Genomic DNA, 72,089 nt, shown 5'->3' on the forward strand with positions numbered 1-72,089 from the left:
CGAATGGGTTCGCCGGTAAGTGCTTCAGGTTCATCGTTAAGAGGGCAATTTGGTGGATGAAATGGATCACCTTCTTCTTGCCTCCAGAAATTTAGTATATTACGAACCCATCCCCAGTTCATCCAGAATAGATGATGGGAAATTGGTTGATCCATTCCAGTGACGCTGTTCTCGGAGCTCGAATGGAAATCCATGTCGGCGTAGCTATCGAAGTCGGAGGAATTCGAACTGGATGAAGAATTCATCTTGTATAGTTGGAGAAATGAATTTTTTTGGTTTGGAATAGATTATAGGAGTTGGGTTTGGTACTCTTCAATACATAATTTTCATATGTATATATAATACCGAAATCCCGTGAATTACGGAGAATCTTTGAAATTTGTCGGGCAATGTTTATAGTAATAGATACGCTAGGATATGAATTTTGTCTATACACTATCGATGCACTAGATGCAGTAAGACGTGTCTAGACTAAAGAATGATAAGCAGGCAACTCCCTAAGGATGATAAGCAGATGGTTTCCGACTAGAAATGATAAGCAAAACTTTTTAGCAGGTAGATACGGTCAAAGTCCAGACTCACTAATGTATCCTAACAACTACCAGTTAGACACACTAATGCAAGGCCTGGTTCGCTAAGACCAACGCTCTGATACCAACTGAAAGGATCCGAAACTAATCATCCGGACGATGTCCATATTGATTACAAACGAATTACAACAGTTGATAACATCGCGAGGTACTTGACCTCTATATGATACATTTTACAAACGTTGCATTTATTCTTAAAAGGCAATCTATCTTTACATAAAAAAATTAATAAACTCGTCAAACATTTCTCGATATCCAAATGACCTAAACTGTCATTTACTTAATAAATGTCTTTAATGATCTTCAATGACTCGAATGCAACGTTCTTGTATCATGGCTTAAATGGTCCCAACTAGTATCCTTAATATGAGCTAACGCACAGCGGAAGTCTTAATTCATACCTGAGAATAACATGCTTTAAAACGTCAACATAAAGTTGGTGAGATATATAGGTTTGATGCTAGCAGCGATATAACGATGGACCACAAGATTTCATATATAAACATTTTAATAAAAATATTCTAAGTGGTTGAGCACTTGGTAACCATACTTAACAATTAATCACGTCGCATATTCCCTTTAATATGAAATCTTACTACACTGTACCAAGTGTAGTCACGAAACGAAGTACTGTGCAACCGTTGAATACTGGTCGTCCAGTCCGGTTGGGGTTGTCAGGCCCGATAGATCTATCAACAGGATTCGCGTTTACAATACCGCTGTAAATATTAGTTACCAAGCTACAGGGAAGTATGCCAGTGGTACAACTCAACGTAGAATATATTTTTCAGTTACTTGTGTCCATAATGTAAAACATAAAATACATGTATTCTCATCCCGAAATATTTAGAGTTTAAAAGTGGGACTATATACTCACTTTCGTCTTGAAGATATATATATAATTTGACTTGGTCTCCGGTTGATATCACGAACCTATCCATATATAATATATCAATACCTTTTCTTTTTTAAACAAACGTCACATATATATACTTGTTATACTTTTAATACTTTGAATAATTCCTTAGTCCGTAGTTAGCAGTTCGTTGTTAGTAATTCAATTTTAATGGTTCATATTTAGATGTTTAATAAACCCCCAATGAAATAAATAAAACCCTCATCGTATATGTATTGGTCGAGATTAATCTTGACCCACGGTACCGGTGTTGTCAAATGACGTGTTGCGTACATAAAGTACCGGTGTTGTCAAATGACGTGTTGCGTACAATCATGGGATCTTATGATTAATCTTCTCGTATTGTTTACGGGTGATCCTGAACCATATAAAATTGAATTATGAGTACATATATATAAAATATCATGTTATTTTAGAAAGATGTGATTTTATTTAATTTTTCCCAATTAATCCCGAAGTTAAACAAGTCTTGGATAACCAATTTTGTTTCGGTCATAGTTTCTTCGTTACAAATCCGTTTTCGTTGATTCAACTTGCTATCTCCTTGGATCGAGTCCCTCTTTAAGACTATGAACTGAAAATACCTTGGTTTGTATTCAAAATCACACGGCATAGGTGAAACTTTAGTGAAACTTATGAAGTTAAACATTTTTCTTTATTTAAACAACCTTAAATGATTATTTTTCTAAAAATACTTATACTTTGAATTAAATCATGAAATTTTTATGTGTTATCATATTCATAGTAAAAATCATTTTTCCAGAACATAAACCTCCAACTCAAAGTTTAAGATAGTTTTTAATTATCCAACCCAAAACAGTCCCCGGTGGCACTCCGACGTCGTAAAAACAGTTTTTAAGATATTCTTTGAAAAACCAAATTATACCTTGTTAAATTAGCATATATTTAAGTTATATTACAGGTCTTGAAGTATTTTAAAAGTTAAGTTAGAAGGATCTATTTAGTTTGCAAACAAGTTTGAAAACATTCAAACTATGTTCTTGTTGTTAAACTTTTATACCACAAAATAAGATAGCTATATATATGTATGAATCGAATAAGGTTATAAACATAGATACTACCTCAAGTTCCTTGGACAAGGTTGCTGTAAAAGAGGAGTAAGAAGCTAGAATCAAAAGGGTGATGGAAGTGGATGAAAGATTGGAAGTAAGTTTGTGTTCTTGGAAGGATTTCTTGAAGTGTTTTTGTATGGTTTTCTTATGGTGTTTAAGTAAGGTTTTTGAAGCTAGATCTTCATGGAACTTTGCTGAATGTTTATGGAGTTTAATGTTCTTGAGAGTGTGGGTGTTTTTAGCTAGAGAATGGAAGTAAAAATGAAACAAAATGAGGATACATATATACTCCTAAAAAATGTTTATGTAGTAGACATGGACAAATTTTTAGTTTGTATTTTTGTAATTAGTCTTACAATCATTCAAAAGTAATTACCTTATACATAAGGCATGAACAAGAGCTGGTTAGGTGGTGATTTGATGTGTATATACCAATAGTAAATACGTATAGAAGCTAGGTATGATACGAGTACAAATACTCTAGATATACGTATAGAAATTTTGTGAAAAATGGAATGAGGATTCAAATATAGCTATCTTTTATGAATACACTTATATGATTTTATGTATTTAAGTCTTTAAAAGTGATTAAATACATTACTTATACGATATATGTATAAACATTATAAGTCTTAAGTATTTATGTCAAATAACGTTACGTATAGTTATCGTTTTGAAAACTTAAGTTAGTAGTTTCAAAATATACTTATAACTTATTGTTATTAATACAAAATGAGATATTAAAACATTCATTAATCATGTTAAATATGTATATATACATATATATACACAAACGTATAATTATCATATATTGTATAGTTCGTGATATCATCGGTCAAACTAGACGGTCAAACGTTGTGTAAAACTCTTTTCGGAAACATAAATCTCAACAATTTGGATTGCTTATCATGTTGGTAAGGTTTAATTTATGTAAATATTAATCTTATAAGTATAGAATGATCGAAAAAGTGCGGGTCAACTTTAGGGTTTTTGCTTATCGTGTCGGAACCATATAGAGATTAGAGTTTAAATTTGGTCGGAAATTTCCGGGTCGTTACACCATTGATCATAATTATAAAATGCTCGTCAAATTAACCTTATTCCCGAAGTCAAATATTTCAACTAATTAGGGATTCGAACTGTAACAAGGTTTTAATACTTTGTTTAATAATTACACCAGGTTATCGACTGCGTGTAATCCAAGGTTTTATTACTTTGTTAACAATTACACCAATTATACTTGTATGTAATCCACCCCTGTTTTAATGAGATATGAATATTAATTTACCCACTTGATCAGAATGAATAATCAATTACCCAACCCGAATAATTAATTAAATGATCGTAAAAGATGTCGTATAAACGTCACTAAATAGAACATACATAATCATTTTAATAATTATTAGATTAACTAATTTAAAGATAGGTTCAACAGGTTCCAATGAGTTGTCATTCGATTAGACAATACCCCCTATCTATTAATAGTCAATAGTCCAATGTCCACAAGTGTCGGTCTTTTGTCCAAACCTTAATTATGGTACAAAATCTAATAACCCAATCTTAATTTTTAGTCCAACATCACGATTACTTTGGCTTAAATAAGCATAATAATAACTTAGTTACGAGACATTAATTTAAAAAGGAAGAACATAGCTTACAGTGATTATTTATCGCGTAGCGTTACCCGGACATAATTTCGACTTAAAACTCGTAAAATATTCTTACAATAACCTTATTATTATTAACTTAAATTAAAATTAAAATTAATAATATATATATTATATTGTTTACAGAAATAAAGGAAATGAAAAAGAGGTGTTTTACTCGTCGAAAAATGCTGAATTTATAGGACCTGGCCAATTTTCTGGCTTCATACGATCGCATGAAGAATGGTCTTCCTGGCCATGCGATCGCATGGACAGCTGGATCAGGCCACCTACTTTTGTTTTCTAGTTTTGCCGACGTTTTATTATATAATATAATATATATATATATATATATATATATAATTTTAAGAGTTATTTATATATTGTATTATATTTATGTGCATAGTTGACTTATAATTTTAGCTCCGTTGTGTCGCGCGTTGATAGTTGGTTCATGTCCCGGTTCCGAATTTTCGAATGTCCTTGCGTACATTTTAATATCTTGTATTTTGCGTTTTGCGGCTCGTACTCTTGTAATTTTGAGACGTTTCTCATCAATAAATTGAACCACTTGAATTATATCTTGTACATTTGAGCTTTTTGGTCATTTACATCTTCAAATCGTCATTTTCTTCTTTTGTCTTCGCACTTATTTATTTAAACGAATATTACATAAAAATAGAACAATTGCAACTAAAAGCTTTACATATTGGAAGGATATTGTGCCTAAATATATGTTCATTTGGAGCACTATCAAATAATTATACATATAAATAGTTATATATAATAAATTAAATTACTATGTGATTTAGTTATTATGAAAGATAACTTAAGATAATTTAAAACATGTTACTTAAACTATTAATTAATTATTGAGAGCATATCGAATGTAAATGATTTTTAATATAACTAGACAACGTTACCAAAATATTTAATGTGTACTTTGATTTATTTATATATAATTAATATAGTTAACTATTTAATATTTAAAACATAATTGTATAGTAGTTAAGGTATATATATAAATAAAGTACATAGAATGTATATATTTTGTGATTTCGAAGTCATTTAATAAACGATGGTAACACTCAATTGTCATCCGATAGATAGTAAACGAGTTAAAAAGGAACTTATGTGATTTTAAAATAAACGGTAATCCGAAAATGGGTTTTATAAATATTAGGCTTAGTAAAAAATGTATTTACGAGCTATTTATTAAATTTTAAAATTTTTTATATTTTACTTGGGATTGGGAGTGAATAATTAATGTAATTTTTATTTAATAGTTAATGATTGAATTTTATACCATAATGATCAAAATAAATAAATATAGTTAATCTAAAAATTTGGAATTTTTCCGAAGACTTTTATCCACAACTGATTAACAACGGGGTACGAAATACCAGTCCTTAATTTAAAAGTTTAATAGTATCGGCGGCTAACTGTGCTTCCTACTTTTTCTTTCCAAGTCACATGTTATATTTTTAATTATTATTATAAGTATTATTAATATTATAATTATTATGATTTATATATGTGTTTCTTACCTCTATTCTATATATAAATATAAACGTACGTACACAAGACCTCAACCTCTCAACCACCCACGACCATCACCATCGTGGACTACCGACCACCACCAACAACCAGCTGCCACCACCGGAGCATCTCCCACACACCACCATCAACCATTTTCCGCTTTTTCTTCTCTTCTACTTCGGTTAACATACCCACCCACCATCGTGAATCTTCACTCACCTAGCACAACCACCACTCAACTACCGTCGTGTTTTACTGCTGCTCGATTTTCTTTCTGATTGACCAAAAGTGATCGCCCAAACCACCACCGTAACCACCATCTCAATCTCTCTCTCTCTCTTCTCTCTCTTCTCTCTCTCCTCAAAAATTTGAGAGGATGATGAACAGTGATGGGTCTACTATGAGGATGACTTTGTGATGTCATAATGATGATTACGATTGATAATTATGAAGATGATCATGATGATGATGATGATCGGTAACGATGATGGTGAAGTATGAGAACGACTAGGATGAATCACGATGATGAAGAAACGAAGGTTGATGATGATCGTGATTCTATGATGATGTGAAGATGATGATGACGTACACGATTCTGATGAAGAAGATGAAACGGATATAACGATGGTACAGTAAACTTGACAAAGTATTTCGCGTTCCGTATACATATGTGTATGTTTCGCGAAGATTAGAAAACCACACGTTTCGTATGGATCATAAGCAATTCGCGTAATTTGGTGAACCATGAAAGTACTGCTTGTTGTTACCACTGCTACTTTTCTATCTTTATTCTGTTTTAACGATGGGCCATTTAAATCAACAAGCTAGTTGGGCTTGTGATTGTGTATTTAAATTTTTGTTTGTTGTTGGGCTACAAGTTAATTAGGCTCAAGAAACTGGATCTTTTAGTAAGGCTACGGTGATGATGTTATTATATGATGAGGATCATAATGATAACATACATGATGATGATGATGATGCTGAGGTATGATGATGATGATGATGATGCCGAGGTATGATGATGATGATGCCGAGATATGATGATGATGATGATGATGCCGTGGAGTATGTGATGATAATGATAATGATAATGAAACATGAAAATGATAATGATAATGGTATATCTTTTACCATTATTATTATTATTATTATTATTATTATTATTATTATTATTATTATTATTATTATTATTATTATTATATCATAATTATTATTAATATTATTATTATTATTTTAGATTATGAATCGAGTATGATGATGACGATAATGAAGATCGTGATGATCATGGACGACGGTGATGATGAATGACGATTATGATCGATGACGTTTAGGAGGGTATAACTCTCATTATCATAAAATTTTATTATTGTTTATTATTATTATTATTATTATTATTATTATTATTATTATTATTATTATTATTATTATTATTATTAACATAATTGTTATTATTATTATTATTATTACTAACATAAGTATTATTATTATTATTATTATTATTATTATTATTATTATTATTATTATTAGTATTATTATTATTATTAATAGAATTATTAGGATTACCACTTTTATATTAACAATATTATTATAACAATTAAATATTTTCTATATTTTCTATATAGGAGTATATATATTACAATTACCATAATATTAGATATAATTATATATATTAAGATTACCTATATAAACATTTACATATAACAAATTATTGATTTTTAAATATAATATTAAACTATATAAATATTGACTATTTTAAATATATACAAACTCAATATATAAGATATATAATTTAAGATATAATATATGAATTTATTCGATTACAATTATATGTGTTAATATAAATATAAATGATATAGGTTCGTGAATTCAAGGCCAACCCTGCATTGTTCAGTATCGTCGTATGCATATTTTTACTACAAAATATCGTATTGTGAGTTTCATTACTCCCTTTTTAAATGCTTTTACAATATATATTTTTGGGACTGAGAATACATGCGCTTTTATAAATGTTTTACGAAATAGACACAAGTAATCGAAACTACATTATATGGTTGAATGATCGAAGCCGAATATGGCCCTTTTTGCTTGGTAGCCTAAGAATTAGTAAACCAGTCTACTAATTGACGTGAATCCTAAAGATAGATCTATTGGGCCTAACGATCCCCATCCGTTGGAGCGGATGCTTTAGTACTTCGATGTTGTTTTATATCATGTCTGATGGATGTCCCGGAATGATAGGGGATATTCTTATATGCATCTTGTTAATGTCGGTTACTAGGTGTTCAATCCATATGAATGATTTTTGTCTCTATGCATGGAACGTATATTTATGAGAAATGAAAATGAAAATCTTGTGGTCTATTAAAGTGATGGAAACGATTATTTATGTTAAACTAATGAACTCACCAACCTTTTGGTTGACACTTTAAAGCATGTTTATTCTCAGGTATTAAAGAAATCTTCCGCTGTGCATTTGCTCATTTTAAAGATATTACTTGGAGTCATTCATGGTATATTTCAAAAGACGTTGCATTCGAGTCGTTGAGTTCATCAAGATTATTATTAAGTTAATTATAGTTGGATATATTATGAAATGGTATGCATACCGTCAACTTTTGATGAAATGAAAGTTTATCTTTTAAAAACGAATGCAATGTTTGTAAAATTTATCATATAGAGGTCAAGTACCTCGCGATGTAACCAAATGTAATGTATTCATCCAGATGGTTTAGGACGGGTCATTATATTGATGAAGCTGGTGCTGTTGGTGGTGATGTTGTTGGTACTAGTGGTACTGGTGGTGATGCTGGTTATGCTGCTGGTGCTGCTGATGTTTGTAGAATTCGCACCATATTCTCCAGAGCCACCACTCGAGCGCGAAGCTCGTTAACTTCTTCTATTATACTGGGATGATTGGCGGTTCGGACAAGGGGATGAATAAGATCTAGAATTCTAGATATTATATAATCGTGGCGAGCTGTTCTGGAAATGAGGGTGAAAATGGTGTTCCGGATTGGTTCGCCGGTAAGTGCTTCAGGTTCTTCGCCAATAGGGCAATGTGGTGGGTGAAAAGGATCACCTTCTTCACTTCTCCATTGATTGAGTCGACTACGAACCCATCCCCAATTCATCCAGAAAAGGTGATGACTAATTGGTTGGTTCATTCCGGTTACGCTGCCATTGGAGCTCGAGGAGTTCGAGGAATCAAGTGAGTAATCCATATTATGTGATTGAATAAAGGGTTTTCGATATGAGATGAGTTGTTGAATACTAAATGATATATTTGTCTCCTTGAATATGTATATATAGCAAAAGATTTTCGTAATTTACGGAGAAAATTTAGGAAAAGTGTTAGACAAAGTCTATTGAGATAGATATGATAAGATATGATTTGTGTATACTCCAATAATGGCAGTATGACGTATCGAGATCATAAAATGATAAGTATGTAATCTAATAATCTTTCGATTAAAGACTTTCAATTCGTATACTGTGATAACCCAATGACATTTTCCGGTTTACAAACCGATGCATAAAGGCATAAGGCATATAAGTACGTGATATATAACAGGGAGTTATATACGTTTGATTATGAATAGTAACAATTATAAGAGTTTCAAAATACATATGTAATATACAAAACCATGATAGATGACATAGGAATGTCGAGAATTTCAGAAATCATGGTGTTGCATTTAAATGCGGTGGCGGAATTGGAAAATACTTAGAAAAATGAGCAGAGTTCTTAGATTGGCTTGGCATTCTAAGATAAGTAAAGTTTCTAAAGTATAGTGTAGCATTTATCAGTTAAGGGCCACAAGTAAAGGCACTATGGTCAAGGAAAGTTGTAGTCCTACATTGCTAAGGTACCTAATTGTATAAGGCACACATAAAATGTAATTCTAGTTCTCTACAACAAACTGCTCTGATACCAATCTGTGACGTCCTCCAGATAGGGCCTGGAAGAATAGCGTTACTAAATATATCAAATTACAGTTGTATAAACGAGAATGACTCTATATGAGACGTTTTATTGAGTTTTGCAGCGGAAGATAAATAGATTACATTGTATTTAATGAACAATGCATTAAATGTCTTTAGTTGATATGATATGTGATAAAGACTCCAAGCATAGCAAGTAATTATCATCAGTTTAGCAAATGCAAGTCCTTCAAATTATCCATGAATGACTCGTTGAAATGTTGCTTTCAATTAGCAAATACACAGCGGAAGCAATACTTAAGTATCTGAGAATAAACATGCTTTAAAGTGTCAACACGAGGTTAAGTGAGTTCATAGGTTTGTCATAATAATGATTTCAGTAATAGTGTTAGACCACAAGATTTTTGTTCATAAGCTTGGTCTCGCAGGGACCAATTAGTAGATCTCGCAGATCCAAAAGTTGTTCATAAAGTTGGTCTCGCAGGGACCAAAAAGTAGATCACACATATCCAAAAGTTATTCATAAGCTTGGTCTCACATGGACCAATTAGTAGATCGCGTAGATCCAAAAGTTGTTCATAAGCTTGGTCTCGCAGGGACCAATTAGTAGATCACTTAGATCCAAAAGTTGTTCATAAGCTTGGTCTCGCAGGGACCAATTAGTAGATCACGCCGATCCAAAAGTTATTCATAAGCTTGGTCTCACATGGACCAATTAGTAGATCACATAGATCCAAAAGTTGTTCATAAGCTTGGTCTCGTAGGAACGAATTAGTAGATCACGCAGATCCAAAAGTTGTTCAAAGTTTGCCCCAAAGACAAGTTGTGTTTATACTTGTCGGTTAGGGACTTAGTCGGACATAGCAGGGTATAGCATAGTTTAAAGTTGGTACTTGTGTCTAGCGTGTAAAACAGTTATAAAAGTTGTGCATGTATTCTCAGCCTAAAAATGTAAAGAGTAAAAGGGAATCAAATAAACTCACGAAAAATCAGTTTTAGTATTTGTATTCATTTTATAAAAACAGTTATAAAAGTAGCGCATGTATTCTCAGCCCAAAAATATAGATAAAAAGGGAACTATGAAAACTCACGAAAAATCAGTTTTAGTATTTGTATTCATTTCATAAAAATAGTTATAAAAGTAGCGCATGTATTCTCAGCCCAAAAATGTAAAGAGTAAAAGGGAGCATATGAAAACTCACGAAAAATCAGTTTTAGTATTTGTATTCATTTCATAAAACAGTTATAAAAGTAGCGCATGTATTCTCAGCCCAAAAATATATATAAAAAGGGAACTATGAAAACTCACGAAAAATCAGTTTTAAAAAAAGGGACTATGAAAACTCACGAAAAATCAGTTTTAGTATTTGTATTCATTTCATAAAAACAGTTATAAAAGTAGCGCATGTATTCTCAGCCCAAAAATGTAAAGAGTAAAAGGGAGCATATGAAAACTCACGAAAAATCAGTTTTAGTATTTGTATTCATTTCATAAAAACAGTTATAAAAGTAGCGCATGTATTCTCAGCCAAAAAATGTAAAGAGTAAAAGGGAGCATATGAAAACTCACATTAAATAGCAGTTGAAGTATTCCTTGAAAGGAATGAAATGAATGGAAATAAGTGACCGGGATCTCAACCAAGAGATAGAATGTACGATCAGATGTTGTCTAATAGACATAAGTATGGTAACTATACCAATGATAATGGTTTTCTGAAAGAAATTCCATTTTCGGAAAGGTTACTATCTATGGAAAGTTTTCACTTTTAGTAAGTTTCCATGTTTAGTAAGTTAGTGTTGAATACTAGTGAGTTGTTCTTAATAAGTCCACTACTTATTAAGTGTGTAAGTGACTAAGTGTTGTTCACTTAGTGAGTGTATGATTACTATAGTCGGGTTTGATATTGTGCACCATACCCAAACATCTATGCCACCGCCGAGTCACTTGAATGATCTATTTTTACCGGTTGGCCCAGGATTTCTCGACCAAAATCTAAGTTTGGCATTCGAAATCTACAAGCGTCCCATAGTGGTACCAATGATCACCCTAGGCCTTAAGCAGCGTTGAGGTTCATATATAGTGCACGTTATCTTGATTATAACCTTGGTGATAATAACGATAGTAATAATAATAATAATTGAAAATGGAAACATCACTCACGTATCAATATTGTGACTTAATATTGCAGGAAAAAGTATGCAGATATAACGGACATTACAAATGCTAGGTTGACCTCACGAACAATACCCATAACCTCCATAGCTATAACCCATACTTTCCTTAGCTCTATCCCGCTCATAAAACCCGTTTTGAAATGACCCGCTCATGACTTCGTCGTAGTATTTTATGTATAAATAATAATATGTTATAATTCAGTAGGCTTATAACTACCTTTAGTGGTTTGATTATGTTATAATTCAGTAGGCTTATAACTACCTTTAGTGGTTTGATTCTTGATTAAGAATACTAATAATGAAGTGTAAGAATAAAGATGATAATGGAGAGAAAGAAAGAAACACTTTGTAAGTGTGAGAAATGGTGCAAGTTTAATGCTTGCATTCATGAGTATTTATAAATGGTGCAAGTTTAATGCTTGCATTCATGAGTATTTATAGCCTAAAATTTCAATATAAAAATACATACTTTATGTACCAAAATTGACTATATGTATACTAGTTTATAATTTTATTTTTAGTCAACATAAAGATGTACTAGTTTATACTTTCCTTTTTTTTTTATTTTTATTTATTTTTAGTCAACAAAAGGATGTATTTGTTTAGGATTCTTTTTAGTCTCATTATTATTATTATTATTACATTTACTACATGATAAGTATTATTTTCTTTTTACTAATTCATTACATTGAATATATATATATATATATATATATATATATATATATATATATATATATATATATATATATATATATATATATATATATATATATATATATATTCATTTTGAAATATATATTTGAAATATTTATTTAATATTTAGTTTTTATTATTATTATTATTATTATTATTATTATTATTATTAATGTTATTATTATTATTGATTTAACATTTTAGTATTATTATCATTATTAAGATTATGGTTATTATTATTATTACTATTATTGTGAAAATAATAAAATTTATTATTATTTTCATAAATATTGGTATTAATATCATTCTATAATTATTAATATTATCATTAAGTATTATTATTATTATCATTATTATTAATGTTATTAGATTATTATAAGTGTTATTATTAATATTATGAGTATCATTATTATGCTATTATTAAAATCATTATCATAACTATCATTAACAATAAAAGTAATATTTTTATAGTTATTATTATTATTATCATTAATAGAATCATTAACATTATTAACATTATTATTAATAATAAGTATTATCATTATTATCATTTTTACCATTACTAATATTATTTAGTATTATTATAATTTTAACAAACAAATGATATAATATATATATATATATATATATATAAAATACATATAACATAATAAAATTAATATTTTTATATATAAAATGAATATATGAAACATATAAATTATTAATATAAAAAGGATATAACTAATAAATTTATATATATAAATTTGTTCGATTACAATTATGTGTGTTAATATATATACAAATGATATAGGTTCGTGAATCCGAGGCCAACCCTGCATTGTTCAGTATCGTCGTATGATTATTTTTACTACAAAATATTGTATTGTGAGTTTCATTTGCTCCCTTTTTAAATGTTTTTGCAATATATATTTTTGGGACTGAGAATACATGCGTTGTTTTATAAATGTTTGACGAAATAGACACAAGTACTCAAAAATTACATTCTATGGTTGGATTATCGAAATCGAATATCGCCCCTTTTAGCTTGGTAGCCTAAGAATTAGGGAACTGGCCCCTAATTGACGCGAATCCTAAAGATAGATCTATGGGCCTAACAAACCCCATTCTGGAATTATGAATGCTTTAGTACTTCGATTTTATCATGTCCGATGAGAGTCCCAGAATGATGGGGATATTCTATATGCATCTTGTTAATGTCGGTTACCAGATGTTCAATCCATATGAATGATTTTTATCTCTATACAGTTTGCGAAAAGCCTGATATGAGATGTATATTTATGGAAAAATGAAATCTTATGGTCTATTAAAATTATGGAAATGAATGATTATGATAAACTAATGAACTCACTAACCTTTTGGTTGATATTTGTAAGCATGTTTATTCTCAGGTATTAAAGGAATCTTCCGCTGTGCATTTGCTCATGTTAAAGATATTACTTGGAGTCATTCATGGCATATTTCAAAAGAGGTTGCATTTGAGTTATTGAATTCAACAAGATTATTATTAAATCATTTATAGTTTGGATATATTATGAAATGGTATGCATGCGTGTCAACTTTCGATGTAATGAAAGTTTATCTTTTAAAAACGAATGCAATGTTTGTAAAATGTATCATATAGAGGTCAAATACCTCACAATGTAACCATATGTTATTGTATTCGTCCTTATAGATTAGGACGGGTCGTCTCACATGTGGCCTAGGAATTTCACCTCCTTCATCCAAAAATCACACTTCGAGAATTTTGCATAAAGTTCGTCCTTATTTAGAAATTCTAATACTAATCTAGCTTGTTGCGCGTGTTCTTCTTCACTTTTTGAGTAAATCAAAATATCATCTATAAAGACGATGACAAACTTATCGAGATAGGGACTACACACTCGGTTCATGAGATCCATAAACACGGCAGGTATGTTAGTCAAACCGAATGGCATTACAAGAAACTCATAGTGGCCATAGTGAATTCGAAACACAGTCTTAGGAACATCATCTTCTTTCACTCTCAACTAGTGATAACCTAATCGTAAATCAATCTTCGAGTAAACGCTTGATCCTTGCAGCTGATCGAATAGATCATCAATCCTTGGAAGGGGATATCGGTTCTTGATTGTCAACTTGTTCAGCTCTCGATAATCGATACACATACGGATTGATCCATCTTTCTTCTTCACGAACAAAATGGGAGCTCCCGAGGGCGAAGTTAAAAAGATATTATTGGTAAGGTTGGTTACATGGATCCAGAATATGAAAACACATGTAAGTTAAAAAGAGAGTAAGATGTATATAGTTTCGGAGTACTTTTGTGTGAAATATTATGTGGTAAGACTGAGCTATCATACTTTGAGGAGAGTGACGAAAGGTTGGCATATGCGGTACGAAGGTGCTTTCATGAGAGAACCGTAAATGATATGGTAGATCCTAAAGTTAAATAGGAAGGCGGTGATGTCTTTACCCTAAATAGAGGACCCAACACAAACTCTTTGGATACATTTTTGGAAATCACAGTTGCGTGTTTGGCAAAAACTCAAGACAAACGTCCAAAAATTAAAGTTGTTATCGAGGAGCTAGAGAAAGCCTTATTGTTTCAAGTAAGTTTCTGGTTTATAAACTAAACCTTTTTACGTTGATGAAACATGTCCTTCTTCTCTACAAAATACGTTAAAGAAATTTCAATCATTTGTAATTAAAAAAATCACTATGCTTTTAAAATTTTGGGAACTTAAAAAGCACTAGGAAACTTTGAAAAGATAGTGGTTTTTTCTTTTTTTGGAGTCTTATTTTTTCAAAATTTATCTTGTTTGTTACAGAGTGAAAATTTAATAATATTCACGTATCCAAACCTTCATTTTGGTGTCCCGTGGTTGATAGGAAAACAATAAAGATACCCTCAAGATTTCATTTGAAGACATACAATTAGCCTGGTAAAAATTGTATCAGCAGAGGTGGGTTTGGGAAAGTTTATAAAGGAAAACTTCCACAATGCGATAGCACCATCTTTGCAATACGGTTGGATACAGGGGGTGGTCAAGGAGATAAGCAATTTCGGAATGAGCTTCAAATTCTTTTAGACTATAAGCACAATAATATTATTAGCCTTGTTGCTTATTGCGACAAAGAAGATGCAAAAATCATTGTTTATGAGTATGCGTCTAGAGGGAGTCTTGATACACATTTGAGTGATGCTCGTCTTAATTGGATAAAAAGACTTAACATATGTATTGGTGTTGCAACCGCACTGAATTTCCTTCATAGAGGAGTCGGAACACTAGAAATGGTTATACACAGGGACATCAAACCTGAAAACATTTTGCTAACCAGTGATTGGAGTGCAAAACTTGGTGATTTTGGACTTTCCCTTATAAGTGCAATCAATAATGAAACTGACTTCGTTATTGATCATGCATGCGGCACACAGGGCTACGTGGATCCACTTTATTTGGAATCGCGTATCTTAACCAAAGAATCGGATATATTCGTTTGGTGTGGTTTTATTTGAGATCTTGTGCGGAAGATCAACATTTGTGATCCAAAAAAATGAAGGTGTGCACCTACCAGTTTTCATTAAAGGCATATTTAAAGAAGGAAAAGGAAAACACGATGCATTGGTATTTGAAAAAATAAAAGAGGAGAAGCATTGACTATATTTCATACGATTGCCTACCGATGCTTAAATGAGAAGAGAGAAGAACGGCCAACGGCAAAGGAAGTTGTGAACAACTTGAGAAAGCATTAAAATTGCAAGTAAGTTATCGCACTTTTACCTAGCTAGGCAGGGTTTCATAATAAAATGCTTATATATACATATAATTTTTATATAATATATAAAACTAAACTGTTATATAGTTTCAATCATAGGAACACGTTGATAAACACTGATAATTTGTAAGAAATTGATCGTTTTGTAATGATAATAAACTGTTATACAAGCTGATTGATTTTCAGGATTCATCCTACCAAATGTTATATACACAAAACACATAACAGCTAATTCCTAAAGTGGGTAGGCTCCAATTATTCTTTTGGAACCCCCATTTACAATTGTGGAAAGTAGCAGACTTATAGCTGTTATCCTTGGCAGCTAGTTGACCCTTGTGACATTATCTAAAACGGGAAATGATGAAGTTAGAATCTGATCCCAAGAAGTCAAATAACCAAATATGGTTATTTCACTTTGTTGCATTTTTCTTTATTGATGCACTTTAATACTCCCCCTCAAGTTGAGTAGTGGGGTTTCCAATATTCAACTTGCTTAGAACTTCACCATTGACGGATTTAGTGAGGATATCAGCTAATTGGTCTTCTGATCTGATAGATGGGAGAGAAATAATTTCACCATCTAATTTTTCACGAATAAAATGTCGATCTATTTCTACATGTTTAGTACGGTCATGCTGAACACGATTTTCCGAGATGGCAATAGCTGCTTCATTGTCACAGAAGATCTGAATAGCTTCCTTTGATGGAAAACCAATCTCTGTTAACAACTTCTTGATCCATAGGGATTCGACTACCCCTTTTGCTATTCCTCTGAATTCGGACTCAGCACTCGAAAGTGAGATAACCTTTTGTTTCTTACTTCTCCATGCTACTAAGTTACCCCCGACAAGTGTAAAGAATCCAGATGTAGATTTTCTATCCCCTTTTTCTCCAGTCCAACTTGCATCAGTATATATATGTGTCTTTAGATGTCCATTCCCTTTAAAAACAACTCCATGGTCCGCTGTCTTCTTTAAGTATCTGATGATTCTTATAACAGCTTTCATGTGATGAACCTGTGGTTGATGCATGAATTGGCTCACAACTCCTACTGCATGTGCTATATCTGGCCGAGTATGAGCGAGGTAGATGAGTTTTCCCACCATCCTTTGATACTGCCCTTTGTCAGCAAGATCAACTTCATCTTCCATATACAGCTTTTGATTTGGAATCATAGAGTATCAGCAGGTTTGCAGTCAATCATACCTGTCTCTGCGAGGAAATCAAGAATATATTTCTTTTGGCAAATAAATATACCCTGTTGGGATCTTAATACTTCAATCCCCAAGAAGTATTTGAGTTTGCCTAAATCTTTCATTTCAAATTCTTTAAACAGGTTTGATTTTAAGGTAGAAATTTCTTCTTTGTCATTTCTTGTTATTATCATATCATCAACATAAATTATTAAACATGTGATTAGGTTTCCTTTTCGTTTCAAAAAAAGAGTATGATCCGAGTTACTTTGTTTGAAATTATAATTTTTCATAAATAATGTAAATTTTCCAAACCATGCTCGTGGTGATTGTTTTAGCCCATATAAAGATTTTCTAAGTCGACAAACTTCCCTATCATTGAAGTTTCTCGAAAATCTAGGTGGAGCTTCCATATATACTTCTTTTTTTAGCTCGCCATGAAGGAACGCATTCTTCACATCAAATTGGTGAAGCGGCCAGTCTTCATTTGTAGCAATCAAGAACAGAACTCTGATAGTATCAATCTTTGCCACCGGGGAAAAAGTCTCGGAATAATCTATCCCATAGGTCTGAGTGTACCCTTTGGCAACAAGGCGAGCTTTGTATTGCTCAATGGTGCCATCTGGTTTGCGCTTTATTGTAAATACCCATCGGCATCCTACGGGTTTTTTTCCTTGAGGAATAATACATTTCTCCCATGTGTCAATTTTCTTAAGTGATTCTATTTCTTCTTTCATTGCTTGTCTCCATTTGTCGGATTTCATTGCTTAATCAAATGTAGCTGGAATTTCTTCAGAGTATAACGCAGAATTGAATTTCTTTGCTTCACTTGATAGATTTCCTTGTGCAATATTGGCCATTGGGTATCTTGATCTCTGAGTTTTTCTGGAGAGTATCTCTTTAGTGGTACCCCTCTGTTGACTCTTTGTGGTAGGACATATCTTTCTGTGATTTCAGCAGAAGTTGGATTGCTATGTTCTCCTTGGTGATTATTCGAGGAGACTTCATTTGGTTCAATGTTTGGTGATTCAGGATCAAGGTTTGGTGATTCGGGATCAAGGTTTGGTGATTCGGGATCAGGGTTTGGTGATTCGGGATCAAGGTTTGATAATTCAGGATCAAGATTTATTGGGATTTGAAAGGGAGTATCGGGAGTTGGATTCTGAATGTTGTCAGATTTAGGTATCCAGGTTATCCAACTGAGAGTGTCATTATCCTCTGTATCCCCCTCACTCGTGAGTTGGGTATTATAAAAGTATTCAGTTTCTATAAAGTTGCAGTACATTCTAGTGAAAACATAGCGTTTCCTAGGACTATAACACCGATACCCCTTTTGGTTTATGCCATATCCAACCATAACACATTTTTCAGCACATGGATCAAGTTTGGTGCATCCAGTATTTGGAATATGAACAAAGACAGAGCACCCGAATATCCGTGGTTCAATATTCAGTGAGGTCGGGAGAGTGTGGAATTGAGACAACGTATCTCTAGGAGTTTTTGTGCCCAAAATCTTAGTAGGTAATCGGTTAATGAGATAGGTCACCGAAGCAAGAGCTTCAGGCCAGAAACTCTTTGGAACTTTAGATTCAATTAATAAGGCCCTTGTCATTTCTAGGAGTAGTCTGTTTTTACGTTCAGCTACTCCGTTTTGTTTGGGAGTATGGGCACAAGAAGTTTGGTGAATAATCCCATTTTGTTCGCAAAAAAGTTTCATAGGTGTATTGACAAACTCTCCCCCATTATCAGATCGTAAGATTTGTATATTTTTATTAAATTGAGTTTGAACCATTTTATAAAAGTGAGAGAATTTCTCAAAAACTTCTGATTTGTGGTTAAGAAATAAATCCATGTCATTCTCGTATGATCATCAATAAATAGGACAAAATACTGCAGATTTTCCCCCCAATAACCGGAGCTGGGCCCCACACATCCGAATGAATTAGAGCAAAAGGTACATCTTTTCTAGTGTTACTAGGTTTAAAGGTACTACGGTGGCTTTTGGCCAAAATACAGGTCTCACAGTTTAAAAAAACATTTGACGGAAATAAACTAGGAAATAAAGCATGTAAATATCCAGCTTATGGATGACCCAATCTTCTATGCCTTAACCAGGCTTCCCTCGTAGGTGTCCTGTGAGCAAGTGACACGGTGCCTTGTTGAAAAACCTCGTCAACATAGTATAACCCTCCCTTTTCAGTGTCACGTCTAATCAACAGTCCTGTCCGAATGTCCTGCAAGATGCAGAAATTCGGATACATCAGGACTTTACAGTTTAATTCTTTTGTAACATGGCTTACCGATAACAGCTTATGAGATAAAGCTGGAATATATAGACAATTAGGTAGTTTAATAGTTGGTGAAATTTCGATAGAACCGCCACTTTTAACTTGAACAACTTCACCGTTTACTATTTGTAATTTATTTTTCCTAGGTTTAGTCTTAAAAACAATATCTTTTTCATCAAATATCATAGTGTCCGTTGCCCCACAATCAAATATTCAAGACGTGGGTTTTAAATTAGTTTACACAACGTTAGCTTTAGGAGGATTTTCAAAGTCACTTTTTATTTTTGCTAAGACTGAATACGTATTTTGACACAAAATAATGGACTCGGGTTTAAATTTATTTATGTTTTTGGGGCTCATTTGTAACTTTAAACATGCTGGCCCATTTGTGGGTTTTACAGAATTATTTATTAGCCTTTTTGTTTTAGCCCACCTTACAAACTTAGTGGACCCATTTAAATTGCACCTCATTTCCTTATTGGGCTTCCTATTGAGTCCCTTTAAATAGGCCTGCTTGCTAGAAGTAGGGATGGCAAAAAAGCCCGAACCCGACGGGGAAAATCGGAACCCGACATAATTGGGCCGAGTTTGGTCCGGGTCTACGGGTCTCGGGCTGGATATGGGATTAATTTTCAAAAAATATTCGGGTTCGGGTCTGGGTTTAAATAAAGACCCGTCTACCCGACCCGTTTACCCGACCCGTATACCCGCATAATAATAATAATAACAATAATAATTAAAAATGAATAATAACAAAAATTAAATTAAAAAATATGTTGATTACAAGGTCAATATGAATTTATATATTTATTTATCATCTATCAACTTCACATTTTCATCTGCATTCAAATCAAGAATCTGATTTATAAAAATATTTAAAAATTGATAGTGATAATAATTGGAAATAGGAAATAATATATACTGTACAAATATACACATATAAATAAAGCATATAATTTACAGAGTTATAGATTGTATATGCTTTTGGTAATGTATTTATTTGTTTAAAAAAAAAACGGGTACCCATTTACCTGCGGGTAAACGTCGAATATTTGGTCCGAGTTTGGGACTAATTTTCCTTACTCAAACCCGGCCCGATGCTATCCATAGCTAGAAGTTCCCCATTTGTACATATCCCTCCGTATTCTTTAAAATCTTTTATTTTCTTTAATTGTTTATTTTCCCTAGGAATATTCACGTGTTTATGTTTACCTTCCCAATTTATTTTATTTCTTTGTTTATCTTTCTAATGTATCTGGTTCACGTGATCTGATGTATCATCTATTTTTATCGAACCACAAACCCTATTATCTGTAAAAAGTGAAGAGTAAAGTTTTGTACCGATGGGTTTTGAAGTGGAAGCAACACCGCCAAATCCTTGATCGGTGGTGGTGGTGGTGGTTTAATCCGCCGCCGCTGCCGTCGATGCTTTGCCTTTACCCGGTTTGTTTCACCATTCGGAAAACCCTTTAATCTCGAAACACTGTTCAATGGTGTGCTTTGATTTACCACACTTTGCACACTTCAGCTTTGTCTTGTCGATTTTGTGTGGTGGATGCCAATTGGGTTTTGCAGCTAACCCTAAACCTTCGGTTTTGTTGGCGGCTGCTAATCCGACACCAACACCATGATTTTGACTTTGACCAGTTGTGTTGGCTTGCCCTAGAATCATCTGGTGTGCAATTTCTTTTCTCACAGCTGCGTATGCTTCTTCTGCTGTTGGTAAGGGCTCCAATCTTAACAATTATCGTATCATGTTTTTGATCGAGAGCATTTAGAAATTGGAACAATTTTTGCTCAGCTCTAATCCGATTGTAGGTCACGATGTCAGTGGAACACTTCATGGGATTAGGATCTCTTCGATCTATTTCTCCCCAAATCCCTTACATCGTGATCCATAAATCAGAGAGTGACATATTGAGTTGTTTCATATCGTTTGCTTTAACATGGAGGTCAAAATTCTGAAGCTTGTCTTTGCCACTGCTGTAAGTGGTGACTAGAGCATCCTACAAAGCCTTGGCTGTGGGAAACTCAGTCAAGTTGCTTGCGAGGTTAGGCTCTATGTTCTGGATAAGCCATGAAAAAACAACAAGATCATCTTGTTCCCATTTTTCAAAGCTTGGATCGTCACTTTCTGGTGGACTTGATGTAAGGTGTTTAAGGAGGTTTTTCGATTTTCCTCCTATAGCCACCTTGATCATTCTGGACCAAAGTGCATAGTTCTGACTTGATAAACTTAAATTAATTTTTTAGCTATCTGACAGTTTTGGTTGTGTCTGAAGGCTGAATTTTAAGAAATCAGCAAGCTGACTTGATAAATCATGATTTTGTGGGTTTTGGGTGCTGTCTGTTGAGCTTGAATTAACTGGGTTACCGTCGAAAGACATGGCAGCCCTTAATGGTAAATGATTTGAGGCAAAAAACGAGTGTTAAGATCAAAGATCTACACCGTTAGCTCTGATACCATGATAATTAGTAAGAAATTGATCGTTCTGTATTGATAATAAACTGTTATACAAGCTGATTGATTTTCAGGATTCATCCTACCAAGTGTTATATACACAAAACACATAACAGCTAATTCCTAGTGGGTAGGCTCCAATTATACTTTTGGAACCCCCATTTACAATTGTGGAAAGTAGCAAACTTATAGCTGTTATCCTTGGTAGCTAGTTGATCCTTGTGACATTATCTAAAATGGGAAATGATGAAGTTGGAATCTGATCCCAAGAAGTCAAATAACCAAATATGGTTATTTGACTTTGTTGCATTTTTTTTGTTGCTGCACTTTAACAAACACATCACTAAGAGTACTTGTATATAATTGCATCCCCAGTAATTAATTAAATTGTTCCTCAGCTAGAGCTTTAACTATAACATATATAAGAGCTCTGTTTTTTTTTTTCTTTTCTCGTTGTTTGTTGCCAACTCTGCTTACAATTAGGTAAGCATGATAAGCGACGATTTAGAATATCAAGTCACATTACTTTCAACTTTAATGGTGTATCTTTAATGCGTCTAAGAAATATGTAATAAAATGATATGTAGTATTTGAGTGACATGCAGATGTCACGAGGTGATGGAGCTTCTACGGGTACTTCGTATCGATTGCAAAACTGAAAGTAAGTATGTTGTCACCGGATAGTGCAAATCGTTTTGTGTTGTACAATATTCAAGCTTTCAAGCTATGTCACTAATTGTAAGCTTAAAAGTGAGTGTATTTATTTGAAATGACTCGAGTCTTATCATTGAAGGCCTTGCATTTCGGCCAATGCAAGAAGAATTTCATCATTAATCTGTAGTTTTCATGTGTTTTCAATATTCTTTTGTGAAATTAAAATGGGATCAGTGTTGATGTTGTTTAACGCTCATGATATGCAAATGACACTTTCATCATTTATAACTATTGTGCCCTTGTAATTTTACACTCGAACCTCAACATACTGGTCACTACTGCCGGTTTAGATCTTTTGCTGGTAAATCTTCAAATATATAAGTAATTTGCATTTGCTTAGGTGTTATATAGTACATCAACTAATATATAACATAACCCACATATACTATATTAGTATCAAGTATGCCGAGGATTCTGTTTTGTACTAATAAACGGCCTCTGATTCAGTATTAATGTTCCAAATTAACATATTTGAGAAAATCAGCAGCTTAACTAATCTCCAAATTATAATTGCAAATACATGAAAGGAAAACTCGCGAGACACCAAAGATTATTACTAAACTCGACGACTATAGGTATCAGTTTCAAATTCAAGGATATACACAGAACAAATTCAAATAAATACACAGAAAAACTTCTGCTCATTCACCCGATCATAATGCAATTCACGACACGTTTCTGAAAGCTTTTTTATTTTGAAAAGCAATGAATAAATTATATTGATATATACTACATATTTAGATACCAAAGCAAGGCTAAGACAGCCATACATCTGAAACGGAAACTACATGCAGCAGCAGCAACTAACAAAACTACAATAGTACATGCTAAAAAGGACCTGTAGTATCTGGTATTGCCATTGATAATTTGATATGAAGTACTCCCAGAATCTCCATCACCTCTCGACATCTGCACGAAAATCAAATATGTCATTTGATGACATATTTCTTAGTCACATTAAAGACGCGGAGCTGTCCTCAACTATGTACACCGACATATCTTAGTGATAATTTGATAGGCCATTTAAATTTGAACATAATGTGACTTTACATTGTAAATCATGGCTTATATAGTACAGTTGGAGGCAGATTTGTCAACAAATATAAGAAGAAAAAAAACAGAGCTCTTGTGTTATTATTAAACCTTCGGCCGAGGAACAAGATAATCAATTACAGGGGATGCAATTGTGATAGTGAGTAATATAATCATTATCATAAAGTATTATAACTAGTTGATGGTGTTTACTAACCCGTACCTTTGAATAAAAAAATATATAACAGTTTAGTTAGGTAAAAAATATATAACAGTTTATATATATATATATATATATATATATATATATATATATATATATATATATAAGTATTTATGAAACCTGCCTAGCTAGGTAAAAGTATGATAACTTACTTGCAATTCTAATGCCTTCTTAAGTTGTTCCACAACTTCCTTTGCCGTTGGCCGTTCTTCTCTATTCTCATTTAAGCACCGATAGGCAATCATCTGAAATACACTCAATGCTTCGGGCATGATCTGTGCTTTTATTTTTTCAAAAACCACCGTATCTTGTGTTCCTTTTTCAAATCTATCTTTGATGAAACTTGGTAGATGCATACCTTCCCGTTTGTGGATCGCAAATGTTGATCTTCCACACAAGATCTCGAATAAAACGACACCAAACGAGTATATATCGGATTCTTTGGTTAAGAAACGCGTTTTCAAGTAAAGTGGGTCCACGTAACCTTCGGTGCCGCACGCATGATCAATGACGTAGTCAGTTTCCTGATTTATTGCACTTATCAAGGAAAGTCCAAAATCACCAAGTTTTGCTTTCCAGTCACCAGTTAGCAAAATGTTTTCAGATTTGATGTCCCTATGTATAACCGTTGCGGTTCCAACTCCTCTATGAAGAAAATCCAATGCGGTTGCAACTTCAATGCATATGTTAAGTCGTTTCATCCAAGTAAGACGAGCATCACTCAAGTACCTATCAAGACTCCCTCTAGGCGCATACTCATATACAATAACTTTTGCATCTTTTTCATCACAAAAGCCTACAAGACCAATGATATTATCGTGACCATACTCAAAAAGAATTTGGAGCTCATTCCGAAATTGCTTATCCCCTTGACCACCACTTGTATCCAATCGTTTTGCAACAATTGTGTTGTCACTTTGTGGAAGTTTTCCTTTATAAACTTTCCCAAACCCTCCTCCGCCAACACAATGTTTATCATGGAAGTTTTCTGTGGCTATTTTTATATCTTCAAGTGAAATTCTGAGGGCGTCTTTGTTGTTTTCCTGTCAACATGAGACACCAAATAAAATTCATGCATGCTTTAAAGCAAGAGGAAATATGATAATTATAGAACATGCACCAATTTGTTGTTTTTTATGTTTCAAAACGGAAACCGCCATCTTTTCAAAGTTTCCTAGTGTTCTATCCATATAAATAAATAATAAATATTAAGAGCTATACGTAAACGGTAAACAGATAAAGTTTTTCTGTTTAGCCTACCCAAGAAAAGGGAGTAATTATACTCAGTTTTACGCGGTGTAATATTATCCCCATGACAGTTTCTGATCCTCTCTCCTCTGACAATAATGTTTGAACCCGAGGCCTCTTACTTACAACTATATGTATAGTAGTAAAGTTGGGGAGAATTTAGTTCCAAAAGGTTGTTATTAGTGATTATAAAAATCATGAAAAGAAAAAAAAGGTTTAGTTTTTAAAAGAGTGACTTACTTGAAACACCAAGGCTTTTTTGAGCTCCTCAATAGCAACTTTTATTGTTGGACGTTTGTCTTGAGTTTCTTCCAAACACGCAACTGCAATTTTCATGAACGTATCGAAAGAGTTTTTATTGGGACCCCTAATTAGAGTAAACTCGTCACCACTTTGTTGCATAATTCTAGGATCCACAATGTCCTTCAAGGTTCCCTCATGGAAGCCTCTTCGTACCACATATGCCAAACCTTTTTCATTCTCTTTAAAGTAATTTTTATGGGCTACTCTACCACATAAAAGTTCACACAAAAGTACTCCAAAACTATATACATCTGATTCTCTTTTTAACATACCCGTCTTCTCATATTCTGGATCTAAGTAACCTTCCAAACCAATAATCACTTTGGTATAGAGAGCATTTTCACTTAGATGCGGAGGAATGAGTATGGAAAAAGCAAGAAAGTCAATTCGTGCCCCCAAATTCACATCTAAAGCAATTGTGGTGCTTCTTATATTACGATGTATCATCACCTTTTGGTCTTTCATCCCGTAATGCATGTACTCTAATCCATATGCAACATCAAGACATATTTTTAAACGTTGTGCCCAAGTAAGAATAGGCTTGAGTTTGTCTAGTAAATAAGCATCAAGGTATGTATGAATAGTATTCTCATAAACCATGATCATCTCGGGATCTTCATCACAAAATCCAAGTAGATTGACTATGTTACGATGCTTACAAATGGTAAGCTTTTCAATTTCCCTAACGAATAATAATTCTTTTTGTCTTTTTTGTCTTATGCGGAAGCGTTTTATATATACAGTGTTGCGTCTCCTGGGTAGTTCACTTTTATTGTTCTCTATGGAGGCGGAACTTTCTTGATCGAAATAATCAAGTTCTGCTCGGTAAAAAAAATATCCAGTTTCAGACCCACAAAGGTACGCATCAGAAAAGTTGTCGGTAGCCAAGATTATATCACTGAGTCGGATTTTTAGGTGCTTCAAGACATTATCCTGCAACATTATATGATAAGGGGTAAATATAAATAATCTTACAGCTTAACAACATTCTTTTAGGCAATGCTAGAGATTCAAATTGAAAACGAAACTAAATATTATGTATAGTCATTTTAATTTTTTTGAAAGCCCAAGATAATATCGGTAGTAGGCATAAAGAGAACAAACAACATGGTTCTCCTAAGTAAGAGAGATAATTAAAAAAAAAAAAAAAAACACCAAAAGTTACATGTTCAGGGACATAACGATATATCCTTCTACGCTGGTCTAAACTTAACCCGAGAAAATAAACCGATAACTAATACATTCACTATCTCAAACAAAGAATCAAGGATCTCATTACTGAGGGTGGTGAGGATGAGGTCATCATTCCTTCCTGATGATGTCATCATTCCTGATGATGTATATATGTAGATGAAGAAGATGATACCATCACAGCAAATGATTCGATGTTTATGAAAGGATGCAGCATTCTCTGTAAAACTCGAAAGAAAGTTTTGGCTATTGATGAGTTAAAAAACAAGTCAACTCATTTTGACCAACAAAGAAACAAAATTAATCGTTTGAAGGCATGAAAATGAGTCATTAAAAGTCAATCATTTAACCCTGAAAAAAAAGTCAAAGTTTTTTCCTGACTTAGCAACATTAAAGGAAGTATATGTCAAATCTGCTGCTGCTTTCCAAGACATGAAGATGTCATATGAAAAGTCAATCATCACAAACCTAGCCTGGTAGTGGTGGTGCTAAATACCATCTACATCTGAAAATAACTCTAGAAGAAGAAGTCAGCTAATGCAATCACCTCCAACAACAACAACAACAAAACCAAATAACACATGAGTGATGTATCGGAAGGTGAGATGTAGATAATCCTTCCCCTATCCGAGAATAAAGACAAGTCATTTCTCCACCCAGAGTGAAACACTCAAGAGTAGAGAAAGTCATCCCTCTCTTTATTCGATGAATAAAGAGATTGCTTCCGAGAGGACCTCCGGCCTATAAGTAGGAAAAAGTTTTTTTTTTTTTTTTTAAATACTAAAATAAAAATAATAATAGACGCCATGAAAATGGTAGAGTCAAATTTCCATGGGCTTTAAATCCTGCCTGGAATTTAATTTAGGCTCTAAGAGTCAGTCAAGTCGCCAATAAATCGACGATTGTTGTCCACTCAATAGAGCCGACATGAAGTTTCGGATGTCATCAACTCCCTCAGACAAGAAGAAGAATTGCAGTTTGACGATGATGGTGAAACAACTGTAGTTAGGCCCAAGTCCATGTCATTGAAAGGCTTTGAATACCCAAAAGTCATGTTAGATGAAGATAAAGACTTATATAATCATAGAAGCATTACAAAAGGGTATTCTTGTTGAAGAGCTTAAAGAAGAAAATAGAGACAAACTTGAGGCCTATCATCGATTTGTTAGAGATAATATCTGGCTAGAAGACACAGAGATTTAATTTCTACATGGAAAGTTAGCATGACAGTGGAAGAGTATGAAGAGTTGACTAGAGTTGAAGGAAGTCAACAAATGTCAGAAGCAAAAAAATGTCAATTGATCAAGTGTTGTTCCTCCTATGGGTGTTTCACCGATTTCTTCTTTTATTGGAACCCATTCCTATTATGCATAAATATAAATATAAGGTAAATTAAAATAAGAGAAAGTATATGAAAAGATTACCTTCAGATTGACCCATGTAGTACTTTGAACTGCAGAATGTTGCTTTAACATCAAATACAACAAGAAGAAATAAGTCATTTATTGGAATAATATATATTGATACTGACTAGTGATAAGAAGAGGAAAAAAAAACAAAAATAGACGATGTCTTACAGGTTCTTCGTGTGCCAATTTCGGTCCCAATTTATTATTAGATCCATCCACAACTTGGTCAGATTGAGCTTGCTCCTCCATTTAGAAATAACATGAACAAAAAAAATAAAGAGTAGTGTAATAAAAATGTCAAGGTTATGTTTTTCATAGTTGCAAGGCATGTGCTTTTGATATTGAACTTCAATCTGTTGTCTTTCAATTGTAGTTTACTACTAGGAGCTATTCAAGATCCTTTGTAGGAATCATATATGAACTTTACGCTTCACAAAAGCTTGTAGTAATACTCAAATGAGTCACTTGTACTTAAATATTAAATTATGTACTCTCTTTTTCTTTTAAGGTCAATCAATAATCACACTAACTGATAGGACTCATGGTTGATTTTTCTGAATGTACCAGTTTATCAGTTTACACGCTTTTAGAATCTACTCACACATATAAGATTCACAAGTTTGTGATTTATGCAAAGCGAGTTAATTTGTACACCACCTTCTTTTTGTCACACATCACCAAGATAAAAGACTGGAATGAAGACTTAAAAAAAAAAAACACGTTATTAGGGGTAAAATGGTAAAAAAAAAAAATTAGTGGTGTATGGCAAAAAGGAGGTGATATTCTATAACAAAATAATTATTAATGATTAACAATAAATTGAAAATAAAACCATTTTTTCTTGACTTACTTGAAACGTTAATGCTTTCTCAAGCTCTTTCACGACGACTTTCATTGATGGACGATGGTCTTGATTTTCAGCCAAACACCAAAATGCAATTTTTGAGAACGTGTCTATAGAATCTTTGTTGGGTCCTTTAGTTTTAAATAAAGGATCTATGATTTGCATGATTGTTCCCTTAAGGAAGCATTGCCGTGCCACATATGCCAGCCCATCTTTATTCTCCGTCATGTACATTTCATCCCTGGCCAACCTTCCACAAAAAATTTCGAACAAAACTAATCCGAAAGAGTATATATCTGATGCTCTATTTAACTTACCACTCTTTTTATATTCTGGATCAACGTATAATGGATTGTTAATAGAAAAACAAAAATAAAGAGCATCTAGGTTCGGAGGAAAGAAGACCGAACTCCCAAAGTCAACAATCTTTGCCCTAAAATTCTCATCTAAGGCAATTGAGAATGGGGAGATATAACGGTTTATCACCGTCTTTTGGTCTTCCATCTCGTGTTGTAAGTACTTCAATCCATATGCAACATCAAGGCATATTTTCAACCGTTTTTCCCAAGTTAGAATAGATTTGTCTTTTTTGTTATTCAAATAACTAACAAGGTATCCATTAAAAGCATCTTCAACGATAAGGATCTTCTCTGGATCTTCATCACAAATTCCAAGTAAAGTGGTTATGTTGCGATGCTTACAAGTTGTAAGCATTATAATGTCTGTGAAAAATACTACTTCTCCTCCTTTGTTTTCTTCTGCAGAAAGCAGGCGTTTTATAATGACAGTGGTGCGTCTTTTGGACCATTCACTTTTATTTTTCTCTTCAAAATTTTCTTTATCCCAAACTTCAATTTCTGCTCTGTATAAGTGATATTGTGTGGTTTCAAACATGCTGTATTCATCAGAAAAGTTATCGGTGGCCAAAGTTATATCAGCAAGTCTAATCTTTAAGTGACTGAGTTGAGATGTCGGGTCTTCTAACTTTGCTCTCTGCAATGAGGAGGGAAAACAAAAGGCTTTACTTGAAAAGAAACTGTGAAGTCCTAAAATTCCATGACAGTTGACTAATGTTTTCTAAGTATTTTCGGATAACAAATAAGATATGTTTCCATAACAAATAGAGGGAAACAAGATATGTTTTCTAAGACAAGAGTGTTATAATCTGCGAGTGTTTAAATACTTTCTTAGTATTTTCGGAACATAGACCAGTGATACATTGTAGAACTTCAGTTTGCCAAATTTTCTAATAAACTCCTTCTGCGTTTACGCCCGTGGACAAGGTTTCACGATGAACCAATCCTTTGTAACGTTATAATTTATAAGAATTTTTTAATTATTTATTCAAGCAAATGATTCCACGACAATAAAATTTAAGAAATTTTTGGGAATCAAAATCGCAAAGAATCGCGTTTTTCATAGCCGCACAAAGCATATCGCTATGAAACATCATTTCATAAGCGACACAATTGAAGATAGACAAGTGCAACTAAGAGTTCAACCAAAACACATTGCGAGGAAAACAAGTATTTTTAGCATTTTGTGGGACTTTTGTATGTCATTAAATGTTATTCTGTTTTTAGTGACAATTGACTAGTGGAACATAAGCTTTTTAATGTGTGTGTTTATTATACATCTTATACATAAGAAGTCAAATGGTATTTTGGTTGGACCATCCCTACAAATCTATCAACGCATAGTCAGTTTCCACTATTAAAAATGATTAATCCACCACAATAATGCATTAACCACTTTTGTGATACAAGTATTTAATGTTGGATGTGAGGGATATCAAAAACGAGAAAAGGCGCGCGCGGCCTCTCCTAGGTGCGACACGGCCTAGAGTGTGAACAGGGGTCAAGTCGAAGAGAGTTTCTGTTTTGGTTTTGCCTTAGAGGTGCGACGCGGCTTATCCTGGGCGCGGCGCGGCTATGACCTGACGACGAGGAAGTTTCCAAAATGCGTTTTTTCTTGCTCCTCAAGTTGTTTCCTTGTTATGTTATGCCTATAAATACATCCTATTTTAACCCTAATGTATATGTATATGCACGAATTTAATCAATAAAATCTCTCTAGTTGGTCAGTGGATTAAAGTAATCGTTTTTCGATTACATATAACCACGTTAAATATCGAATTCTTTAATTTTTCGTATTATAGTCTTTCGTTTGTCGAAATGGGTGATTAATCTCAGTGATTAATCTTATTGTTTGGGTCCTATAATCCTTACAATTGGTATCTAGAGCTCAAGGTTTTCGAATTGGGAAGATGGCGGAAGACGGAAAATTTAGAATCGATAGGTTTGATGGAAAAGACTTCAGCTTTTGGAAGATGCAAATCGAAGATTACTTGTATCAAAAGAAGCTACACCAACCCTTGTTGGAGGTCAAACACGAAGGCATGGATGATGCCGATTGGTCTCTTTTGGATCGCCAAGCTTTGGGTGCGATTCGTCTCTCTCTTGCAAAGAACGTTGCATATAACGTTGTGAATGAGAAAACAACGTTTGCTTGTTTAAAGGCACTCTCTAACATGTAAGAAAAACCTACAGCAGCGAATAAGATTTTTCTTATGTGATAATTGTTCAATACGAAGATGAGGAAAGGTTCGAGTGCAATGGATCACATCAACGAATTCAACAATATTATATCAAGACTTGAATCGGTCGATCTCAAGTTTGATGATGAGCTAAAAGCACTAATCTTGCTTTCGTCGTTACCGGAGAGTTGGTCGGGTACAGTAACCGCGGTTAGTAGCTCTACGGGAACTACTAAGCTAGCGTTTGAAGGTATTAGGGATTTGATTCTCGGTGAAGACACTCGTAGGAGAAATTCGGGGGAATCGTCATCCGGATCCTTGTTAAGTGCCAACAAGCGGGGTAGGAAAATTGATCGCGATGGTGAGAAGAAGGGTAGGAAGAAGTCTAAGAAGAGGTATCCACCAAAGGACCGAAGTGAAGCTATTTGTTGGGGTTGCAATCGAAAGGAGCACTTTCAAAAGAATTGCAAGAATTCTCCGGCGAAAGGTGTTAACTTTATCGCGAAAGATACGGATGATGCACTTTTATGTAGTGTTGAAGATTCGGTGGAGTCTTGGATCTTGGATTCGGGAGCTTTGTTTCATACCTCACCCATTAGGAGTTTGATGACGAATTTTCGATCGTATCAAGGTAAGGTTAGATTGGCAAACAATAAAAAGCTTGAAATTGAAGGCATAGGAGATGTTGTATTGAAGACTACTCTTGGTTCTAATTGAACTTTGAAAGACGTGAGGTTTATTCCTAAGTTAAAAAGGAAGCTTATATCGGTTGGTCAATTAGATGAGGAAGGTAACGCTGTTACTTTTGAAAATCGCCAATGGAAGGTGGTTAAGGATAGTAGGGTCGTGGCTCGTGGACATAAAAGGGGAACACTTTATATGGTTGAGGTATCTGATGAAAACACGGTGGTTGCTACGGTTGATGTTGGAGATAATTCTACTTTATGGCACCGAAGGCTCGGCCATATGAGTGAAAAGGGTATGAAGATGCTTGTTTCGAGTGGGAGAATTCCGAATTTAAAGAAAGTGGAGCTTGGGTTTTGAGAACCATGTGTATATGGGAAGCAAAAGAAGGTGTCTTTTGGGAAATCGGGGAATGCGCCCAAGTTGGAGAAATTGGAGCTAGTTCATACGGATGTGTTTGGTCCAACAAATGTAGAATCACACGGAGGTTCTCGCTATTATGTCACCTTCATTGACGACTCTACTCAAAAGGTATGTGATTATTTTCTTAAAGCTAAATCCGATGTATTTGATACTTTTGTGAAGTGGAAAGCTATGGTAGAGAATGAAACTAACTTAAAAGTGAAGTGCTTAAAGTCGGATAATGGAGGAGAATATGGTAGTCTTGAGTTTAAATACCATTGTAAGATGTTAAAGATGGTACCGGAAACACCGCAACATAATGGGGACACCGAACGTATGAATCATAAGTTGAATGAAAGGGCTAAAAGTATGAGACTACATGCCGGTTTGCCTAAGATGTTTTGGGCGGATGCGGTTAGTACGGCGGCTTATTTGATCAATAGGGGACCCTCAACACCATTGGGTTTCCGAATTCCCGAGGAAGAATGGCAAGGTAAAAAGGTGAGTTATGGTCATCTTAGAATCTTTGGGTGCAATGCATATGTGAAGACCAAGGATGCGGATAGAGATAAGCTTGATGCTAAGTCAAAGAGGTGTACTTTCATTGGTTATGGTTCGGATGAGATGGGTTATCGATGTTGGGATAACGAAGCTAGAAAAGTGATTCGTTCTCGTGATATTACCTTTGAGAAAGATTCGGTTTATGGCAAACCGAAAACGGGGAGTCATAAACCGGATTATGTTACTTTTGACGATGTTTCTATTGATGATCTTGCAGGTTCTAGTGGGAGTTCGGGTAACAATGAATTACCGAATAATGGTGAGGCGTCACAAAGTGTTAATGATGAAGATGGTTCGGAAAGTGGTGAAAGTTCCGAACATAGTGGGAGTTCTAATGATGAGGAGGATGATAATGAAACCGGTTCAATCATACCGGTTACTCCTACACTTAGACGTTCTACTAGAGTGCCCAAGCCTAATCTTAGGTATTCTTCATCAACAAACTACTTGCTCTATACCGAGAATGGTGAACCCGAGAGTTACTTTGAAGCAAGGAAATCCAAAGAATCCATACAATGGGAGCTTGCTATGAAAGAGGAGATGAGGTCACTTAAGAAGAATGAAACTTGGTCACTAGTGAAATTACATCATGACAAAAGAGCGTTGCAAAATAAATGGGTGTATAGAATAATGAATGAGATGGATGGCAAGAAAAGGTACAATGCACAGTTAGTGGTGAAAGGCTTTCAACAAAGGAAAGGGGTTGACTACCAAGAGATATTTCACCGGTGGTTAAGATGACTACTATTCGTTTGGTACTTTCGTTGGTCGCATCTGAGGACTTATATCTACAACAACTAGATGTGAAGACCACATTCTTACACGGGGATCTTGATGAGGAGATCTACATGAGGCAACCCGAGGTCTTTGAGGTAAAGGGTAAAGAGAAGTGGGTAAGTTAAAGAAAAGTTTGTATGGATTGAAGCAAGCACCTCGGCAATGGTACTTGAGATTTGATGAGTTTATGAAGAAGGTTGGTTTTGTAAAGTGTGAAGCGGACTATTGTTGTTACTTGAAGAAATTCAAGTCTTCTTACATAATCTTATTGTTATATATTGATGACATGTTGCTTTTGGGTTCCGACATGTCCGAGATCAATAAGTTAAAAGATTTGCTTTCAAAAGAGTTCGAGATGAAGGATCTTGGTAGTGCTAAGCAAATACTTGGAATGAGTATTGTGCGTGATCGTGCTAAAGGTGTTCTATACTTGTCTCAATCCAAATATATTGAGAAAGTAGTAGAAAAGTTTAATGTTGATAAAACAAAGGCTCGTTCTATGCCTTTGGGTAGCGCGATGAAATTTTCGAAGAATCAATCACCTAAAACGGAAGAAGACAAGGCAGAGATGGAAAAGGTTCTGTATAGGTCGGCCGTTGGTAGTATTATGTATGCCATGGTTTGTACGAAACCGGATATAGCTCATGCATTGGGAGTTGTAAGCCGTTATATGTCTAATCCGGGGAAGGAGCATTGGGAAGCGGTCAAGTGGTTGCTTCGTTATTTGAAGGTACTTCTAGTATGGGATTGTGTTTCTCTAAAAGCAATATTGTACTTAGAGGTTATGCGGATGCTAATTTGGGTGGATTTGGTGATTCGGGTAAGAGTACTACGTGATATGTGTTTATGGGTAGTAAGACGGCGATTAGTTGGATAGCTCGACTACAAAGGAGTGTTGCTTTGTCGACCACCGAAGCCGAGTATATGGCTATTGCGGAAGATTCTAAAGAGCTTGTTTGGTTGAAGAACTTCTTGTGTGAGTTGGGTAAAAGACAAAACAATTGAGTCTTATATTGTGACAACCAAAGTGCAATCAATCTCGCAAAGAATCTGGTGTTTCATAATTGTACGAAACACATTGATTTGAGGTATCATTTTATTCGAGAACGTTTTGAGAATGGCACCTTGATATTGGAGAAAGTCTTTGGTACAAAGAATCACGCGGATATGTTTACTAAGGTGGTGACAACGAACAAGTTGAGGTTTTGCATAACCTCAACGGGTCTTCTCATGAACTAAGAGAAGAGGTGACCGACTAGGGAGATAAAGAGATGATGATTCGATTCTGACAAGAAGTGTTGAAGACCTTGTATCGAAAGTCTGCTTATTCAGCGTATGTGATAGGAGTATGCGTGTCCCAAATGGAAGTTTGGCGGTAAAGGGTGCTTTGGCATTCTTGGTTACTTTGTTGATATGTTGGGTTGACAAATTAAGTTATGTTTTTGACTATATTCAAGTGGGAGATTGTTGGATGTGAAGGATATCAAAAACAAGAAAAGGCGTGTCGCGGCCTCTCCTAGGCGTGTCGCGGCCTAGAGAGTGAATAGGGGTCAAGTCGAAGAGAGTTTCTGTTTTGGTTTTTGCCTTAGAAGTGCGACACGGCTATGACCTGACGAAGAAGTTTCCAAAACGCATTTTTTCTTGCTCCTCAAGTTGTTTCCTTGTTATGTTATGCCCTAAATACATCTTATTGTAACCCTAATGTATATGCACGAATTTAATCAAAAAAAATCTCTCTAGTTGGTCTGTGGATTAAAAACCACCTTAAATATCGCGTTCTTTAATATTTCGTATTATAGTCTTTCGTTTGTCGAAGTGGGTGATTAATCTTAGTGATTAATCTTATTGTTTGGGTCCTATAATCCTTACATTTAATGCACACATGTGGTGGATCTATTATTTTCAAATGTTACAAGTAGTGAAGCTTGAAGCTGACTTGGTACAATCTCATGTAGTTTTTGCAGGTGATATGATTTCTTCATATTACTCCGATTATATCAGCATGACATCTACATTTGTAAGTTCACATGTGATTGTTTATAATATTATAGAGACAAAATCTCAATTTTAAATCCAAAAATCGTAAAAGTTGACTTTTTCTCAAAAAGTCAGCTGTTTTTAAGCCATTGACTGTCTCAAACTTGTATAGATCAGATTAGGATTTTCATTAGTCTTAAGATCATCTATGAAACGAACCCGGAGCTTTAAATCTTCTAATTTTATTATGTTTGTGCTTAACAAAACTTAATTCGGAAATTTTTCATAAACTTTGACTTTTCTTAAGCAAAGCTTTATCTTGATATTTAGGTGTTGTTTGTTTTCCTGTCTACAGACCTTATTATGTCTTATGTCTGCACGTCCGCAGACGTTTTTACTGCAGACAGTTTGTTTTTCTGAAGACATAAGATAAAATAATGTCTTATTATGTCTGCAGCCTCGCAGACTTAGAAATGTGCTTCTAAGTGCTGCAGACAGAATTAAGTTATGTTGCAGACATAAAAACAAACAGTCTTCATTATTCAGCATACAGACATTCAGACCATATCTTCTTAACAGACATGGTCCGCAGATCTTCAGACAAAAACATCTTAAAAAACAAACAGCACCTTAATGTTGTTTTAATCGATTTTAAGGTTTGGATAGCTGCACTTTATTATATAAAATCAATTCGCAATATTGGATTTGTTTAGATTTTAAGCTTAAGTCAACAATCCCAATTTAAGTTCATAGAAGAAGTTTATGTGAATTAGTGCAAATTTTAAATGATAAGGCTAAATTAAGCATAGCCCAACGGTTCCCTCCATGTACTTTGTATCATGGTATAGGGAGAGGTCATGAGTTCGATTCTTAAGGATGACATGATTTTCTTTAAACCAATTGAACACCAATAATGGTGGTATATATTGACCCTATAGGAAGGTTTTACCGGATTCGTTCACGGACCTCTACCCGGAGCACTGCCCGAATGGATGTGTTCCCGGTTATCGTCGATCGGGTTCGGGTTTTCGCCCGAACGTGTGTTACATGCAAATGATGAGGGTCGTTGAAATCAATGATCTACTGATACGAAAAAATCGCCTTTCAAAAAAAAAAAAAAAAAATGGACTGAATAGATTTATGTTGTAAACTGAAATGAATTCGTGCATTTCTTTCTGTTCAGTTTGAGGTTTAGCTCGAAAATCATTTTTGGTGTTCATCATATAAACCGTATACCCTGTTCTTGAGCAGAGTTTAAAAAGGGGTTTGAAAAAAGGTAAAAGGAGAAGCTGTAACTTCAAGTTATAATTAAAAGGAACTATATTTTGTTCTTGAGCAATCTTTTTTTTCCAACTTATATTAATTAAACAAAGGGTGTTTGCTTGATTAAACCTTAATTTATTCATAAAATTTGCAATACTATATGACACTAATCATAATTTTGATTTAGGTGATATTTAGGCTTATTATATAAACAATCATGATGATCATGATGATTTCGATTTGCAAGCTTATAAAATTAGTTAATAGACAAAATGAAAACAACAAAGATTAGGGTCTTACAATTAAACTTGAATTTGGCGGCTCATATGGCAACTGAAGTTCCAATGCCTTCTCAAGTTCGTTGACGATATACTTCATATCTGGGCGTTGAACACGCTCATCCTTTAAGCAAAATAATGCTGTTAATAAGAAGGTTTTGCATGATTTCTGACCCATTTGAGCATACAAGCTAAGTTCAATTAATTTCAACAATTCTTCATTTTCATCTTTAAATTTGGCCAAGGTAACTAGAAACTTATCATCCGCATTTGGTATAAACGATTTCCTCCCAATTATAATTTCCAATAAAATGACACCAAATGAATAGACATCGGACTTGTGAGTTACACCACCCGTCTTTCCAATTTCTGGGTCCATATACCCTTTTGTTCCAAAAGCTTCTGTATACAAAACCTCATCCATTCGATGTATCGAATGGTTGATGGAATATTCAAATCCAGATAACTTTGGCTCAAACTTATTATTTAACAATATTGTTGAGCTGTTGATATTAAGATGTATGAGACTTCCCTCATTATGGATGTAACTTAAAGCATGCGCAACACCGATGCTTATCCTAAGCCTTTGAATCCATCTGAGGTTTGGTTTTCTTAGATGCATCTCGAGACTTCCCTTGGACTCACGTTTGATTATGATGACCTTCTCATCTTTCTCATCACAAAACCCGATAAGAGAGACAATGTTTTCATGCTTGAGACTAGAGAGTGCAGAAATCTCTCTCAAGAACTCGATGGCGTGCTTATGCTTACGGTCAAATCTACGAGCAGCAATTTTCACCCACTTCCCGGACAGAAACATCCGTCCTTGATAAACTTTGCCCAATCCGCCATGCCCGATAACATTTTTATCATCAAAGTTGTTTGTCGCTTCTAGTACGTCTTCGAGTGGGATTTGTAAGTGATTAAACTTGGTGATTGGAGATTTCGTTTCTGTTTTTAGATCCATCTATCTGTTTCTCTAGTCGGTGCTATACTTTTGGTTGACAGTAATAAAAGAGAAAGAAAAGGAGAATATGTGTTGAAATAATTTTGGTTGGAAAATGCGTTGTCCAACTGTGATTCGTTCTTTATTGGTCCATTTCTTTTTAGAAAATATGCTTTTCTCTACGTAGCTCCGGTTGTAAAAGAAATTATACGAAGCTTCAATAATGGTACATTAAAAAGTTAGTAAGGTGTTTGCATCAACAAAGTAAAGTATATATAAAACATGTTATAATCTCGTATAATGGAAATTTATCGAATTACAAATTCTGGAATGACGGTTCGACCCATCCTTGGCCTTGAGGAGTGGTGAGCACACGAAATTTGAATCAATCTTTTGAAAGTATAGCCTTGATGATTGTGTTTAGAAAGAATTTCTAGAGAACTAAAGTATATAGAGAACCAATATAACTCATAGATTAAACTTCAATCTATGAAGAAAAAAAAAACAGTCAATCTGCACAGGAAAAAAAAAAGTCAGTCTGCAAAAAAAAAAAAAAAAAAAAAACGTCAATCTGAAAAAAAAAAGTCAATCTGCACAGAAAAAAAGTCGATCTGCAAAAAAAACGCAGATTGACTCAATCTGCACGCAGAATGACTCAATCTGCAAAAAAAAAATCTGCACAGAAATAAAGTCAATCTGCAAAAAAAAAAACTGCAAAAAAAGTCAATCTGCGTCTGCACAAAAAAAAGTCAATCTGCACAGAAAAAAAATCTACAAAAAAAAAGTCAATCTGCAGCAGATTGACTCAATCTGCACGAGTTCCATGGGTTCTCTACTACCTTTGGTTCTCCATGAATCCTCACCCTATATAGATCAAATGAGAACTTTTTTGGTGTAAGAACTCTGAGAACTCAAAAATACACCAAAATACACTAAAATTCGAGCAAAAATGAGAAATTCGAACAAAAAAAAGCGGGCGCACAAAAAATCGATAGTCGAACAAAAAAAAAAGCGGGCGAACAAAAATGTGTTCTACATTTTTGAAATTCGAACAAAAAAATGTAGAACACATGATAGTCGAACAATAATGTGTTCTACATTTTTTTAATTCGAGCAAAAAAAAAAAGCAGGCGAACAAAAAATTGATAGTCAAACAAAAAAATTTTTTTTTGCTCGACTATGATTTCGCCCATCACTTTTTTTCCTTCGAATTTCATTGTATTTGGAGTTCTTAGAGTTCTCACACTAAAAAAGTTCTCACTGGATCCTCTCCCTATATATATATATATATATATATATATATATATATATATATATAGTGTTAGGATCAAGAGGGAAGTAACCATTCGGGGGGAAGCGGGGGGAAGCAAAATTTTTTTTTTTTTTCGTTTTTTGGAAAAACTTTGTTCACGAACATTATAGATGAGATGAAAATATGAACATTTAGTAGAGACACTTTGTGATAAATATTTTTATTTTGGCGGGAAAACGCACGAAGAAGTAATATATAACAATTATCGTGTTTTTCGAGCGTATTTTGAGGTTTTAGCTATTGGGGTTTAGATATTAGGGTTTAGATATTAGGGTTTAGAAATTTAGGGTTTAGGGTTTAGATTTAGGATTTAGATTGAGTTTTTAACACGAACGGTTTAGGGTTTAGGGTTTAGGGTTTGGTGTTTTGGGTTTTTTGAAAATTTCGTTTGGTGTAAACCCTAAACCCTAAACCGTTCGTGTTAAAAACTAAATCTAAATCCTAAATCTAAACCCTAAATCTAAACCCTAAACCCTAAATTTCTAAACACTAATATCTAAACCCTATAAACCCTAATATCTAAACCCTAATATCTAAACCCCAATAGCTAAAACCTCAAAATACGCTCGAAAAACATGATAATTGTTATATATTACTTCTTCGAGCGTTTTCCCGCCAAAATAAAAACATTTATCACAAAGTGTCTCTACTAAATGTTCATATTTTCATCTCATCTACAATGTTCGTGAATAAAGTTTTTTCAAAAAACGAAAAAAAAAAGTTTTTGCTTCCCCCCGAATGGTTACTTCCCTCTTGATCCTACCACTATATATATATATATATATATATATATATATATATATATATATATATATATATATATATGGAAGAGATCCCCTGAGAACTCTAATATTGTGAGAACCTGAGAACTCATAGTCGAGCAAAAAAAATATGCGGCCGAACAAAAAGTTTCATGATCGAGCAATTTTTTGGTTGGTGAAAATGTAGAACATGTATGTAGAACACATAAGGTAGAACTGAAAAATGTAGAACATGTTCGAATTTTCAAATTTTTTTTCAAATTGGACCTGATTTTCTTTTAATTATAATTTTGTAGAACATAAATAAGTTCAAATTTCACCATTTTTGTTCGAATTTCACACGTCCTACATCAAAATCAACTTTTTTTTTATTTAGCCCGATTTAGAGTTTAAGGTTTAAGGGTTTGTGTTTACGGAGTAAACCCTAAACTATAAACCGTTCGTGTAAAAAACTCATTCTAAACCCTAAACCCTAAACCCAAAAATCTAAACCTTAAATCTAAACCCTAACTTAATTGGATGAAAATTGATGTAGAACAAGTGTAGAACATCCTGTTCCACATAAAATGTAGATACAAGCAAAAAAGATCAAAATAAAAATTGTTCGACTATAAGCATTTTTGTTCGGCCGCGTTCTACTTTTTGCTCGACTACCTTAGTTCTCAGAGTTCTCATTGCTTAAAAGTTCTCATTTGATCCCTATATATATATATATATATATATATATATATATATATATATATATATATATATATATATAAGACAAGGATAAACAATAATTTGGAGATAATGAGATAAGCAAACTTATTTTTTTAAAACGCCAAATTTATAGTTTAAAGTTTAGATTTTAGGGGTTTTTTTTATCTCTATGTCTTAAATCTATTGTCCTATATGATATTATGACACCAAAACTAAGCATCCTATTAGTTATATTTTTTAGGATTCTAGATAAATTCCGTCAATCAACATATATGACATCATTACTAAAATATCCTATTTATTCCCATTATAGAACTATTGTTTAGGACCCTGGAATTAGTGTCCTAATATATTTTTTATGACGCTAGCTCTGGGACCCCAAAATAAAAAAGGTCCTATAAAGCCATTTTTCTTATAGTGTGACAGAATTCCAAACGTTTAAAAAGACATTAAAACGAGTAAAATATCATTTTTGTCATCTAGACGACCTTGAATTGCAAGACACCTTCAGAGAGTCTTGCTCCTTGTTCTCTTTTAGGGTGATCTTAGGAATTTCATCACAATCTGAAACCGAAAATTATGCGCCGCCAAATGTTATTCCCATTTGTTGGCGCATATTAATGAGTTAAAATTTATATTTAGTGAAGTGATTTTAGTTTCAAAATTATATGCGTTATACATAATTACAATGTGAGTAAAAAATAATAGGCCTTAAAACTATTTATACCATGCTAAGTCATGCTTTAACAAAAATAATAATATGATAGAAATTCAAAATGTTTAAAAAGAACATTAAAACGAGTAAAATATTGTTTTTGTCATCTAGACGACCTCGAATGGCAATACACCTTCACTAAGTCTTGTTTCTTATTCTCTTTTAAGGTGATCTTAATAATTTCAACAATTCTTCTTTTTCATCTTTGAATTTGGCCAAGGTAACTAGAAAACTATCATACGCATTTTTTTTTGGCGAAAATATTAATATATATATATATATATATATATATATATATATATATATATATATATATATATATATATATATATATAATAGATCAAAATATCCGGTGGAGTACATTGGAGTTACAATGATTGTGAGTACTTGGTCACACACGACCAAAACTCATTGACAAACGCTCACAAAACGAGAGTCGTTGAAATTGAAATTGAAATTGAAATTGAAATTGAAAAAGAGATTATATAAAAAACCACCAATCTTAAGTCTAACACAAATACATAAACCCGATCCCGTATTCACAACCGCATCGTCATTCCTCAGAAGCCGCGTACCCAAATCATACGCATTTGGTATAAACGATTTCCTCCCAATTATAATTAATTAACTCTTATATACTAAACGCTCTTATATACTAAACGTGGTGAGAAAATGTGTAGTTTTAGTTATATCTGATTATAGTTTTGAGTTTACGTTCACATTATAACTGGTCCCTCAACTTCGGCTATATTTACACAACGACCCCTCAAGTTTTTACTTTTTCAGGGGTTAAAAGTGTAAATATATAATTTTATTAAAATAAAAGAAACTAATTTCACCCAAATTTATAACGGGCCCTATCTTCTCGCTCGGTGCGAGTTAAATTTTTCCGAGACCACCGTTCAATTCGGAAAAATCTTACGAACCCAATGGGACTAACTATACGCGAAACAGACAATTTTTAAAAAAAACACTAAACACAACGACAACCCGTGTCTTCCCGCTCGCCACGAGTTAAATTTTTTCGGCGGCAGCGTCATACTCGCAATAATTTTATGAACAAAACGAAACTAACCACGTTCGAAACGGACACTTTTTAAAAAACGCTAAACACAACGACAGCCCGTATCTTTCTGCTCGCCGAGAGTTAAATTTTTTCGATAGCACCGTTACACTCGAAAAAATTTATTGAACAAAACAAAACAAACTACGTTCGAAACGAATATTTTTTAAAAAACGCTTAACACAACGACATCTAAAACAGCGCTTAACACATGGGCCGTGTTCCCCTCTGTAAATACACAACACTACGTTAAATATGAATACGCAGCCCGAAAGCCCCCGCAGCAACGCGCGAGCCGATCAGGACTAGTTTCCAATCAATTACACCAAATGAATAGGTATCGGACTTGTGAGTTACACCATCCGTCTTTCCAATATCTGGGTTCATATACCCTTTTGTTCCAAAAGCTTCTGTATACAAAACCTCATCCATTCGATGTATCAAATGGTTGATGGAATATTCAAATCCATATAATTTTGGCTCAAACTTATTATCTAACAATATTAATGATGCGCATAGCTGTACACCCATTGCGCAACATCATAATGGCGCGCATCGCCCCATATAATCGTGCAAGATCATATCAATGCGCTTGCTCACACGCCAACTGAGTATGCCTTAATGATATGCCATCAACATTGGTCGCACTATTCAAACCTGGCGCCACCTAAAGGGCATGGTTCAGGCTGAAAATGTACAATGGAGACAATAAAGCAGAAAGGACACCTGGGGCAGGACGGTACGATCCTGACATTGCATAACGGCCAGATAAGCACCGTAAGGTATAAAGGGGACATCACTAAAATAATGGCAGCACTTTTGCAGCATTTCGGAATAAAAGGACAAAGACAAAATGACGTTGCATTAACATATCCTTTTGTCCCCCTACGTGGCACTAAGGGACAAAAGCTCACATGTATAAATAAATGTAACTTGAGCTAGAAACACAACAACAATTTCGGAATCACCTCCACTTCACCAAAAAATACTCTCAACCATAACACATCACACTAGCTAACCTGCACGACCAGAATAGTTATCCAACACTCTTAGTGGTTTCAGGTAACGTTGCTACAACATAAATCTCAACACTGCCCTTGAGCCATCAATTTCGGCTAACCCGTGTGATGGTGGGTCACGTTTAACCACCCTTTTCGAGATCATCACCTCGTATGAGAGTTATTCGCTGTACTCCGGACCAGAGAGTTAAACTCAAGAAACCCTTAAATCCCTTTTTATTGTTGATCTTGCATAAATCGAACCCCTTGGACTAATTTATGCTTGATGAAATGGCGCCATCCGTGGGACTCTTAGTTAAAAGGTTTTGTTAAAATCTTTTTTCCTAAAAGTTCTTTACCTTCGAACATTTCTTTTCTGTGTGTGTTTCAGTCCCAGGTCATCTAAGCATAGCGCGAAGGAAATGACGAGTCAACCGGAGACTTCCAAGGCAATTCCAGCACGACCACAAGTACCACGAGTATCCAAGCCAACAGAAACACAGGCGAGTAGCAGTACAAGTGCACCACCAACGAGAACTACACTCCCTCCTTCACCAGAGACTCCAGTGCAAGGTTTCAAAACTCCTAAGACTACACGACCAATATGTAGTGACCCGAACTTTTCCATGTTTATATATATATATATATATATATATATATATATATATATATATATATATATATATATATATATATATATTAAATGAAATTGTTATTTACATGATTAAGTGTTTCCAACATATTAAGCAATCAAACTTGTTAAGACTTGATTAATTGAAATAGGTTTCATATAGACAATTGACCACCCAAGTTGACCGGTGATTCACGAACGTTAAAACTTGTAAAAACTATATGATGACATATATATGGTTATATATATAGTTAACATGATATTATGATAAGTAAACATATCATTAAGTATATTAATAATGAACTACATATGTAAAAATAAGACTACTAACTTAATGATTTCGAAACGAGACATATATGTAACGATTATCGTTGTAACGACATTTAACTGTATATATATCATACTAAGATATATTATATATCATAATATCATGATAATATAACAATTTAACATCTCATTTGATATAATAAACAATGGGTTAACAACATTCAACAAGATCGTTAACCTAAAGGTTTCAAAACAACATTTACATGTAACGACTAACGATGACTTAACGACTCAGTTAAAATATATATACATGTAGTGTTTTAATATGCATTCATACACTTTTGAAAGATTTCAAGACACTTATCAAAATACTTCTACTTAACAAAAATGCTTACAATTACATCCTCGTTCAGTTTCATCAACAAATCTACTCGTATGCACCCGTATTCGTACTCGTACAATACACAGCTTTTAGATGTATGTACTATTAGTATATACACTCTAATGATCAGCTCTTAGCAGCCCATACTGAAAGGACCCATCCTAATCCACCTGGACGAAGTCATCAACATTTGGTCCCATTGCGATGATCGGCTCTAAGTAATGTCCTTATATTGAGCAAATGCACAGCGAAAGACTTAATTCGTACCTGAGAATAAACATGCTTTAAAGTGTCAACCAAAAGGTTGGTGAGTTCATAGGTTTATCATAACAATCATTTCAATATATTAATAGACCACAAGATTTCATAATCATAAACATAATACAGTCGCAAGTGTATGTAAAGCATTCTAAGTGGTTGAGCACTTGGTAAACATACTTAACATTTAATCAACGTCGCATATTCCCTTTATTATGAAATCTCACTACACCGTACCAAGTGTAGTCACCAAAATGAAGTACTGTGCAACCGTTGAATACTGGTCGTCCAGTTCGGTTGGGGTTATCAGGCCTGATAGATCTATTAACAGGATTCGCGTTTACAATACCCATGTAAATAGTAGTTACCAAGCTACAGGGAAATATGCCAGTGGTACAACTCAACGTAGAATATATTTTTAAGTACTTGTGTCTATTTTGTAAACATTTATAAAAGCAGCGCATGTATTCTCAGCCCAAAAATATATATTGCAAAAGCAATTAAAAAGGGAGCAAATGAAACTCACTTTTGCCTTGAAGGTATTTAATTCGACTTGGTCTCCGATAGATATCACGAACCTAACCATATATATAATATATCAACATATTTTCTTTTTAAGTAATCTTTACATATATATATATATATATATACTTTTAATACTTTTAATATTTTCTTAGTCCGTAGTCAGCAGTCCGATGTTAGTGGTCCACAATTAGTTGCTTAAATAAAATAAATAAAGACCCCATCGTATTCGTATTGATCAGAATTAATCTCGACCCATGGTACCATGTTGTCAAATGACGTGTTGCGTACATAAAGTACCGTGTTGTCAAATGACGTGTTGCGTACAATCATGAGGTCTTATGATTAATCTTCTCGTGTTGTTTACGGGTGGTCCTGAAATATATAAAATCAAATCATAAGTAATTATATATAAAATATCATATTAATTAGAAAAGATATGATTAATTTACTTTTTCTCCAAATATTTTCGTAGCTAAACTAGCTTCGGATACCCAATCTTGTTTTAGTCGTAGTTTCTTCATTACAACTCCGTTTTTGTTGGTTCAACTTGCCACTTCCTTGGATCGAGTCAAATTTTAAGAATATGAACTGAAAATACCTTAGTTTGTATTCGAAATCATAGGTTATAGGTCAAACTTTGGTGAAACTTATGAAAGTGATCATTTTCCATCATAAAAACAACATTTAATGATCATTTTTCTAAAAATACTTACACTTTGAGTTAAACCATGAAATTTTTATGTGTTAACATATTCATAAGAAATATCATTTTTCCAGAACATGAACTTCCAAATCAAAGTTCAAGATGGTTTTTAATTATCCAACCCAAAACAGCCCCCAGTTGCACTCCGACGACGTAGATTCAGTTTTTAAGATGTTCTTTGTAAAACCAAGTTATATCTTGTTAGGTTAGCATATCATTATGATATATTACAGGTCTTGAAGTGTTTTAAAAATCAAGTTAGAAGGATCTATTTAGTTTGCGAACAAGTTTGAAATCATTCAAACTATGTTCTTGTTGTTAAAATTTTATACCACAAAATAAGATAGCTATATGAATATGAATTGAATAAGATTATGAACAAGGTTACTACCTCAAGTTACTTGGACAAAGTTACTACAAAAGATAAGAAATAATCTTGGAATCAAAGAGTGGTGGAGTTAGATCAAAAGGTTGGAAGTAAACTTCTTTAAATGGGTGGTTATTTTGATATGTTCTTGAAAGAGTTTTCTTATGGCGTTTAAGGCTTATAATTGAAGCTAAATGATGGGGAAAATGCTTGGAGATGATCAAGTATGAAGTTAGGAGTATTTTGAGAGAGAAATGAGGGTGTAGGTATGAGAAAATGGAGTGAAGAAATGGTGTTCATTTATAAAAACGTTTTTAGTTTATAAAGAAAGAAAAGGATTCCTAATTTTGTTTTCTTACTAATAATTCATACTACTTGACAAATTCTAGTTACCTCATATCTAGGGCAGTAATAATGTTGATTAGGATGTTGATTTGATGTGTATATACCAATAGTAAATACATATAGAAGCTGGGTATGATACTGGTACATATACCCTAGATATACGTATAGAAATCTTGAGGAAACGGAAAGAGAATTCAAATATAGCTATCTTTGGTGAATATACTTATATTGTTTTATGTATTTAAGTCCTTAAAAAGTGATTAAATACATTATATATACGATACATGTATAAGCATTATAGATTATAAGTATATATATCAAGGAATGTTACGTATAGTTATCGTTTTGAAAACTTAAGTTAGTAGTTTCAAAATATACTTATAACTCATTGTCATTAGTACACAATGAGATGTTAAACCATTCTTAGATCATGTTAAATATATATAAATACATATATATACACAAACGTATAATTATCGTATGTTATATAGTTCGTGATATCATCGGTCATATTGGACGGTCAAACGTTGTGTAAAACTCTTTTCAAAAACACAAGTCTCAACAATTTGGATTGCTTATCATGTTGGCATGGTTTAATTTATGTAAATATTAATCTCATAAGTATAATTTGGTTGGAAAATTCCGGGTCATTACAGTACCTACCCGTTAAAGAAATATCGTCCCCGAAATTTGATAGAGGTTGTTATGGATAACAATAAGAAGGTTTTCATGACAAATATAAGGTGATAATGGAGTTTTATCATCATTGAGTAATGTAGATAAAACGATTCGATTATGCGAAGAATATAAATGAGACTATCGTAAAAGAGTGAGATGAGTAAAATATATTCGTCTTAACCGATGACGTAGTTATGATTGATTTTCAGGATTTAAGGGATTTAAAGAGAATCTTACGTAATAAGATTTGGTTCTTTGGTGATTAAGGAAATCAAGATCTTCTTTGATTATATGCAATAATCTGTTTCGATTGCTCTGTCGGATATTTCACTATAAATTCATCCCTTCGTTTCCTTATTTTCCACGACTCACACCTTCTATTCTTTCTCCCTTGATTCTTACTTTAAAGCATTCATCAATATGCTCCATCCAGTCCTGATTCTTGATATACTCCTAACTTGTATATATGTCATTCTTCTTTTTCATCTACCACCAGAAGAATCTATTTACTTCTACTATACTCTTGTGTTTATAGTGTCTCTAATTCTCCTGTGTCTCTATATTGCTATCTGCATCAATATACACGGTTTGTAATTTTGGGGTTATTATCGAAGTTTATATTCTTCATTATTTTTCGGAGCTTGATGCTTTCGTTTTCTCTTCCCGACTTCGAGTCAAGCGAGTAATGGTCTGGAATTCGTAGATATGAAATTCAGAATGAACATAGCTAATGCTCTAAGAAGAAAATGGTAATAGAACGATTTTGATTTGTTAAATTACCAGAATACCCTGGAGAAGACCGAGTCATCCAGAAAAATATTCTCTTGATATGTTTAGAGATTAGATAGAATGTAAGAGTCATGTAAATGGCACATGATGACGGTACTGTGAATCATCATGCTTCATTAGAAACTCAGCATGACTTACTATAATATAATGACGTTGATCAAGTGTCATTATATTATACTAATCCATGCTTCAGTTCCCAACATTACTTCAAAATATTCATATTTTAAACTCGAAGGTTTCAGAATTTAGAAACTAACACAGTTTCTTTTATGTTGCAGATATTACGGGGAGATAAATGATCTCAGATAAGAATAGTTGTGAAAATATCGCCAGAAATATGGAGGATATTTATAATAGAACATACGAGAATATCTTAGAATTTCTAATATCAATGGATGATGAAGAAGATTTGTCTGTGAAGGTTTAGAATAAGAAATAAGATGTTTGCTAACGATTTCAGCAGGCACAGAATCATTTGGTTTCTTTGAAGGAAAACTTATTCTTTATGATTTATCCACGGCTTTCTTCATAGTTTTGCATAATCCGCTTTTCGGTACTAAATTTTATATCGAGCGTTCCTAACACTCCTTTCTTTATCATCAAATTTTTGGCCATTAAGATCATCTACAACATGCTGCTTCGTCAGCATTTTCAAAGTTAACTGATCTGGGTCATCGGTTATCAAACCGAGGTAGTTTCAGGAGAATTGTATTTTTTTAGAATGATTAATCGCTGATGGTAATATTGTGGAATATAAAAGGTTCCCCAGTAACAATAAAGAGTACGCATATATATCGTGGTTATAATAAAGTTGTTTCGGATAAAAAGTCGGAGTTGACTTGCTGGAGCTGTGACAAAATTAACTACTTTGGAAAGGGATTGCAAAACGATCTTCGGTAATAACAATGTCAAAGGACCTAGAACAGATACGTGTCAAACGTTTACTCAGTTTCTGAGGGTTTTTCAGGTGCATAACTATATGCATCAATCTTTTCTTCCGTAGATGAAGTGCAGTTGGTTTATCCTCTCGATTGAGGTGTTTTTAAGAATCATGATAGATTTAAACGCTGATTGTAATCGTCGAGATACAATGAGGTTTAAGATGAAATCAAGTGGCAATCTTGAAGAAATGTTTAGTTTCATATATTATAATCAATATTTTAATTCATTTTAATTGTCCAATGTCATTAGTCCACAGTCGATAGTCCACAGTAACAGTCCAATAATTAATATATAGTTTAATATATAATATACGAATTAATTAATATGTGTCGTGACCCGTATACCTCTCAGACTCGATCACAACTCAAACTATATATATTATTGTAGAATCAACCTCAACCCTGTATAGAGAACTCGATCATTACTGCATATAGAGTTTCTATGGTGATTCCAAATAATATATATAGATGCGTCGATATGATATGTCAAAACATTGTATACGTGTCCCGATATTTAAAGTGCGTAAAGTAATTACAGAAATTAAATGACGATAAATAAAAGTGAGATAATTAAATTGCGATAAATAAACTGCGATAAATAAAATGTAATCAGTTAGCTAGGAATAGTTAGCTGGAACAGTTAGCGTGGATTCTTAACAAAATTTTTCATAGTTAATTTGTTTGTTTTTAACAGATTTTATTTTGTCATATGTTTTCTTCATATGCCACTTGTTGGATTCTGGAAAGTCAAAATCCAAATATGAAATTGAATGAAAATGGTTATTCTGTGGTGAACAGATATGTATATCGGTGGTTGTAAGTAGGATAGTAAATGACTGTTGAATCAGCTTCGACGAATGTACAATGTAACTTATTAAGATGAAATCTAATTATTCATCGGGTATTACCTACCCGTTAAAAAAAAAATTTCACCATTAATATTTTGTACAAAAGAACTTTTAATTATAATCTTTATGAAAACATATATACATATATATTTTCTTCAGATGAAATCATGAATTTAATGAGTTAATATGATATTAATTTCATTTGCTTTTCGGTTTGAGCTAGAATAAGAAATCTCTAAAACTTTTTGAAACCACATATTCTTCGCAGAATATCAATGAAGTTATGGATCAATACTTCATCGTTCATTATTGTTGGTACTCCTTGGTATCTATGGTGCGTATGATGTTGATGTTTGTGGGACAGATTATGATGTCGGGACGTGTGATGCGGATGTTGTTTGTTAGTGGTGATGATGGTATTGTTGATGTTATTGATGGTGGTGCTGATTATGCTGCTGGTGCTGCTGCTGGTGTTTGCAACCTTCGCACCATGTTCTCCAATGCCGTCACGCGAGCGCGAAGTTCGTTAACTTCTGCTAGTACACCGGGATGATTGGCGGTTGGAGCGAGCGAATGAACAAGATTTGTAATATGGGATAGTATATAATCGTGACGAGATACTCTAGAAATGAGAGAGAAAATGGTGTTTCGAATAGGTTCACCGGTAAGTGCTTCAGGTTCATCGCCAAGAGGGCAATTTGGTGGATGGAATGGATCACCTTCTTCTTGTCTCCAGTGATTTAGTATATTACGAACCCATCCCCAATTCATCCAAAATAGATGATGGGAAATTGGTTGATCCATTCCGGTGACGCTGCTTTTGGAGCCCGAATGGAAATCCATATCGGCATAACTGTCGGAATCTGAAGAATTCGAACTAGATGCGGAATCCATCTTGTATAATGGGGAAAATGAATTTTTGGTATGGAATAGATTATAGGAGTTAGATTTGGTACTCTTCAATACATAATTTACATATGTATATATAATACCAAAATCCCGTAAATTAGGGAGAATCTTTGAAAAAGTATCAGTCAAAGTTCGCAATAACAGATATGCTAAGATAAGAATTCGTCTATACACTATCAATGCAGTAAATGCAGTAAAACGTGTCTAGACTTATGAATGATAAGGAGGTAATTTCCTAAGGATGATAAGCAGATGATTTCCGACTAGAAATGATAAGCAAAACTTTTGACATGTAGACACGGTCGAAGTCCAGACTCATTAATGCATCCTAACAACTACTAGTTACACACACTAATGCAAGACCTGGTTCGCTACGACCACCGCTCTGATACCAACTGAAAGGACCCGTCCTAATCCACCTGGACGAAGTCATCAACATTTGGTCCCATTGCGATGACCGGCTCCAAGTAATGTCCTTATATTGAGCAAATGCACAGCGGAAGACTTAATTCGTACCTGAGAATAAATATGCTTTAAAGTGTCAACCAAAAGGTTGGTGAGTTCATAGGTTTATCATAACAATCATTTCAATATGTTAATAGACCACAAGATTTCATAATCATAAACATAATACACTCGCAAGTGTATGTAAAGCATTCTAAGTGGTTGAGCACTTGGTAACCATACTTAACATTTAATCAACGTCGTATATCCCCTTTATTATGAAATCTCACTACACCGTACCAAGTGTAGTCACCAAAACGAAGTACTGTGCAACCGTTGAATACTGGTCGTCCAGTAAGGTTGGGGTTGTCAGGCCCGATAGATCTATCAACAGGATTCGCGTTTACAATACCCATGTAAATAGTAGTTACCAAGATACAGGGAAATCTTCCAGTGGTACAACTCAACGTAAAATATATTTTTAAGTATTTGTGTCTATTTTGTAAACATTTATAAAAGCAGCGCATGTATTCTCAGCCCAAAAATATATATTGCAAAAGCAATTAAAAAGGGAGCAAATGAAACTCACTTTTGCCTTGAAGGTATTTAATTCGACTTGGTCTCCGATAGATATCACGAACCTAACCATATATATAATATATCAACATATTTTCTTTTTAAGTAATCGTTACATATATATATACTTTTAATACTTTTAATATTTTCTTAGTCCGTAGTTAGCAGTCCGATATTAGTGGTCCACAATTAGTTGCTTAAATAAAATAAATAAAGACCCCATCGTATTCGTATTGATCAGAATTAATCTCGACCCATGGTACCATGTTGTCAAATGACGTGTTGCGTACATAAAGTACCGTGTTGTCAAATGACGTGTTGCGTACAATCATGAGGTCTTATGATTAATCTTCTCTTGTTATTTACGGGTGGTCCTAAAATATATAAAATCAAATCATAAGTAATTATATATAAAATATCATATTAATTAGAAAAGATATGATTAATTTACTTTTTCTCCAAATATTTTCGTAGCTAAACTAGCTTCGGATACTCAATCTTGTTTTAGTCGTAGTTTCTTCATTACAACTCCGTTTTTGTTGGTTCAACTTGCCACTTCCTTGGATCGAGTCAAATTTTAAGAATAACTGAAAATACCTTAGTTTGTATTCAAAATCATAGGTTATAGGTCAAACTTTGGTGAAACTTATGAAAGTGATCATTTTCCATCATAAAAACAACATTTAATGATCATTTTTCTAAAAATACTTACACTTTGAGTTAAACCATGAAATTTTTATGTGTTAACATATTCATAAGAAATATCATTTTTCCAGAACATGAACTTCCAAATCAAAGTTCAATATGGTTTTTAATTATCCAACCCAAAACAGCCCCCGGTTGCACTCCGACGACGTAGATTCAGTTTTTAAGATGTTCTTTGTAAAACCAAGTTATATCTTGTTAGGTTAGCATATCATTATGATATATTACAGGTCTTGAAGTGTTTTAAAAGTCAAGTTAGAAGGATCTATTTAGTTTGCGAACAAGTTTGAAATCATTCAAACTATGTTCTTGTTGTTAAAATTTTATACCACAAAATAAGATAGCTATATGAATATGAATTGAATAAGATTATGAACAAGGTTACTACCTCAAGTTACTTGGACAAATTTACTGCAAAAGATTAGAAATAATTTTGGAATCAAAGAGTGGTGGAGTTAGATCAAAAGGTTGGAAGTAAACTTCTTCAAATGGGTGGTTATTTTGATATGTTCTTGAAAGAGTTTTCTTTTGGTGTTTAAGGCTTATAATTGAAGCTAAATGATGGGGAAAATACTTGGAGATGATCAAGTATGAAGTTAGGAGTATTTTGAGAGAGAAATGAGGGTGTAGGTATGAGAAAATGGAGTGAAGAAATGGTGTTCATTTATAAAAACGTTTTTAGTTTATAAAGAAAGAAAAGGATTCCTAATTTTATTTTCTTACTAATAATTCATACTACTTGACAAATTCTAGTTACCTCATATCTAGGGCAGTAATAATGTTGATTAGGATGTTGATTTGATGTGTATATACCAATAGTAAATACATATAGAAGCTGGGTATGATACTGGTACATATACCCTAGATATACGTATAGAAATCTTGAGGAAACGGAAAAAGAATTCAAATATAGCTATCTTTTGTGAATATACTTATATTGTTTTATGTATTTAAGTCCTTAAAAAGTGATTAAATACATTATATATACGATACATGTATAAGCATTATAGATTATAAGTATATATATCAAAGAATGTTACGTATAGTTATCGTTTTGAAAACTTAAGTTAGTAGTTTCAAAATATACTTATAACTCATTGTCATTAGTACACAATGAGATGTTAAACTGTCCTTAGATCATGTTAAATATATATAAATACATATATATACACAAACGTATAATTATCGTATGTTATATAGTTCGTGATATCATCGGTCATATTGGACGGTCAAACGTTGTGTAAAACTCTTTTCAAAAACACAAGTCTCAACAATTTGGATTGCTTATCATGTTGGTATGGTTTAATTTATGTAAATATTAATCTCATAAGTATAATCTGGTCGGAAAATTCCGGGTCATTACACATGTGAGTCACCTAACACATGTGGGAACCATCATTTGGCAACTAGCATGAAATATCTCATAAAATTACAAAAATATGAGTAATCATTCATGACTTATTTACATGAAAACAAAATTACATATCCTTTATATCTAATCCATACACCAACGACCAAAAACACCTACAAACACTTTCATTCTTCAATTTTCTTCATCTAATTGATCTCTCTCAAGTTCTATCTTCAAGTTCTAAGTGTTCTTCATAAATTCCAAAAGTTCTAGTTTCATAAAATCAAGAATACTTCCAAGATTGCAAGTTTACTTCCAAGTTTTCTAAATCCATTCCAAGTAATCATCCAAGATCAAGAAACCTTTGTTACTTACAGTAGGTTATCTTTCTAATACAAGGTAATAATCATATTCAAACTTTAATTCAATTTCTATAACTATAACAATCTTATTTCGAGTGAAAATCTTACTTGAAATTGTTTTCGTGTCATGATTCTACTTCAAGAACTTTCAAGCCATCCAAGGATCCTTTGAAGCTAGATCCATTTTTCTCATTTCCAGTAGGTTTATCCAAGGAACTTGAGGTAGTAATTATGTTCATAACATCATTCAATTCATATATAAAAAGCTGTCTTATTCAACGTTATAAATTTGTAATCACTAGAACATAGTTTAGTTAATTCTAAACTTGTTCGCAAATAAAGTTAATCCTTCTAACTAGACTTTTAAAATCAACTAAACACATGTTCTATATCTATATGATATGCTAACTTAATGATTTAAAACCCGGAAACACGATAAACACCATAAAACTGGATATACGCCGTCGTAGTAAAACCGGGGGGCTGTTTTGGTTGGGATAATTAAAAGCTAAGAAGAACTTTGATTTAAAAGCTATACTTTTGGAAAAATTATTTTTCTTATGAACATGAAACTATATCCAAAAATCATGGTTTAACTCAAAGTGAAAGTATGTTTTTCAAAATGGTCATCAAGATGTCGTTCTTTCGACGGAAATGACTACCTCTTTCAAAAACGACTTGTAACTTGTATTTCTGACTATAAACTTATACTTTTTATATTTAGATTCATAAAGTTAAGTTCAATACGAAACCGTCGCCACTGGAATCACTCAAAACGGATTAGAAACGAAGAAATGGCGAGTAAAACAAGATTGATAAAAACTACTCATTTTACCTACGTGAAAGTTAGTAATAAATCTATTCCAACCATAACCTAATCAACTTATATTGTATATTATGTAATCTTGAGATACCATAGACACGTATACAATGTTTCGACCTATCATGTCGACCCATCTATATATATATTGCGGAACAATCATAGACACACTATATGTAAATGTTGGAGTTAGCTATACGGGGTTGAGGTTGATTCCAAAATATATATATAGTTTGAGTTGTGATCAATACTGAGATACGTATACACTGGGTCGTGGATTGATTCAAGATAATATTTATCGATTTATTTCTGTACATCTAACTGTGGACAACTAGTTGTAGGTTACTAACGAGGACAGCTGACTTAATAAACTTAAAACATCAAAATGTATTAAAAGTATTGTAAATATATTGTGAACATACTTTGATATATATGTATATATTGTTATAGGTTCGTGAATCAACCAGTGGCCAAGTCTTACTTCCCGATGAAGTAAAAATCTGTGAAAGTGAGTTATAGTCCCACTTTTAAAATCTAATATTTTTGGGATGAGAATACATGCAGGTTTTATAAATGATTTACAAAATAGACACAAGTACGTGAAACTACATTCTATGGTTGAATTATCGAAATCGAATATGCCCCTTTTTATTAAGTCTGGTAATCTAAGAATTAGGGAACAAACACCCTAATTGACGCGAATCCTAAAGATAGATCTATTGGGCCTAACAAACCCCATCCAAAGTACCGGATGCTTTCGTACTTTGAAATTTATATCATATCCGAAGGGTGTCCCGGAATGATGGGGATATTCTTATATATGCATCTTGTTAATTTCGGTTACCAGGTGTTCACCATATGAATGATTTTTTTATCTCTATGTATGGGATGTGTATTGAAATATGAAATCTTGTGGTCTATTGTTACGATTTGATATATATAGGTTAAACCTATAACTCACCAACATTTTTGTTGACGTTTAAAGCATGTTTATTCTCAGGTAAATACTAAGAGCTTCCGCTGTTGCATACTAAAATAAGGACAAGATTTGGAGTCCATGTTTGTATGATATTGTGTAAAAACTGCATTCAAGAAACTGATTTCGATGTAACATATTTGTATTGTAAACCATTATGTAATAGTCGTGTGTAAACAGGATATTTTAGGTTATCATTATTTGATAATCTACGTAAAGCTTTTTAAACCTTTATTTATGAAATAAAGGTTATCGTTTGTTTTAAAAATGAATGCAGTCTTTGAAAAAACGTCTCATATAGAGGTCAAAACCTCGCAACGAAATCAATTAATATGGAACGTTTTTAATCAATAAGAACGGGACATTTCACAATACCGTGGGCGGCGAGCACCACTTATGTGGGAACCATTACCATCTACATCTACGCATCTGGGTCATTTGTGCATGGTACTAACGCCGAGCATTCAAGTATCAGATCGCGCAAACCCACTACACTGGCCAGCGTAATAGAAGCCTTGCAAAAAATGGGTTTTGACACGCAAGAGTTAATCATTCAGAGCACTCAGCCGAGCTCGTGGTTGTATCAGATGACTACACCAACAGAATAGCTCCCAACCATAACCGTCTATGTATCTCAGCAAACACCTCTCAACTCAGTGTTGAATTCCGCGCCAAGCACTCAAACACTTGAAGAGCGCGCCTAAAACCAGGGTAACTTAATTTACTCGCTAATGAAGGCTGCACCATATGATACGGTTAAAGAATTTGAGCAACCAAGGAAGGCAGAGCTAATGGTTAGGAACCTATACGCAGGGATGAAGGGGGTCAGTGTTAAGCCAACATTTGAGACCGCACCCACTTCTGAAAATTTCGCGTCTCACATACTTAACTACATCGCCCCTACCTTACCTGTAATCTTGCTTACGTTAGGGTACTACAATGGACTCTCAGACCCTGATGACTTCTTGCAGAAATATCAAGGCATCACTCGTAACCAACGCTGGGCGAATGAAACCAAGTGCGCTGAATTCCCTCCCCTCCTTGAGGGAATAGCGCGTCAATGGTTCAACAACCTGCCTGCGCCGATCATTATTTCTTACCATGATTTAAGGGAGCACTTCTTGCTCAACTTTCACAACATGAGAGGACCTAGAAGGAATCACGTTGAATGTCATGACATTAAACAATGGCCTGGGGAGTCTATGGGACAGTTTATCGATAGATAAAGTCAAGAAGTGGCGCGCATCCCTAACTTGGCAGAATCACGGAAGGTTTCGGGATTCATTAACGGAATCTGTAGAGAGCGTCACTTACAGTTATGGAAAAAATTGCGAAAGAGGCTACTAGAGACACTAGCTGAAACCATTAGAGAGGCGCATGAGCACTTGCGCGCATCTGAAGACACCATACGCTACTCAGGATATGAGAATAATCATGGGCGTCGCAATGGCCACGACTCACCTAGGGGAGGGCGCAATTCGCACAACTCTCACAAGGGATACCAGGATAATGGCCCCTACCAGCACAACAATGACAGCAGGCGCGGACACACCAGTGAACATCACGGCAGTAACAACCAGCGAAACGAGAACCAGGAACACAATAAAATGCTCATCAAAAACCTGGCAAATAATTTCAAAGAAATTCTTGCGACAGAACTGATATCACAGACATTTGGCAGGCCTGCGCGCATGACAGAATATGCAAGGCGTGACAAGTCCAAATTCTGCGACTTTCATCGATGACTATAGGCGTGAGACTAACATATGCAAAGCGTTGACGGACAAAGTGGTTGTGTATTTGAAACGAGATGAGCTTCAACACTTGAAGGAGCCTAAGGAGCGATTATACAAGGAAGAGTATGATGAAGACAAGGAAAATGGACAAAATAAGGTGATCTACGTTGTCACAAAAGAACGTGCTGCAACGAAGCCAAGACCTGTGCATACTCCAGAAAACCTGCAGGTCCCCCTCCCATATGTCGGAGCTCAAGAAGCCAAGTGCGACCTCATCATAGTTGGAGGATATTTGCCCAATTTAGGACTCACGATCAAGTACCTTTTTGTGAACACTGGTAGCAGTGCAGATATCATGTTCGAACATTGTTATAGAAAACTTCCCCGAAAACTAACGCTCAGCTTATCGTCGTCGAAAGACAGGTTTCAAGGACTCTCTGGTGATCCGACACGACCTTGGGAACTTATGGGGTTGAGCTTCAACTCAATGATAATGACAACCGGATGAAGGAGTGGACCGAGATAGTGGAGTTTAGCATTGTACGCGCAACATCTGATTATGATGCGTTATTGGGATACCCGTCCCTGTAGAAGTTTAGGGTAATGCTCTTCATGGCGCATGGTCTGCTCAAGTTTCCTATAAAAGCTGGAATCGCAACAATAGCGTCGAGGCTGTCTGGATACAATCACAATCAGCATCACGTATTTATACTAACTATTGATTACACAATTGGAAGATAGGTTGAAGGGTTGCTTGACCTTAATAAATGCTTCGCACGTGTACAGTTCAGCGCGCTTAACACATTTAAATGAGCCCAATCTTGTACAATCCGAAACATAAGATGCATGTTTTATTGCCCTTAACACATATTAACGCGCATTTGTTGATTTACAAAAAACATTGAACTGATCTAAACATGTAACAACCCGACCTCGTTATACCAAAAACACACCGAATTTTTTTTTCTGGACTAGTACATCTGGACGGCGTCCAGTACTGAAGACTTGGACGGTGTCCAAACAATTGGGACGGCGTCCCAATGAACTGTCAGGTTCTGATCTCTGGTTCCAAATTACACGAGCGGAAATCCCGCTTCCCGATACTTTTAAACGAAAACCTTTTCACAACATGTTATAATAAGTAAAACTAAGAGATTTTCATCATCAAAATGAGTTTTACAATACCGGGCCCACAATGTCCCGTTTTACGAAATTCGTTCAAATTACAAGTTTCGACCATCATAGTTTAAATTCCAAACGACACCTAGAGCATGGTGTTTGAGGTTAAACTACCCAAATCTTGGCCGAACTTCCAAAAGCTAACCCAAAAGCATCCTCTGTCAAAATAAGCGGAAGACCACTAATCCAATGAAATACCTTTTCCTTTGTCCATGCCGGAGCCTAAAAAGGTAAACAACGAGAGGGTAAGCTAAAGCTTAGTGAATGCAATAGTTATACATGTACATATATAAAATACCTACTTGCACACACTTACACACATACCGCATACATGCTAGCAACACAATTAGCTTATCATCTCAAATACAAGCTTTTAACCCCCAATACCACAAGCTAGCAATTCAATAGCATATATACAACTCGTACAATATAATATGCTTACGCTACAACACAATAATCATGGTTAACCAATCGTACAAGCAATGGTACTCGGATTTCCCATCGGTGTTCATAACAACCATTAGAGTATTTAACACGTCGTACACTAATCCCACGGGTGGCATCTTAACACGTCGATACTTCACCCCGAGTGGTGTCTTAACACATCGACACTTCACTCTTCATATTACTTGAGGTGGCATCTTAACACGTCGACACTCCACCTCGAGTGGTGTCTTAACATATCGACACTTCACTCTTCGTCTTACTTTGTGTGGCATCTTAACACGTCGATACTTCACCCCGAGTGGTGTCTTAACACATCGACACTTCACTCTTCATATTACTTGAGGTGGCATCTTAACACATCGATACTTCACCCCGAGTGGTGTCTTAACACATCGACACTTCACTCGTCACATGAACGCAGTGTCTTAGCACATCGACACTTCGCATCTCACGCTACACAAATAAATACATTATATACCTACGCATATAATTATTCCACTCACCTTTAAGTCTTTTGTGAAAGATAACCGAGCTTGCAACCTTCAATGTAACGTACCTATTACATTATGCATATAATCAATCACAAACTCAAGTGGGTCAACCAACTCAATTCCCATCCTAGTGTTATTTTGACCCATAGTGCAATTTTGACCCATTTGCACTCTTAACGCTAGTATTTGGGTCAACATCGTCACAACCCTAACACTAATCACATATGGTCTTAAAACACTTTTTAACACAAAGTTATAGCACTTTCACACACATTAACCAACTTAGGTCATTAAAAACCCATTTGACCCATTTCAAGGTTCACACACCCATTTGGTCACCAAATACCCAAATAACAGCCACTTACTTCACATCTAGATGTGCTAGTAGTTAACTAACCAATTTAGAACTCACAGATACCAATTTACACATTGAAACCCTAGGTTAGTTACTATTGAGTCTTCATGACTCAATCTTACCCAAGAACACCCAAAACCATCAAATATGGGTTTTATGTTCATCTATAGCCCAAACCCTAACTCATAACAACTTAAAATGAGGAAATTAGGTTTAGGACTTACCACCACTATCTCAACATATCTAGGAAGTAAATGAACAACTTTAAAACACACACTTTGGCCTGAAACTAGCTTCTTCCTCATTGGATTGAGCTTTCTCACACTAAAACCTTTCTCTCTCTCTCTCTAGAATTCAAGTGGATAGGAGGTGGTGGTTGAAAATGGAGTAATGACTTACTCTAATCTGATCTAGTGGCCTTAAATTCGTTCAACAAGTGAAAAGACCAAAATACCCATTTAAATATCTAAAACAAGCCAGCTGGCCCGCCAGACCATTTGGACGGCGTCTGATAATGCTAAAAACGAACATATATTTCATAGCATTATCCTTCAAGAAAGACAAGCTTTTGGTTGCAATTGTTCTATTTACAAGTGATATTCGTTTAAATAATAAAAGGTGAAGACAAAAGACAGATTCGATGAATTGAAGATGCAAACGACCAAAAAAAGCTAAAAAGTACAAAGTACAATCAAAGTGGTTCAAATTATTGATGAGAAACATCTAAAAGTTACAAGAGTACGAGCCACAAAACGCAAAGTACAAGATATTAAATTGTACGCAAGGACGTTCGAAAATCCGGAACCGGGACATGAACCAACTATCAACACGCAACTCAACGGAGCTAAAATTACAAGTCAACAATGCACAATAATATAATATAATATATAATTAATTATATAAAATTATATATATTATATTATATATATATATATTAAATAATCGAGCAGCCCACGTTTTAATTGACAATGTGAGCTGGTATAGCTGGCCATGCGATCGCATGGCCAGGTAGTGTAAATATATTAATCTACTCTCTATCTCTCAAATATATATATATATATATATATATATATATATATATATATATATATATATATATATATATTATAATTTTAATTTAAGATTAATAATAATAAGGTTATGGTAGCGAATGTTGTAAGTTTGTAAGTCGAAATTCTGTCCGTGTAATACTACGCGATTAATACTCATTGTAAGTTATGTTCAACCTTTTTAAATTAATGTCTCGTAGCTAAGTTATTATTTTGCTTATTTAAGCCGAAGTAATCGTGATGTTGGGCTAAATATTAAAGACGGGGTAATTGGGCTTTGTACCATAATTAGAGTTTGGACAAAAAAACGACACTTGTGGAAATTAGACTATGGGCTATTAATGGGCTTTATATTTGTTTAATTGAATGATAGTTCGTTAATTTAATATAAAGATTTACAATTGGACGAAATTATAAATAAACACATACACTCGATCGGTCACGATGGGCGGGATATTTATAAGTACTAATAATCGTTCATTTAACCGGACACGGGAATGGATTAATAGTCAATGGACTCATTAAAACAGGGATGGATTACATACAAGGACACTTGGTGTAATTAATAATAAAGTATTAAAACCTTGGATTGAACACAGTCGATAACCTGGTGTAATCATTAACAATGTATTAAAACCTTATTACAGTTTAAGTCCCCAATTAGTTGGAATATTTGACATCGGGTATAAGGATAATTTGACGAGGACACTCGCACTTTATATTTATGACTGATGGACTGTTATGGACAAAAGCCGCATGGACATATTGAATAATCCAGGACAAAGGACAATTAACCCATAGTAATAAATTAAAATCAACACGTCAAACATCATGATTACGAAAGTTTAAATAAGGATAATTCCTTTATTTTATATCTTATCGCACTTTTAATTATCGTACTTTTTAAATTATCGCAATTTTATTTATCGTCATTTTATTTATCGCACTTTAAATTATCGCAATTTTATTTATCGTCATTTACTTTACGCTTTAAATTAATTTATATTTATATTTAATATTTTACATTAAGTTTGAATTGCGACTTAAGACATAAAATCGACAAACCGGTCACTAAACGGTAAAAACCTCCCTTTTTATAATAATAATACTACTTATACTTATATATATATATATATATATATATATATATATATATATATATATATATATATATATATATATATATATATATATATATATATTTATTTATTCAAATATAGTTTTAAAAATACAGCGTTAAACTTGGCTAGCTCCCTGCGGAATGAACCGGACTTACTAAAAACTACACTACTATACGATTAGGTACACTGCCTATAGTGTTGTAGCAAGGTTTAGGTATATCCACTCTATAAATAAATAAATAAATTGTGTAAAATTGTATCGTATTTAATAGTATTTCGTAATAAAAATATAACTATTTCGTATACACCTCGCATAACATCAAGTATTTTTGGCGCCGCTGCCGGGGACTTTAACAACGCCGAAAGCGAAACGCTATATAAAAAAAATTATTAAGTTTTTAAACTATTTTTGTAAAAATATAAAAAGTTTTAAATATAAAAATTTAAAAACATAAAAAGAAAAATATATTTCTATATTTCTAAGTGTTTAAATTAAAAAGTTTATATTTTTTATTTCTTTTGTTAAAATTTAAAACTAATAAGTAAATTTTTTTTTAGTTTTTATTACATTTTATTTTGTATAAAATATAAAACAGAAAAAAGTAAAAAGTATTCGGGCCTACATTGTTGCAGCCCAATATTTGATCTGGAATTCAGGCCCATGCGACCGCATGGATCGGGCGACTAAAACTCATGCGATCACATGAGTTAGTCTGACAGCAAACCTAGTACGCAATAATTACACAGTTAGGGTTTAAATTAATTATTATTATTATTAACCTAATTAGGGTTAGTTTAAATAATAATTAGTTTTAGTTTTTATTTAAATTGTGTTTTTAAGTTTTAATTAAGTTTTTGTTAATACGTTTATAAAATAAATAATATAAAAATAATATTTTTATAACTTTAAGTTTTATTTTTATATTTCATATCTTTTTATTAGTTTAATTCGTAATTTGTATTTTTCGTTCGTAATTAGTTTTAAGTCTAGTATTTTGCCGTAGTTATTTCTATTTCTAAATTCTTAGGCTTTGCCGTAAAATCTCTTAAGTGCTTTTTCTTTAGACTAAGATTTAGGTGCTTTAGAATTTTGCGACGCTGTTTTAAAATTTTAGTGCTTTTTAAGTTATTGCCGTTTTGGATATGGAATTCCTTTTAAGCTTTAATACCTTTAGACGTAAGTTTTAATTTTTAGTTTTTAGACTTTTAAGTTTTGACGTTTTTCTTTCTTATTATTTTTTTTCGACTTTTATTTTTCGACGTTTATTTTTTGACCTTTTATTTTTCGACGTTTTTCGACGCACTCTTTTTCTTTCTTATTTCTCGACGCTCTAGTTTTAGACATAGATTTTTTTTTTTCAAAATTTCGACGAAAAATTATTTTAAGTGGTTAAATTGATAGACATCCAAAATTTTCTGGTTCGTAGTAATAGTTGGATTTGTTAGTGGCGAGTTGTGAGCTTCCAATTTAAAGGGTCCTGGCGACCTGCTGCATCTATTGGCTATTCGAAACGTGGGCAAAATCAGAAAAGTCTATTAATTTGATGGCTTATATATTTTTTATTTTTATAACTAATAAGATATTCTGTAAATGCACCGAGCAAAACGTTCACCACCTTTCATACGTTCACCACCTGTAACTCGATCAAGACATCTAGCCAATATTGTCGCCGTTGATTTTTCTTTAGAATCGTCATCTAGTCGACCAAGTACTCCAATTCAAATTTCCGATAATCCATTTTTTGAACCTGACCTCACAATTGAGAATCCGGAGGATATTCAAGGACAATTCAGAGATCCTGAACCACTAATCATTCCTCCTGAACCACAAATCACTCATCCAGAGATTGTTGAGGAAGAAACCATTAAATCAGAATCCTCTAGTGATTCAGATTCAACAATTTCAATCATGGAAAATCTGGAACCTCTAAGTATGGAAGACCGAATGAGGGCTAAACGCACTGGCCAAGGTCACGCAATTACTCAACCATACATTAATGCGCCAGATTATGAAATCAAAGGACAAATACTACACATGGTAACTAATCAATGCCAATTTAGTGGTGCACCGAAGGAAGATCCAAATGAACATCTTCGTACCTTTAATAGAATCTGTACTCTATTCAAAATCAGAGAAGTTGAGGATGAACAGATTTATCTCATATTATTTTCCTAGACTTTAAAGGGAGAAGTCAAAGATTGGTTAGAATCGTTACCTGAAGGCGCGATTGATACATAGGATGTTTTAGTTGAAAAATTTCTTAAACAATTCTTTCTGGCATCTAAAGCCGTGAGACTTCAAGGAGAAATTGTTACGTTCACACAAAAGCCAAATGAAACTCTATATGAGGCGTGAACAAGATTTGGAAAGTTATTGAGAGGATGTCCGCAACATGGTTTAGACTCTTATCAAATAGTACAAATATTCTACCAAGGATGCGACATTACTACACGAAAAGACATCGACATAGCAGCTGGTGGTTCCATTATGAAGAAAACTGCAACTGAAGCTTACAAAATTATTGATAACATTGCCTCCCACTCACATGAGTGGCATCAAGAAAAAGACATCGTTAGATCATCTAAAGCGGCTAGAGCCGATTCTAGCCATGACTTTGATTCCATTTCTGCAAAGATAGATGCTTTCGAAAGATGAATGGAAAAGATGACTAAAGATATTCACTCAATACGAATTAGTTGTGAGCAGTGTGGAGGACCACATTTGACAAAAGATTGTCTCAGTATTGAACAAACAATGGAACAAAGAGAGAATGTTTCATACATGAACCAAAGGCCTGGAAATAATTATCAGAATAATTATCAACCGCCAAGACCAAACTACAATCAAAATCAGAATTATAACCGAAATGTTCCATACAACAACCAATAAGGTCCTAGCAATCAACAAGTATCTAACAATACTTACAATCAGCAAAGACCTATTTTTCCAAATAAACCACCACAAACCGATGATAAAATGACAAATCTAGAAGACATGATGTCAAAACTAGTTGAATCTCAAACGCAGTTTTTCACATCTCAGAAACAAACCAATGAACAAAATGCTCAAGCATTTAGAAATCAACAAGCTTCAATCCAAAATCTGGAACAAGAAGTGAGCAATCTAGCAAGGTTGATAGGTGAAAGAAAACAGGGGAGTCTACCTAGCGATACAAATGCTAACCCTCAGAATGAAATAGCTAAAGCCATTACCACGAGAAGTGGTATTACACTTAAACCACCTGAAATACCTGAAATTTCTGATGACTCTATTCCTACTCCACAAGAACCACAACCTGAGCAAGAAAAGGAAAAAGAACCGGTAGTTAAAAAGGTTAATGAAGATAACAAAGTTAAGGCAAAACCTTATGTTAAACCATACCAACCTCCGCTTCCTTACCTAAGTAAAATGAGAAAAGAAAGACTTGAAGCTGAGCAATCTAAATTCTTGGATATGTTTAAATAAATAAATGTAAATCTTCCTTTCATTGATGTGATTTCAGGAATGCCAAGATATGCTAAATTCTTGAAAGATCTAATCACAAATAGAAAGAAAATGGAAGAACTCTCGGCTGTTACTATGAATGCTAATTGTTCTGCAGTGTTGTTGAATAAGAAAATGGATCCAGGAAGTTTCACAATTCCATGTTTTCTGGGTAGTCTTAGTTCAATAGAAGCATTGGCAGACTTAGGTGCTAGTATAAATTTAATGCCGTATTCACTATACACTAAACTAGACCTCGAAGAATTGAAACCAACACGAATAAGTATACAACTAGCCGATCGATCAGTAAAATATCCTAGAGGGATAATGGAGAACATGCTAGTTAAAGTTGGTACTTTAGTATTTCCAGTAGATTTTGTTATTCTCGACATGGAAGAAGATTCTCGAGTTCCTCTCATATTAGGAAGACCATTCTTAAACACGGCTAAAGCAATAATAGACGTGTTCGGTAAGAAATTGACCCTAAGTATAGAGGATGAGAGTGTCACCTTTTCTGTTGATAGAGCCATGCAACAACTTCAATCTGCAGATGATACATGTTATTTTATTCAAACTATAGATTCACATGCAGAATTGTTAGAAGAATTTCCAGAATTACAAGGAACAGGAGAATGTTCTTTAGGAGAAGGAACTGAACCAATTGATGAAGCTGAAATGTTAGCCGCACTCATGGCTAATGAATACGAACCAACAACAGAAGAACTTCAAATGCTAAAAGAGGAAGACAAATATCGATACAAATCATCGATAGAAGAACCATCGACATTAGAGTTAAAGCCACTTCCAAACCATTTGGAATACGCTTATTTACATGGTGAATCTGAATTACCTGTAATAATATCGTCTTCTCTTACGAAAAATGAAAAATCTCAACTCATTTCTGTGCTAAAAGCTCATAAACCAGCTATTGCATGGAAGATTCATGACATTAAAGGCATAAGTCCTTCGTATTGCACACATAAAATCCTTATGGAAGAAGGTCATAAAACATATGTGCAACGCCAACGAAGACTAAATCCTAATATGCAAGATGTTGTTAAGAAAGAAATTATTAAACTGCTAGATGCAGGTTTAATTTATCCAATCTCTGATAGTCCATGGGTAAGCCCAGTTCAATGCGTACCTAAGAAAGGTGGCATGACTGTCATCACAAATGAAAAAAATGAGCTTATTCCTACTAGGACTGTAACAGGATGGCGTGTTTGTATTGATTACAGAAAATTAGATGACGCCACTAGAAAAGATCACTTTCCCTTACCTTTTATTGATCAAATGTTGGAAAGGTTAGCTGGGAATAGTTACTATTATTTTCTTGATGCTTTTTCCGGATACTTTCAAATTTTAATAGCACCTGAGGACCTAGAGAAAACCACGTTCACGTGCCCTTATGGTACTTTTGCTTATAAACGCATGCCATTTGGACTTTGCAACGCCCCTGCTGTGACGACCCAGAAATTTTCGACCAAATTTAAACTTAATCTTAATATTATTTCAACACGATAAGCAAAGTCTGTAATGTTGAGTCTCAAAAATTTTGAACTGTTTTCTTGCATTCATTTAACTTCGACCATTCCCGACGATTCACGAACCATTATTTAAAATATATGTATATATATCATAACTTAAAATAATAATATACGATATAATTAAATTGTTATTAAAATATATATATATATATATATATATATATATATATATATATATATATATATATATATATATATATATATATATATATATATATATAGAGTTAGAAAATATAATTGTAATACTCAATGGACATGTTGATTATTATTTAGAGAAATTTAACTCGAACTTATGTAATTTTAAAATAAACAGAGATCTGAAAATAAGTTACATCAATTTTAGCTTTATTAAAAATATATTTAGAATCTATTCGATTAATTTTAAAAATATTTAATTTTGAGTTGGGATCAAGCTCGAATGACAGGTCAATTTTTATGATCGATATTAAACAAGTTTAAACTCGAATTTATGAGAAGTTGAAATTAAGCGTTGGTCCATAAATAAGTTTTATCGATTCTAAGTTTGCTAAAATTATATTTAAATACCTCGAGCTAAGTTTTAATACTCCGTACATATCACTTAGAACTTAAATCAAATATTAGGCAAATCTTTTTGATCAGGTTCTATACAATTAATGACCAAAATAAATAAATGAATTTGATTTTAAAGTATGGGATTTTTCTGAGTTAATTTTATCCGGAACTGTTTAACAAAGGAGCACGATATAATATTCCGAGTAATCTGTCGGTAGGATATTTCCAACATGATTGTCACAGATGAAGTATATGATTTAAGTTTACTGTTTCGATTTGAGTTCACACGTTTTCGTAGATTATTATTATCTTATTATATACCCACTATCATTTGTCTAGGAATCAACTTTTGTTACGTATCGCTCTCCATCAATTTCATCTATGTTCATATATTATTATCTATCTATATATTAGATATACATATGCATGCACATATAGAGAAGCACATCACCAACACAAACTCAAAACACCATTCGAAGATCACCTAGTTGTTTGTTACTGCTATACTATTGCTAGCTATTGAATAAACCACAAACAAATAACAACCATCTGGATCACCTTCAAGCTGCCACTATACGGTTCCTTTTCCCCAAGATCCACCACCCTACAACCACCACTGTAAGTCACCGTAAACACACCATCTATGTTTCATCTTTATTTCCTGTCTATTGATAAACCACCACTTCACCATCTCCACCTCTCCTCTCTTGTAACCGAAACCCACAAGAACTCTCACCTACATTTGTTGTTTCCTTGTTAATCGATACTCCCCAAAACAACCACCTTAACTGCTGCTTTGCAGCTCATGAAAACAACTGTAAAATGCCAAAAATTTTGGTTGCTTGGATGACGTTACTGAAACAACTGATGCGTGACTTTTTCTGTTTAAATCACCACCCAAACCAACACTCACCACCTTTATTTCCATGGTTCTTTTCTTCGATTAAACAACCACCTTCTGTCTCCACCCTATCACTACTGCCGCCACCACCATGCCACCTCCATCATCTCACCTGCACCCCTTGAAACCACCACGACCACCCATGATCTCAGTGCTCGATAACCATCACCACTACCATTCTATTTCCTTCTGTAGTACCTGCAACCTCAACCTACGACCTCCAAATTTACTACTATTACGTGTAAATTTTCTGTTTCTTGTATCCTACTCGAACTAAACAGACCTAAACACAAGGTGAAGCTTCAAATTACGAGTGATATTAAAGTTACTGCACGATTTCTTTTGTTTCTTTTCACTTGGCCCTACAATCACGATATGGGTTATCTTTCATTTAATCATTCAATAATTGTCCTTTATTGGTGTAAAGGGAATTTCAAAAGTGACGTGTAATGGCCAATGTGTTTGAGTCTTGATCAAAAAAACCGCTGGGACCTAATGTCAAATATTACTAGTATATTAAAATTGTTAATGAGATGTAGGTCCATAAATATTGATACAAATGTAGGTTCCTGTTTAAAAACTTGAATGGGTGAGATGATGTTAACCATAATATCATGTGAAATAAAAAAATGAAGGAGAAGATAAATTATTGCGATGATGATGACGTAATAATACATGATGATATACAGCAAATATTTCTTGGTGTTTCTGTTTGGATCGAATGAGGATAGTTTGACGAGTTGGAGTTTTATAACGTATCCTGAGGCTTCTTTAAATTATATGGAGTACAATTTGGGCCATCTAGTCTGTAAACGAAAATAATTAAAAGTGGGTTTAGTAATTTTGTTGTTGGATTAGAACAGTGTTTAAATATTGATAATGACGAGATGATATAAAGTTATAATGTTGATCATATTCGCTGTTGGTGATGTACACTAAAAATGATGATGTTAGATGATTATGACGGTTATAATTATGATGATAACGAAGATGGTCACGGTTTATAAAGATGATGATGATAGGCGATTAGTGATATTGATGAGTCCGTATGATAAAGAAGATGATATGATATCGATTAGGATAATAATAGTGATGATATTATGATCGCATGATATACATGAACATGAAAATGATAATAGATGATAGCTTAATGATGATTATAATGAACGAAGAAGATGATTGGGTTTAAAGGAAAAACAGTTATTACGGGTTACAAATTATAGGAATGCAGATAGAAAATAAAAACGGACTAGATCAAATGGTTAGTGGTGTTTGTGGTTAAGCGTGAGGTCTCGGGTTCGAGCCCGGACTGGGGCATTATTTTATGAAAAGATTTTGAAGGTTCGTGAATCCGAGGTCAACCCTGCATTGTTCAATGTTGTCATATGTATTTTTACTACAAAATACAGTATTGTGAGTTTCATTTGCTCCCTTTTTAAATGCTTTTGCAATATATTTTTGGGACTGAGAATACATGCGCTGCTTTATAAATGTTTGACGAAATAGATACAAATACTTAAAACTACATTCTGTGGCTAGATTATTAAACCGAATATGCCCTTTTTTAGTCTGGTAATCTAAGAATTAGGGAACATACATCCTAATTGACGCGAATCCTAAAGATAGATCTATCGGGCCCAACAAGCCCCATCCAAAGTACCGGATGCTTTAGTACTTCAAATTTATAATGTCCGAAGGGAGTCCCGGAATGATGGGGATATTCTATATGCATCTTGTTAAGGTCGGTTACCAGGTGTTCACCATATGAATGATTTTTGTCTCTATGTATGGGACGTATATTTATGAGAAATGAAAATCTTGTGGTCTATTAAAATGATGGAAATGAATGTTTATGATAAACTAATGAACTCACCAACCTTTTGGTTGACACTTGAAAGCACGTTTATTCTCAGGTACGAAAGAAATCTTCCGCTGTGCATTTGCTCATCTTAGAGATATTATTTGGAGTCATTCATGACATATTTCAAAAGACGTTGCATTCGATTCATTGAGTTCATCAAGAATATTATCAACTCATTTATAGTTTAGATACATTATGAAATGGCATGCATGCCTGTCAACTTTCGATGAAATGAAAGTTTGTCTTTTAAAAATGAATGCAATGTTTGTAAATGTTTCATATAGAGGTCAAGTACC

At 33.8% G+C, this 72,089-nt stretch overlaps 3 protein-coding genes across 3 annotated transcripts; 1 reads left to right on the forward strand and 2 right to left on the reverse strand.

The window, feature by feature from the left end:
• The first annotated feature begins 14,755 nt into the window (after positions 1 to 14,755).
• On the forward strand, positions 14,756 to 16,073 carry LOC139860094 (probable receptor-like protein kinase At5g38990). The gene is made up of 2 exons (XM_071848868.1): positions 14,756 to 14,799; positions 15,518 to 16,073. The coding sequence occupies exons 1-2, from the start codon at positions 14,756 to 14,758 to the stop codon at positions 16,071 to 16,073; spliced, it is 600 nt and encodes a 199-aa protein (XP_071704969.1).
• Positions 16,074 to 16,776: 703 nt separating this feature from the next.
• On the reverse strand, positions 16,777 to 17,508 carry LOC139860095 (secreted RxLR effector protein 161-like). The gene has a single exon (XM_071848869.1). The coding sequence runs from the start codon at positions 17,506 to 17,508 to the stop codon at positions 16,777 to 16,779; it is 732 nt and encodes a 243-aa protein (XP_071704970.1).
• Positions 17,509 to 23,718: 6,210 nt separating this feature from the next.
• On the reverse strand, positions 23,719 to 38,684 carry LOC139860097 (uncharacterized). The gene is made up of 7 exons (XM_071848870.1): positions 37,740 to 38,684; positions 29,246 to 30,232; positions 28,564 to 28,638; positions 28,411 to 28,452; positions 25,733 to 26,728; positions 24,397 to 25,287; positions 23,719 to 23,898 (listed from the first exon to the last, which is right to left on the reverse strand). Exons 1-7 carry the CDS (start codon positions 38,682 to 38,684, stop codon positions 23,719 to 23,721), a joined length of 4,116 nt encoding a protein of 1,371 aa, XP_071704971.1.
• Between the last annotated feature and the right edge of the window lie 33,405 nt (positions 38,685 to 72,089).

Source organism: Rutidosis leptorrhynchoides, chromosome 7 (genome assembly GCF_046630445.1).
Source record: "Rutidosis leptorrhynchoides isolate AG116_Rl617_1_P2 chromosome 7, CSIRO_AGI_Rlap_v1, whole genome shotgun sequence".
Taxonomy (NCBI): Eukaryota; Viridiplantae; Streptophyta; class Magnoliopsida; order Asterales; family Asteraceae; genus Rutidosis; species Rutidosis leptorrhynchoides.

Excerpts from the sequence above, each read along its gene's own strand:
- LOC139860097 (XM_071848870.1), bottom strand. The coding sequence starts at position 38,684 with ATGGATCTAAAAACAGAAACGAAATCTCCAATCACCAAGTTTAATCAC. Across the intron at positions 30,233-37,739 it reads CGCCAAATTCAAGTTTAATT|AGAGCAAAGTTAGAAGACCC; the intron begins GTAAGACCCTAA and ends TCCTCATTGCAG. Across the intron at positions 26,729-28,410 it reads CTACATGGGTCAATCTGAAG|GATAATGTCTTGAAGCACCT; the intron begins GTAATCTTTTCA and ends ATAATGTTGCAG.
- LOC139860094 (XM_071848868.1), top strand. The coding sequence starts at position 14,756 with ATGGGAGCTCCCGAGGGCGAAGTTAAAAAGATATTATTGGTAAG. Across the intron at positions 14,800-15,517 it reads AAAAAGATATTATTGGTAAG|AGGTGGGTTTGGGAAAGTTT; the intron begins GTTGGTTACATG and ends TTGTATCAGCAG.
- LOC139860095 (XM_071848869.1), bottom strand. The coding sequence starts at position 17,508 with ATGATTCCAAATCAAAAGCTGTATATGGAAGATGAAGTTGATCTTGCT.